Here is a 72,089-nt window from a genome sequence, read left to right on the forward strand (position 1 = left end):
AATGGGGAAAGATTTCGTTTCTTTCATTTTTTTCTGTACTACACTTTTAGTTTCTCTGTCGACAGAGGAAAGAAACGAATATCTCCTTCTTACATATCTGACTAGCTAGCTGAGTAGCTCTGGGATATACGCTGTCGGAGAGAAATCGACTTGATGTCCCCATCGCTCCTTTCTGGGCTGCAGGGACAAGCTTTTTCCTCTGAAGAAATAAGCCGGCTAAAGACGCACTCCCGAATGCAACGGAGATGTTGGAATCACGGTTCCCAGCGACTGCCGCTTGTGAGAGAAAAGAGCGGTTGCGGACAAATCGGTAGACGAAAAAGAGCGACATTAGCCGGCTTCTTTCTTCCGCTGAGGGGGGTTTCTCTCTGTAGCCCGGAAAAAAGCAATTTTGTGCTCAATTTCTTTTCTCGCTGGTAAGATTTCGTTTCTTTCATTTTTTTCGGTACTACACTTTTAGTTTCTCTGTCGACAGAGGAAAGAAACGAATATCCCCTTCTTACATATCTGACGAGCTAGCTGAGTAGCTCTGGGATATACGCCGTCGGAGAGTAATCGACTTATGTCCTCATCGCGAAAGACGCACTCCCGAATGCAACGGAGATGTTGGAATCACGGTTCCCAGCGACTGCCGCTTGTGAGAGAAAAGAGCGGTTGCGGACAAATCGGTAGCCGAAAAAGAGCGACATTAGCCGGCTGCTTTCTTCCGCTGAGGGGGGTTTCTCTCTGTAGCCCGGAAAAAAGCAATTTTGTGCTCAATTTCTTTTCTCGCTGATGGCAGAACTCCTAGAACTGTTTCGAGGTGCTACATTTGAAAATGGGGAAAGATTTCGTTTCTTTCATTTTTTTCGGTACTACACTTTTAGTTTCTCTGTCGACAGAGGAAAGAAACGAATATCCCCTTCTTACATATCTGACGAGCTAGCTGAGTAGCTCTGGGATATACGCCGTCGGAGAGTAATCGACTTATGTCCTCATCGCGAAAGACGCACTCCCGAATGCTACGGAGATGTTGGAATCACGGTTCCCAGCGACTGCCGCTTGTGAGAGAAAAGAGCGGTTGCGGACAAATCGGTAGCCGAAAAAGAGCGACTTTAGCCGGCCGTTTTCTTCCGTTGAGGGGGGTTTCTCTCTGTAGCCTGGAAAAAAGCAATTTTTTGCTCAACTTCTTTTCTCTCTAAAAGCAGAAGTTCTAGAACTCTTTCGAAGTGTTACCTTTCAAATGTGTAAAGTTTTCGTTTCTTTCATTATTTTTCGGTACTACACTTTTAGTTTCTCTGTCGACAGAGGAAAGAAACGAATATCTCCTTCTTACATATCTGACTAGCTAGCTGAGTAGCTCTGGGATATACGCTGTCGGAGAGAAATCGACTTGATGTCCCCATCGCTCCTTTCTGGGCTGCAGGGACAAGCTTTTTCCTCTGAAGAAATAAGTCGGCTAAAGACGCACTCGCGAATGCAACGGAGATGTTGGAATCACGGTTCCCAGCGTCTGCCGCTTGTGAGAGAAAAGAGCGGTTGCGGACAAATCGGTAGACGAAAAAGAGCGACATTAGCCGGCTGTTTTCTTCCGCTGAGGGGGGGTTCTCTCTGTAGCCCGGAAAGAAGTACTTTTGTGCTCAAATTCTTTTCTCGCTAAAAGCAGAAGTCCTAGAACTCTTTCGAGGTGTTACCTTTCAAATGGGGAAAGATTTCGTTTCTTTCATTTTTTTCTGTACTACACTTTTAGTTTCTCTGTCGACAGAGGAAAGAAACGAATATCTCCTTCTTACATATCTGACTAGCTAGCTGAGTAGCTCTGGGATATACGCTGTCGGAGAGAAATCGACTTGATGTCCCCATCGCTCCTTTCTGGGCTGCAGGGACAAGCTTTTTCCTCTGAAGAAATAAGCCGGCTAAAGACGCACTCCCGAATGCAACGGAGATGTTGGAATCACGGTTCCCAGCGACTGCCGCTTGTGAGAGAAAAGAGTGGTTGCGGACAAATCGGTAGACGAAAAAGAGCGACAATAGCCGGCTGTTTTCTTCCGCTGAGGGGGGGTTCTCTCTGTAGCCCGGAAAGGAGTACTTTTGTGCTCAACTTCTTTTCTCGCTGAATGCACAACTCCCGGAACTGTTTCGAGGTGTTACCTTTCAAATGGGGAAAGATTTCGTTTCTTTCATTTTTTTTCGGTACTACACTTTTAGTTTCTCTGTCGACATAGGAAAGATAAGAATATCTCCTTCTTATATATCTGACTAGCTAGCTGAGTAGCTCTGGGATATACGCCGTCGGAGACAAATCGACTTGATGTCCTCTTCGCTCCTTTCCTTGCTGCAGGGATAAACTTTTTCCTCTGAAGAAAGAAGCCGGCTAAAGACGCACTCCCGAATGCAACGGAGATGTTGGAATCACGGTTCCCAGCGTCTGCCGCTTGTGAGAGAAAAGAGCGTTTGCGGACAAATCGGTAGACGAAAAAGAGCGCCGTTAGTCGGCCGTTTTCTTTCTCTGAGCGGGGTTTCTCTCTGTAGCCCGGAAAGGAGTACTTTTGTGCTCATCTTCTTTTCTCCCTGAAAGCACAACTTCTAGAACTATTTTTATGGTGTTACCTTTCAAATGGGGAAAGATTTCGTTTCTTTCATTTTTTTTCGGTACTACACTTTTAGTTTCTCTGTCGACAGAGGAAAGAAACGAATATATCCTTCTTACATATCTGACTAGCTAGCTGAGTAGCTCTGGGATATACGCCGTCGGAGACAAATCGACTTGATGTCCCAATCGCTCCCTAGCGGAGGAAAACCAAGAAAATCGGGGTTAGAGCAAAGGAAAACCAAGAAAAGAGGGGTTAGAGCAGAGGAAAACTAAGAAAAGAGGGTTTAGAGGGGAGGAATACTAAGAAAAGGCGGTCAGAAAGGAGGAAAACCAAGAAAAGCGGAGTTAGAGCGGAAGAAATCAAGAAAACGGGGTTAGAGTGTTGGAAAACCAAGAAAAGCAAGGTTAGAGCGAAGGAAAACAAAGAAAACCGGAGTTAGAGCAGAGGAAATCGAAGAGAAGCGGGGTTAGAGCGCACGAAATACTAGAAAAGCGAAGTTAGAGCGGAGGAAAACAAAGAAAACTGGATTAGAGTGGAGGAAAACGAAGAAAACCGGTGTTAGAGCGGAGGGAAACCGAGAAAGGAAAAGTTAGAGCGGAGGAAAAACAGGAAAAGCGGGGTTTGTGCGCAGTATACCAAGAAAAGCAAAGTTAGAGCAAAGGAAAACCAAGAAAAGCGGGGGTACAGCAGAGGAAATCCAAGAAAAGAGAAGTTAGTGCGGATGAAAACCAAGAGAAGTGGGGGTAGATCGGAGGAAAACCAAGAGAAGCGAAGATAGAGCGGATAAAAACCAAGAAAACGGGGTTAGAGAGGATGAAAACTATGAAAAGCGAACTTAGAGCAGAGGAAAATCAAGAAAAGCGAAGTTAGAGCGGAGGAAAACCATGAGAAGAGGGGTTAGAGCAGTAGAAAACCAAGAAAGCGGGGTTATAGCGGAGGAAAATCAAGAAAAGCAGGGTTAGAGAGGAGGAAAAGCAAGAAAATCGGGGTTAGAGTGGAGGAAAACCAAGAAAACGGGGTTAGTGCGGAGGAAAACCAAGAAAACCAGGGTTAGAGCAGAGGAAAACCAAGAAAGGCGGGGTTAGAGCAGAGCAAAACCATGAAAAGCGGGGTTAGAGCGGAGGAAAACTGTGAAAACAAGGTTAGAGAAGAGGAAAATCAAGAAAAACAGGGCTAGAGCGGAGGTAAACCAAAAGAAAGCGGGGTTAGAGCTAAGGAAAACCAAAAAAAAGCGGGGTTAGAGCTAAGGAAAACCAAGAAAAACGGGGTTTGTGCGCAGGAAAACTAGGAAATGCCAAGTTAGAGCAAAGGAAAACCAAGAAAAGCGGGGTTAGAGAAGAGGAAAACCAAGAAAAGCGGAGCTAGAGCAGAGGAAAACCAAGAAAAGCGAAGTTAGAGCGGAGGAAAACCAAGAAAAGCGGGGTTAAAGTGGCGGAAAACCCAGAATAGCGGGGTTAGAGATGTTTTTCTGTTGGTAAGAAAATGAATTTTTTGCAAGATTCAAGAGTGATACCTAAGAGAGAAAACATTTTTTTTCTGGTGTAAGTCTTGATATTAGTGTGAAATACATCGGAAATTTGTCTGAAATGGATAATTCTTATGTTAATGTCATTATTTTGTAGGGGAAGACAGATATTCTGGAATCAATGAGTCATAATTTGTTACAAAGCATCATTTTAAAGAGAATGTGTCTTCTTTTCGAGATGAAACTCAATAATTTAGGGGCACATAGGGACCACATTGAAACCCATAGATACCCATAGGAAGACATTTGGGCACAGAGATACGCATAACAGACCCCATAGAAACCCTATAGAGGCACATAGCATCCCATAGGCGGGACATTGGGAAACATAGAGACACACAGTGACCCATAGGTAGACACTGGAACCCACAGCGGAACAATGGGACACATAGGGACCCCATGGATTACAGTGGGGGACAGTGAGACCAATAGAGACACATAGGGACCTCGCTGAGACCCATAAGAGACCCCATAGAGGCACATAGGTAACACATTGAAACCCATAAATAAGAAGACATATGGGCCCAGAGATACCCATAAGAGACACCATAGAGTCCCCAAAGAGGCACATAGCAATCCATACGGGGGACACTGGGACAAATAGGGACACATACTGACTCATAGGGAGACACTGGGAACCATAGGGACAATGGGGCAAATAGGGACCCCATGGATTACAAGGGGGACAGTGAGACCCATAGAGACACATAGGGACCTTGCTGAGACCCATAGATACTCATAGGAAGACATTTGGACCAAGAGATACCCATAAGATACCCCATAGAGACCCCATAGAGGCACATACGGACGACACTGAAACCCATAGATACACAGAGGGAGAATTTTCGGCCCAGAGATACGCATAAGAGACCCCATAGAGACCCTATAGAGGCACATAGCACCCCATAGCGGGGACATTGGGACACATAGGGACACATAGTGACCCATAGGGATACACTGGGACCCATAGGGGGACAATGGGACACATAGGGACCATATGGATTACAAGGGGGACAGTGAAACCCATATAGACACATAGGGACCCCGCTGAGACCAATTAAAGACCTCATAGAGGCGCATAGGGACCACATTGAAACCCATAGATACCCATAGGAAGACATTTGGGCCCAGATATACCCATAAGATACCCCATAGAGACCCCATAGAGCCACATAGCAACCCACAGGGGGGACATTGGGACACATAGTGACCCATAGGGAGACACTGGGACCCATAGGGGACATTGGGACACATAGGGACCCCATGGATTACAGTGGGGGACAGTGAGACCCATAGAGACACATAGGAGAATAGCATGGGAGACAGTTGTGAAGGCTTTGCTGAAGTCCAAGTAGAGCACATCAACAGCCTTTCTTTCTTTCCTTCATCCATCAGATGGGTCACAGGATCGTAGAAGGAGATCAGATTGGTCAAGCAGGAGCTGCCCTTCACGAACCCATGCTGGCTAGGTCTGATCTCCTGCTCATCCCACACCTGCCGCATCCGTCATCTCCCTCAAGACAATTCGTTCCATTCCCTTCCCTGGCACCGAGGTCAGGCTAACAGGCCTGGAGTTGCCCGGATCCTCCTGACAACCTTGCTTGAAAATGGGAGTCACGTTGGCAAGCCTCCAGTCTTCTGGGACCTCACCCGGTAACAGGGAGCTCGGAAAGATAATGGAAAGCGGCTCGAGTGAGGGTCAGCCCTTAAATGAGGTGTCAGAGGAGGTGGAGTCGAGCTCCAGCCCTCCCGGGAGCACAGCTCCATTACTCTCACCTGTGCTCCCGCAGCTGACCCCACACTTGCCTCAGCTGATTAATCAGAGGCTCAGGCTGTGATTACCAATCTCCCATACAGCCCCTATGGGTCCCAATGTTTCCCTATGGGTCTCTAGCTGTCCCTATAGGTCTCTATGGGGTTATTATGCCTCTAAATGGGTCCCTATGTGTCTCTATGTCTCTCTATGGGGTCCCTATGTGTCCCAATGTCCCCCTATGGGTCACTATGTGTACCTATGTGTCTCAATGTCCCCCCTATGTGTTGCTATGTGCCACTATGGGGTCTCTATGAGGACTCTATGGGGTCTCATGGATATCTCTGGGCCCAAATGTCTATGGTATCTATGGGTTTCAATGCAGTCCCTATGTGCCTCTATGGAATCTCTTATGGGTCTCAGCGAGGTCCCTATGTGTCTCTATGGGTCTCACTGTCCCCCACGGTAATCCATGGGGTCCCTATGTGTCCCAATGTCCCCCTATTGGTCCCAGTGTCAGCCTATGGGTCACAATGTGTCCCTATGTGTCCCAATGTCCCTCCTATGTGTTGCTAAGTGTCTCCATGGGGTCTCTTATGAGTATCTCTGGGTCAAAATATCTACCTATTGGTATCCATAGGTCCCTATGTGCCTCTATGGGGTCTCTTAAGGGTTAAGCTCCTGACCCATAGATCTGACCACATCTGCCCCACTGCTGCTCCTGCCCCATAGATCTGACCCAAATCTGCCCCACAGCAGATCCTGCCAAATAGATCTTAACCACAGCAGCTCCTGCCCCATAGATCTGACCCACATCAGCCCCACAGGAGCTCCTACACCATAGATCTGACCCACATCTGCCACACACCATCTCCTACCCCATAGATCTTACCCACTTCTGCCCCACAGCAGCTCCTGCCCCATAGCTCTGACCCACATCTGCACCACAGCAGCTCCTCCCCATAGATCTAACACCCATCAGCCTCACAGCAGCTCCTGCCCCATAGATATGCCCTACATCTGCCCCACAGCAGCTTCTGCCCCATAGATCTGACCCACATCTGCAACACAGGAGCTCCTGCTCCATAAATCTGACCAACATCAGGCCCACATCTGTTCCTGCCCCATAGATCTGACCCACAGCAGCTCCTGCCCCATAGATCTGACCCACATTTGCCACACAGCAGCTTTTGCCCCGTAGATCTGACCCAAATCTGCCACACAGCAGATCCTGCCAAATAGATCTTAACCACAGCAGCTCCTGCCCCATAGATATGCCCTACATCTGCCCCACAGCAGCTCCTGAACCATAGATCTGACCCACATCTGCAACACAACAGCTCCTGCTCCATAAATCTGACCCACATCAGGCCCACAACTGTTCCTGACCCATAGATCTGACCCACAGCAGCTCCTGCCCCATAGATCTGACCCACATCTGCCCCACAGCAGCTCCTGCCCCATAGATCTGACCCACGTCAGCCCCACAGTAGCTCCTGCCTTATAGATATGACCCCCATCAGCCCCACAGCATCTCCTGCACCAGAGATCTTTCCCACATCAGCCACACAGCAGCTCCTGACCCATACAACTGACCCAAATCTGCCCCACACCATCTCCTGCCCCATAGATCTAACTCACATGTGCCCCACAGCAGCTCCTGCCCATAGATCTGACCCATATCAGCCACACAGTAGCTCCTGCCCCATAGATCATCACACATCATATGTAAAGCAGCTGCTGCCCAATAGATATGACCCACAGCAGCTTCAGCCCCATTGATCTGACCCACAGCAGCCCCACAGCAGCTCCTGCCCCATAGATCTGACGTACATCATCTCCACTGCAGCTCCTGACCCATAGATCTGACCACATCTGCCCCACTGCTGCTCTTGCCCCATAGATCTGACCCAAATCTGCCCCACAGCAGATCCTGCCCCATAGATCTGACCCACATCTGCCCCACAGCAGCTCCTGCCCCATAGATCTGACCCACGTCAGCCCCACAGTAGCTCCTGCCTTATAGATATGACCCCCATCAGCCCCACAGCATCTCCTGCACCAGAGATCTTTCCCACATCAGCCACACAGCAGCTCCTGACCCATACAACTGACCCAAATCTGCCCCACACCATCTCCTGCCCCATAGATCTAACTCACATGTGCCCCACAGCAGCTCCTGCCCATAGATCTGACCCATATCAGCCACACAGTAGCTCCTGCCCCATAGATCATCACACATCATATGTAAAGCAGCTGCTGCCCAATAGATATGACCCACAGCAGCTTCAGCCCCATTGATCTGACCCACAGCAGCCCCACAGCAGCTCCTGCCCCATAGATCTGACGTACATCATCTCCACTGCAGCTCCTGACCCATAGATCTGACCACATCTGCCCCACTGCTGCTCTTGCCTCATAGATCTGACCCAAATCTGCCCCACAGCAGATCCTGCCAAATAGATCTGACCCACATCAGCCCCACAGCAGCTCCTACACCATAGATCTGACCCACATCTGCCACACACCATCTCCTACCCCATAGATCTTACCCACTTCTGCCCCACAGCAGCTCCTGCCCCATAGCTCTGACCCACATCTGCACCACAGCAGCTCCTCCCCATAGATCTAACACCCATCAGCCTCGCAGCAGCTCCTGCCCCATAGATATGCCCTACATCTGCCCCACAGCAGCTCCTGCACCATAGATCTGACCCACATCTGCAACACAACAGCTCCTGCTCCATAAATCTGACCAACATCAGGCCCACATCTGTTCCTGCCCCATAGATCTGACCCACAGCAGCTCCTGCCCCATAGATCTGACCCACATTTGCCACACAGCAGCTCCTGCCCCGTAGATCTGCCTCACTTGCGCCCCACAGCAGCTCCTGCCTTATAGATATGACCCCCATCAGCCCCACAGCAGCTTCTACCCCATAGATCTGACCCACATGTGCTCCACTGCAGCTCCAGTCCCGTAGATCTGACCCACAGCAGCCCATGCCCCATAGATCTGAACCTCATCAGCCACACAGCAGCTCCTGACCCATACATCTGACCCAAATCTGCCCCACACCATCTCCTGCCCCATAGATCTAACTCACATGTGCCCCACAGCAGCTCCTGCCCATAGATCTGACCCACAGCAGCTCCTGCCCTATAGATCTGATTCAAATCTGCCCCACAGCAGCTCCTGCCACATAGATCTGACCCTCATCAGCCCCATAGCAGATTTTACCCCACAGATCTGACCCACATCAGCCCCCAGGAGATCCTGCCCCATAGATCTGACCCACATCTTTTCACACCATCTCCTGCCCCATTGATCTAACTCACATGTGCCCCACAGCAGCTCCTGCTCCATAGATCTGACCCACAGCAGCTCCTGCCCTATAGATCTGATTCAAATCTGCCCCACAGCAGCTCCTGCTCCATAGATCTAACCCACATGTGCCCCAGAGCAGCTCTGCCCCATTGATTTGACCCACATCAGCCCCACAGCATCTCCTGCCCCATAGAACTGAGCCACAGCAGCCACAGCAGCTCCTGACCTGTAGATCTGACCCACATCTGACCCACAGCAGCTCCTGCCCCATAGATCTGACCCACATCTGCCCCACAGCAGCCCCTGCCCCATAGATCTGACCCACATCTGCCCCACAGCAGCTCCTGCCCCATAGATCTGACCCACATCAGACCCACAGCAGCTGCTGACCCATAGATCTGACCCAAATCAGCCCCGCAGCAGCTCCTGGCCCATAGATCTGACCCACATGTGCCCCACAGCAGCTCCAAACTCATAGATCTGACCCACATCAGTCCAACAGCAGATTTTGCACCATAGATATGTCCCTCATCTGCCCCACAGCAACTCCTGCCCCCTAGATCTTTCCTACATCATCCCCTCTGCAGCTCCTGCCCCATAGGTCTGACCCACATGTGCCCCACAGCAGCTCCTGCCATATAGATCTGACCCACATATGCCCCACAGCAGCTCCTGCCCCATAGATCTGACCCACATCAGCCACACAGCAGCTCCTGACTCATAAATCTGACCCACAGCAGCCCCACAGCAGCTCCTGCCCCATAGATCTGACCCAAATCTGACCCACAGCAGCTCCTGCCCCATAGATCTGACCCACATTTTCCCCAAAGCAGCACCTAACCCATAGATCTGACCCACATGTGCCCCACAGCTGCTCCTGCCCCATAGATCTGAACCACAGCAGTTCCTAACCCATAGATCACACCCAAATCTTCCCTACATCAGCTCCTGCCCATAGATCTGACCCACATCTGCCCCACAGCAGCTCCTGCACTATAGATCTGACCCACATGTGCCCCGCAGCTGCTTCACGGCACGGTTTCCCCGGCTCGGTGCGGCTCGCGAGCTTTGCGGCGCCGGCTATGCGTTTTTGCCTGCGGAGACGCCACGGGAGCGACATTTGGCTGATTCCGAGGAACGTCCGAGCCGAGCGGTGCCCGCCGGAAGCGATTGGACCGTGCCGGCGCACTTGAGCGGGGTCCGTTCGAGCCGGAAATCCGGACTGCGGGCAGGCCGCGTGGCGAGGGATGGCGAAAGAGTGGCGGGAAGCCGCAACTGAAAAACTCCACAGCCCGGCGCTCAACCGCGCTCGCCTGCGCCCGCTCGTTGCCGCCTCTGGAGACGAGCACGCGCTCGCTCCTGCAGACAAAAACGGAAGGCGTAAGAAAAAACGGCTTCGGAAAAGAACGGCGCCGACTACCGGCAGCGGCGCCGAGGGTAAGCGGCGCTCTACGTCGACGTAGCGGTAGGTAAGAAACTACAGCGACCCCCCAGCAAGCTCCGGAGCTTTAGCGACCCCCCATCTCACAGGGCGGCAAAGCCTAGCCGAAAGCGGGTAGACCTGGCAGTTACACGCAAGTCGCACGGGCAGCGACCCCTAGCCACCGCCGCCGAGCACCACGGCCCGCTCGGAGCCGGGTAGACCGTGCCGACCTAGTTGAGCCGCTTAGGCAGCGACCCCTAGCCCCCGCCGCCGAGCACCACGGCCCGCTCAAAGCCGGGTAGACCGTGCCGACCTAGCCGAGCCGCATAGGCAGCGACCCCTAGCCGCCGCCGCCGAGCACCACGGCCCGCTCGGAGCCGGGTAGACCGTGCCGACCTAGTCGAGCCGCATGGGCAGCGACCCCTAGCCGCCGATGCCGTGCCGCCCCCCCCCTTACTCCCCCCCCCCCCCCCCCCCCCCCCCCCGGAGACGCTCGGAGCTGGGTACACAGTGCCGGCGCAGCGGAGCAGCCACAAGAGCGGCACTTGGCCACTTCCGCGGAACGTCCGAGCCGAGCTGAGTCTGCCTGGAGAGACTGGACCGTGTCGCCGCGGCTCAGATCGCCCGACTCCGCCGAGGAGCGTCCGAGCCGAGCGGAACCCGCCGGGAGCGGTTGGACCATGCGGGCGCACCCGAGCCTCCGCGGCTGAGACCCCCCGGACGCCGCCGCGGAACGTCCGAGCCGAGCCAAGCCCGCCAAGAGCGGTTGGACCGTGCCGGCGCACTCGTGCCGCTGCGGCTCAGATCGCCGGACGCCACCGAGGAACGTCCGTGCCGAGCGGAGCCCGCCGGGAGAGGCTGTGCAGTGCCGGCGCACTCGAGCCGCCGCGGCTCAGATCGCCCGACTCCGCCGAGGAGCGTCCGAGCCGAGCGGAACCCGCCGGGAGAGGCTGGACCGTGCCGGCGCACACGAGCCTCCGCGCTGGCCAGCGGTCGCTGCACGTCCGGCTCGAGTTGGTCGGCACGGTCTACCCGGCTCCGAGCGGACCGAAGCTCATGCGGCGGCGGCCAGGGGTCGCTGAGCGGCGGCCGTCTCACGTCGGCACGGTCTACCCTGCTCCGCCGCGGACGCTAGAGGTCGCTGACGGACGGGCTGGCAGACGTGCAGCGACACCTAGTGACCGCCGCCGAGCCCTCGCGCACGCACGGAGCAGGGTAGACCGTGCCGACCTAGTCGAGCCGCATAGGCAGCGACCTTTAGCAGCCGCCGCCGAGCACCCTAGCCCGCTCGGAGCCGGGTAGACCGTGCCGACCTAGTCGAGCTGCTTAGGCAGCGACCCCTAGCAGCCGCCGCCGAGCACCACGGCCCACTCGGAGCCGGGTAGACCGTGCCGACCTAGTCGAGACGCATAGGCAGCGACCTCTAGCAGCCGCCGCCGAGCACCACGGCCCGCTCGGAGCCGGGTAGACCGTGCCGACCTAGTCGAGCCGCATAGGCAGCGACCTCTAGCATCCGCCGCCGAGCACCACGGCCCGCTCGGAGCCGGGTAGACCGTGCCGACCGAGTCGAGCCGCATAGGCAGCGACCTGTAGCAGCCGCCGCCGAGCACCACGGCCCGCTCGGAGCCGGGTAGACCGTGCCGACCTAGTCGAGACGCATGGGAAACGACGCCTTGCCGCCGACGCCGTGCCCCCCCCCCCCCTCCCCCCACCCTCCGGAGACGCTCGGAGCCGGGTAGACAGTTCCAGCGCAGAGGAGCCGCCACGAGAGCGACACTTGGCCACTTCCGCGGAACGTCCGAGCCGAGCGGAGCCCGCCAGGAGAGGCTGGACCGTGCCGGCACACTCGAGCCGCGATGGCCAGGGGTCGAGCCGTGTTGACCGTGCCGGAGCACCGGAGGCGCCACGGAGACGCCACTTGGCCGCAGCCGCGGAACGACCAGGGTGCACGTATGAGCCGGCCGCTGTTCGCCGGGTCGGGGCGCACCCGGGCTTCTCGGTTCGGCCTTGCTTGAAGCTGGCCGTCCCGCCACCGCCACCGCGGTTTTGCCCTTTTGTCTGCGTGTTTGTTTGTTCATCCGTTCGTTCGTACTTTGGTCCGTTCGATTGTTTGTCCATGCCCCCACGCGCCCTCTCGGTTTTATTATTTTCCGTTTGTTTGTTTGTTTGTTTGTTTGTTTTTCTCGTGGGTTCTTCTTTACTTTCCCCTTTTTTAGATTTTGAAAAAGCCGCCCCACCCCCCCCGCCTCCCCGGCTCTGCAGGAAGAGCGTGGGTGCGTGCGCGGGCCCCACCCACCAAGGTCCGTTCGGGCCGGATATCCGGACTGCGGGCAGGCCGCGTGGCGAGGGATGGCGAAAGAGTGGCGGGAAGACGGCAGCGGCGAGAGGTGGGCCGGCGGAGGGTGGCCGCGTCCCCCGCGGGGTTTGCGCCTAGCCTCTCTCCCAGCCGGCAGATGAGGTGGAACGGTACGTGGGATTTTCGGCGGGAGGAGGAGGTGGTGGCCGTGGTGGCGGTGGTGGCGGCGGGGCTGGGGGGTGGCGAGGCGTTTTGGCGGGCTCCGGTCGCCGAGTTGAGCCGCCATTGGGCTGAGCCGTCAGGAGCACCCCGGCGGAAAAAGGAAAGAAAAGAAAAAAAACAAACGGGCCAATCGGGTCCAAACAAATAACCGAGCGAGTGACCGACCGACCGACCAAACAAAAAAAAAACAACAAAAACAAAGACAAACAAACAAATAAAAAAACACGGTCGCGGGCCGGTCGGGCGAGATGCGTCCGGGAGAGGGCGGGTTGTGGGCGAGGGCCGGGGTGGGGACAGGCGGAGGCGGGCCGCCGTCGGGTACGGGTCGGGTTCCCGCTCGTGCGGTGTGGACTGGGGGGGGGGAAGGTGGAAGACGGACGCGGGGCCGGGAAGATCAGGCGCCGGCAGCCAGGTCTACCCGCATACCCGCAACCCCGCCGCGGACCCCCGGCCACGCAAGCGACCCCCTTCTTCGTGACAGAGGCCGTGCCGGTCCAGGCCGGGCCGGGCCTACTCACGCGCGGGCGACGAGGAGAAAGAGAAGAGAAGAGAAGAGAAGAGAAGAGAAGAGAAGAGAAGAGAAGAGAAGAGAAGAGAAGAGAAGAGAAGAGAAGAGAAGAGAAGAGAAGAGAAGAGAAGAGAAGAGAAGAGAAGAGAAGGGAAGGGAAGGGAAGGGAAGGGAAGGGAAGGGAAGGCAGAAGTCAAAGAAAAGTAGAAGAGAAGAAGGTGTGAAAAAGTACAGATAGATCGTAAAATGTCGCGGTAAAATAAAATAATAAAATAAAATAAAAGTAATAAAAAGATGGGGGTGGGTCAAGGGCGGAAGCGGTCGGGTCGGGTCGGGTCGGGTCGGGTCGGGGGGCGGCTGGCCGTTCGTCGTACCCTTACCGCTTGACACAGCTGCGTGACGCGCGGCTACTGCCGACACGTCTACCCGCGGCACGGAAGGGAAACGGCACCAGCCGACAGGTCAACCCCGCTACGGCCGACACGTCTACCCGCGGCACGGACGGGAAACGGCACCGGCCGACAGGTCAACCCCGCTACGGCCGACACGTCTACCCGCGGCACGGACGGGAAACTGCACCCACCCATCGAGCGGGTGGATGGTCGCCCAGGTCTACCCCGCGCCGCCACGAAGCGGGAAGGTGGATGCATGGATGGATGGATGGATGGGGAAAAACCGGGCGAAAGGGGGCCTGGCACGCGCTCGCGCGCGACCAGCCGCACACCCCCTTTTCCACGCGCCGGCGCACGGAACCCCCCGAACGGAGGACGGAAGCAACGCAGCAAGCGCCGGGTCTCCCAGCGGGTGCTGGGAGGTTGCACCAGGTAAAAGACCAAGAGGTACCAATTGTCACCAGAGTGGTTCACAGACGGCAGTACCGCACCAATAGAGACTCATTGCTCCCCATTCACAAGCTAATTCGCCAATTAGAGAATCAGGGAGTGATTAGCAAAACTCACTCGCCTTTTAACAGCCCCATATGGCCAGTGTGTAAAACCAGTGGGGAATGGAGGCTGACGGTGGATTACCATGGCCTGAATGAAGTCACACCTCCATTAAGTGCTGCTGTACCAGACATGCTAGAACTCCAGTATGAACTGGAGTCAAAAGAAGCTAGGTGGTATGCCACCATTGACATTGCTAATGCCTTCTTTTCCATCCCATTGGCTGCAAAATGTAGGCCACAGTTTGCTTTTACCTGGAGAGGTATTCAGTACACCTGGAACCGTTTACCTCAGGGGTGGAAGCACAGCCCAACAATTTGCCATGGATTGATCCAAGCTGTTTTGGAACAGGGTGATGCTCCTGAGCACTTGCAGTATATTGATGATATTGTAGTGTGGGGCCATACAGCAGCAGAGGTTTTCAAGAAAGGGAAACAGATAATCCAAATTCTTTTGAAAGCTGGTTTTGCCATTAAGCGCAGCAAGGTGAAGGGGCCTGCCCAGGAAATCCAGTTCTTAGGTATAAAATGGCAAGATGGACGTCGTCACATCCCAGCAGATGTGATTGACAAAATCACTGCTATGTCTCCGCCCACCGACAAGACAGAGACCCAATCTTTTCTGGGAGTAGTGGGCTTTTGGAGAATGCATGTCACAAACTACAGCCACATAGTGAGCCCCCTCTATCAGGTAACACAGAAGAAGAATAATTTCTCATGGGGTCCTGAGCAGCAGCAGGCTTTTGAGCAGATAAAACAAGAAATAGCCCATGCCGTGGCCTTGGGGCCAGTACGGACGGGGCAGGATGTGAGGATCCGAGGCCGACCCCTAGGATTTTGGAGTCAAGCATATAAAGGGTCTGAGGAGCGCTACACTCCGACTAAGAAGGAGATCTTAGCCGTGTATGAGGGGGTTCGGGCTGCTTCTGAAGTAGTTGGGACAGAGGTTCAGCTTCTTCTAGCACCTCGCTTGCCAGTAATAAACTGGATGTTTAAAGGACAGGTTCCCTCCACCCATCATGCTACTGATGCCACTTGGAGTAAGTGGATTTCATTAATTACTCAATGAGCTTGAATGGGAAAACTCAGCCGTCCTGGAATTCTAGAAGTGATCATGGACTGGCCTGAGAGTAAAAAAATTGAAACACCACCTACAGAAGAGGTATCACGTGCTAAAGAGGCACCACCATACAATGAGCTACCAGAAAACGAAAAGTAATTTGCCCTATTCACAGACGGATCATGTCGTATTGTAGGGAAGCATCGCAGATGGAAAGCTGCTGTATGGAGCCCCACACGACAAGTTGCAGAGGCCACTGAAGGTAAAGGAGAATCAAGTCAATTTGCAGAGGTAAAGGCTGTTCAGCTGGCTTTAGATGTGGCTGAACGGGAGAGGTGGCCAATGCTTCATCTTTATACTGATTCATGGATGGTGGCAAATGCCTTATGGGGGTGGCTGCAACAGTGGAACAATCCTCTGCTACCAAATCTGTCACGGTTTGAACGAAAAATCCACCTGCGTCCGTGACAAGGGCCGTGGGCCCCTGAAGGGCCCTCAGCCGAAAAGAAAAAGTTAATTAAGAAAACAGCGGCAACGATGTAAGGAGGCACAGTTATTTACTAAATACTATATCGAAATACAGGATAACACAATAGAATACAATATAATTGAAAATTGAGCTAATGAATCAAGCAAAATAGGAGAGAGAATGAGTCCCGTAACCGAGAGGCCTACTGTGAATCTGGGCGAACGGCTGAAGGCTCCCACACACTGCCCTGAACGCCAGAACTCGAAAGACGTCTGTCTGTTCTGCGACAGAGTTAATATAGAGTCCAGGTCCCGTGACCCATCGTGTTGCTCTCTGGGAGATGGAGTCTTCTTCTGTAAGTTGCAGATTCAGTAAAATTATTCATGCTTTATATGATGTTATGATGTGGAATACTGATAGCAAAATTACAACATTATTAAACAATGACAATCTGACCCACAGCAGCTCCTGCCCCATAGACCTGATTCACATGCGCCCCACAGCAGCTCCTGCCCAATAGATCGGACCAACATATGGCCCACAGCAACTCCTGCCCCATAGATCTGACCCACATCTGCCCCAAAGCATCTCCTGCCCCATAGATCTTTCCCACATCAGCCCCACAGCAGATCCTGCCCCATAGATCTGACCCACATATGTCGTACAGCAGCACCTGCCTCATAGATCTGACCCACATCTGTCGCACAGCAGCTCCTGCCCCATAGGTCAGACCAACATCAGCCCCACAGTAGCTCCTGCCCCATAGATCTGACCCCCATCAGCCCCACAACAGCTCCTGCCCCATAGATCTAACCCACATCAGCCCCACCGCAGCTCCTGCCCCATAGATCTGACCCACATGTTCCCAAGAGCAGCTCTGCCCCATTGATTTGACCCACATCAGCCCCACAGTAGCTCCTGCCCCATAGATCTGACCCAAATCTGCCCCACAGCAGATCCTGCCTAATAGATCTTAACCACAGCAGCCCCTGCCCCATAGATCTGACCCACATCAGCCCCACAGCAGCTCCTACACCATAGATCTGACCCACATCTGCCACACACCATCTCCTACCCCATAGATCTTACCCACTTCTGCCCCACAGCAGCTCCTGCCCCATAGCTCTGACCCACATCTGCACCACAGCAGCTCCTCCCCATAGATCTAACACCCATCAGCCTCACAGCAGCTCCTGCCCCATAGATCTGACCCACATCAGCCCCACAGCAGCTCCTGCCCCATAGATCTGACCCACATCAGCCCCACAGCAGCTCCTGCCCCATAGATCTGACCCACATGTTCCCAAGAGCAGCTCTGCCCCATTGATTTGACCCACATCAGCCCCACAGTAGCTCCTGCCCCATAGATCTGACCCCCATCAGCCCCACTGCAGCTCCTGCACCATAGATCTGACACACAGCATATGTAAAGTAGCTGCTGCCCAATAGATATGACCCACAACAGCTCCTGCCCATTGATCTAACCCACAGCAGCCCCACAGCAGCTCCTGCCCCATAGATCTGACCTACATCATCTCCACTGCAGCTCCTGCCCCATAGATCTGACCCAAATCTGCCCCACAGCAGATCCTGCCAAATAGATCTTAACCACAGCAGCTCCTGCCCCATAGATCTGACCCACATCAGCCCCACAGCAGCTCCTACACCATAGATCTGACCCACATCTGCCAAACACCATCTCCTACCCCGTAGATCTTACACACTTCTGCCCCACAGCAGCTCCTGCCCCATAGCTCTGACACCCATCAGCCTCACAGCAGCTCCTGCCCCATAGATATGCCCTACATCTGCCCCACAGCAGCTCCTGCACCATAGGTCTGACCCACATCTGCAACACAGCAGCTCCTGCTCCATAAATCTGACCAACATCAGGCCCACATCTGTTCCTACCCCATAGATCTGACCCACAGCAGCTCCTGCCCCATAGATCTGACCCACATCAAACCCACAGCAGCTGCTGACACATAGATCTGACCCACATCTGCCCCATAGCAGCTCCTGCCCCATAGACCTGACCCACATGTTCCCCACAGCAGCTCCTGCCCCATAGATCTGAACCACAGCATCTCCTGCCCCATAGATCTGACCCACATCAGCCCCACAGCAGCTCCTGCCCCATAGACCTGACCCACATGTTCCCCACAGCAGCTCCTGCCCCATAGATCTGACCCACAGCATCTCCTGCCCCATAGATCTGACCCACATCAGCCTCACAGCAGCTCCTGCCCCATAGATCTGACTCACATCAGACCCAGAGCAGCTGCTGACCCATAGATTTGACCCACATCAGCCCCACAGTAGCTCCTGCCCCATAGATCTGACCCCCATAAGCCCCACTGCAGCTCCTGCCCCATAGATCTGACACCCATCAGCCTCACAGCAGCTCCTGCCCCAAAGATATGACCTACATCAGCCCCACAGCAGCTCCTGCACCATAGATCTGACCCACATCTGCAACACAGCAGCTCCTGCTCCATAAATCTGACCAACATCAGGCCCACATCTGTTCCTGCCCCATAGATCTGACCCACAGCAGCTCCTGCCCCATAGATCTGACCCACATCAGCCCCACAGCAGCTCCTGCCCCATAGATCTGACCCACATCAGACCCACAGCAGCTCCTGCCCCATAGATCTGACCCACATCTGTCGCACAGCAGCTCCTGCCCTATAGATCTGACCCAAATCAGCCCCACAGCAGCTCCTGCCCCATAGATCTGACCCCCATCAGCCCCACTGCAGCTCCTGCCCCATAGATCTGACACACATCATATGTAAAGCAGCTGCTGCCCAATAGATATGACCCACAACAGCTCCTGCCCCATAGATCTAACCCACAGCAGCCCTACAGCAGCTCCTGCCCCATAGATCTGACCTACATCATCTCCACTGCAGCTCCTGCCCCATAAATCTGACCCAAATCTGCCCCACAGCAGATCCTGCCAAATAGATCTTAACCACAGCAGCTCCTGCCCCATAGATCTGACCCACATCTGCCACACACCATCTCCTACCCCATAGATCTGACCCACATCTGCCCCACAGCAGCTCCTGCCACATAGCTCTGACTCACATCTGCACCACAGCAGCTCCTCCCCATAGATCTAACACCCATCAGCCTCACAGCAGCTCCTGCCCCATAGATCTGACCCACATCAGCCCCACAGCAGCTCCTGCCCCATAGATCTGACCCACATCAGACCCACAGCAGCTCCTGCCCCATAGATCTGACCCACATCTGTCGCACAGCAGCTCCTGCCCTATAGATCTGACCCAAATCAACCCCACAGCAGCTCCTGCCCCATAGATCCGACCCACATCTGTCGCACAGCAGCTCCTGCCCTATAGATCTGACCCACATCAGACCCACAGCAGCTCCTGCCCCATAGATCTGACCCACATGTTCCCAAGAGCAGCTCTGCCCCATTGATTTGACCCACATCAGCCCCACAGTAGCTCCTGCCCCATAGATCTGACCCCCATCAGCCCCACTGCAGCTCCTGCCCCATAGATCTGACACACATCATATGTAAAGCAGCTGCTGCCCAATAGATATGACCCACAACAGCTCCTGCCCCATAGATCTAACCCACAGCAGCCCCACAGCATCTCCTGCCCCATAGATCTGACGTACATCATCTCCACTGCAGCTCCTGCCCCATAGATCTGACCCAAATCTGCCCCACAGCAGATCCTGCCAAATAGATCTTAACCACAGCAGCTCCTGCCCCATACATCTGACCCACATCAGCCCCACAGCAGCTCCTACACCATAGATCTGACCCACATCTGCCACACACCATTACCTACCCCATAGATCTTACCCACTTATGCCCCACAGCATCTCCTGCCCCATAGCTCTGACCCACATCTGCACCACAGCAGCTCCTCCCCATAGATCTAACACCCATCAGCCTCACAGCAGCTCCTGCCCCATAGATCTGACCCACATCAGCCCCACAGCAGCTCCTGCCCCATAGATCTGACCCACATCAGAACCACAGCAGCTCCTGCCCCATAGATCTGACCCACATCTGTCGCACAGCAGCTCCTGCCCTATAGATCTGACCCACATCAGCCCTATAGCAGCTCCTGCCCCATAGATCTGACCCACATGTTCCCAAGAGCAGCTCTGCCCCATTGATTTGACCCACATCAGCCCCACAGTAGCTCCTGCCCCATAGATCTGACCCCCATCAGCCCCACTGCAGCTCCTGCCCCATAGATCTGACACACATCATATGTAAAGCAGCTGCTGCCCAATAGATATGACGCACAACAGCTCCTGCCCCATAGATCTAACACACAGCAGCCCCACAGCAGCTCCTGCCCCATAGATCTGACGTACATCATCTCCACTGCAGCTCCTGCCCCATAGATCTGACCCAAATCTGCCCCACAGCAGATCCTGCCAAATAGATCTTAACCACAGCAGCTCCTGCCCCATAGATCTGACCCACATCAGCCCCACAGGAGCTCCTGACCCATACATCTGACCCACATCTGCCCCACACCATCTCCTGCCCCTTAGATCTAACTCACATGTGCCCCACAGCAGCTCCTGCCCATAGCTCTGACCCACATCTGCACCACAGCAGCTCCTCCCCATAGATCTAACACCCATCAGCCTCACAGCAGCTCCTGCCCCATAGATCTGACCCACAGCAGCCCCACAGCAGCTCCTGCCCCATAGATCTGACCCACATCATACCCACAGCAGCTCCTGCCCCATAGATCTGACCCACATCTGTCGCACAGCAGCTCCTGCCCTATAGATCTGACCCACATCAGCCCCACAGCAGCTCCTGCCCCATAGATCTGACCCACATGTTCCCAAGAGCAGCTCTGCCCCATTGATTTGACCCACATCAGCCCCACAGTAGCTCCTGCCCCATAGATCTGACCCCCATCAGCCCCACTGCAGCTCCTGCCCCATAGATCTGACACACATCATATGTAAAGCAGCTGCCCAATAGATATGACCCACAGCAGCTCCTGCCCCATAGATCTAACCCACAGCAGCCCCACAGCAGCTTCTGCCCTATAGATCTGACGTACATCATCTCCACTGCAGCTCCTGCCCCATAGATCTGACCCAAATCTGCCCCACAGCAGATCCTGCCTAATAGATCTTAACCACAGCAGCCCCTGCCCCATAGATCTGACCCACATCAGCCCCACAGCAGCTCCTACACCATAGATCTGACCCACATCTGCCACACAACATCTCCTACCCCATAGATCTTACCCACTTCTGCCCCACAGCAGCTCCTGCCCCATAGCTCTGACCCACATCTGCACCACAGCAGCTCCTCCCCATAGATCTAACACCCATCAGCCTCACAGCAGCTCCTGCCCCATAGATCTGACCCACATCAGCCCCACAGCAGCTCCTGCCCCATAGATCTGACCCACATCAGACCCACAGCAGCTCCTGCCCCATAGATCTGACCCACATCTGTCGCACAGCAGCTCCTGCCCTATAGATCTGACCCACATCAGCCCCACAGCAGCTCCTGCCCCATAGATCTGAACCACATGTTCCCAAGAGCAGCTCTGCCCCATTGATTTGACCCACATCAGCCCCACAGTAGCTCCTGCCCCATAGATCTGACCCCCATCAGACCCACTGCAGCTCCTGCACCATAGATCTGTCACACATCATATGTAAAGTAGCTGCTGCCGAATAGATATGACCCACAACAGCTCCTGCCCCATAGATCTAACCCACAGCAGCCCCACAGCAGCTCCTGCCCCATAGATCTGACGTACATCATCTCCACTGCAGCTCCTGCCCCATAGATCTGACCCAAATCTGCCCCACAGCAGATCCTGCCAAATAGATCTTAACCACAGCAGCTCCTGCCCCATAGATCTGACCCACATCAGCCCCACAGCAGCTCCTACACCATAGATCTGACCCACATCTGCCAAACACCATCTCCTACCCCGTAGATCTTACACACTTCTGCCCCACAGCAGCTCCTGCCCCATAGCTCTGACACCCATCAGCCTCACAGCAGCTCCTGCCCCATAGATATGCCCTACATCTGCCCCACAGCAGCTCCTGCACCATAGGTCTGACCCACATCTGCAACACAGCAGCTCCTGCTCCATAAATCTGACCAACATCAGGCCCACATCTGTTCCTACCCCATAGATCTGACCCACAGCAGCTCCTGCCCCATAGATCTGACCCACATCAAACCCACAGCAGCTGCTGACCCATAGATCTGACCCACATCTGCCCCATAGCAGCTCCTGCCCCATAGACCTGACCCACATGTTCCCCACAGCAGCTCCTGCCCCATAGATCTGAACCACAGCATCTCCTGCCCCATAGATCTGACCCACATCAGCCCCACAGCAGCTCCTGCCCCATAGACCTGACCCACATGTTCCCCACAGCAGCTCCTGCCCCATAGATCTGACCCACAGCATCTCCTGCCCCATAGATCTGACCCACATCAGCCTCACAGCAGCTCCTGCCCCATAGATCTGACTCACATCAGACCCACAGCAGCTGCTGACCCATAGATTTGACCCACATCAGCCCCACAGTAGCTCCTGCCCCATAGATCTGACCCCCATAAGCCCCACTGCAGCTCCTGCCCCATAGATCTGACACCCATCAGCCTCACAGCAGCTCCTGCCCCAAAGATATGACCTACATCTGCCCCACAGCAGCTCCTGCACCATAGATCTGACCCACATCTGCAACACAGCAGTTCCTGCTCCATAAATCTGACCAACATCAGGCCCACATCTGTTCCTGCCCCATAGATCTGACCCACAGCAGCTCCTGCCCCATAGATCTGACCCACATCAGCCCCACAGCAGCTCCTGCCCCATAGATCTGACCCACATCAGACCCACAGCAGCTCCTGCCCCATAGATCTGACCCACATCTGTCGCACAGCAGCTCCTGCCCTATAGATCTGACCCAAATCAGCCCCACAGCAGCTCCTGCCCCATAGATCTGACCCCCATCAGCCCCACTGCAGCTCCTGCCCCATAGATCTGACACACATCATATGTAAAGCAGCTGCTGCCCAATAGATATGACCCACAACAGCTCCTGCCCCATAGATCTAACCCACAGCAGCCCCACAGCAGCTCCTGCCCCATAGATCTGACCTACATCATCTCCACTGCAGCTCCTGCCCCATAAATCTGACCCAAATCTGCCCCACAGCAGATCCTGCCAAATAGATCTTAACCACAGCAGCTCCTGCCCCATAGATCTGACCCACATCTGCCACACACCATCTCCTACCCCATAGATCTTACCCACTTCTGCCCCACAGCAGCTCCTGCCACATAGCTCTGACTCACATCTGCACCACAGCAGCTCCTCCCCATAGATCTAACACCCATCAGCCTCACAGCAGCTCCTGCCCCATAGATCTGACCCACATCAGCCCCACAGCAGCTCCTGCCCCATAGATCTGACCCACATCAGACCCACAGCAGCTCCTGCCCTATAGATCTGACCCACATCAGCCCCACAGCAGCTCCTGCCCCATAGATCTGACCCACATGTTCCCAAGAGCAGCTCTGCCCCATTGATTTGACCCACATCAGCCCCACAGTAGCTCCTGCCCCATAGATCTGACCCCCATCAGCCCCACTGCAGCTCCTGCCCCATAGATCTGACACACATCATATGTAAAGCAGCTGCCCAATAGATATGACCCACAGCAGCTCCTGCCCCATAGATCTAACCCACAGCAGCCCCACAGCAGCTCCTGCCCTATAGATCTGACGTACATCATCTCCACTGCAGCTCCTGCCCCATAGATCTGACCCAAATCTGCCCCACAGCAGATCCTGCCTAATAGATCTTAACCACAGCAGCCCCTGCCCCATAGATCTGACCCACATCAGCCCCACAGCAGCTCCTACACCATAGATCTGACCCACATCTGCCACACACCATCTCCTACCCCATAGATCTTACCCACTTCTGCCCCACAGCAGCTCCTGCCCCATAGCTCTGACCCACATCTGCACCACAGCAGCTCCTCCCCATAGATCTAACACCCATCAGCCTCACAGCAGCTCCTGCCCCATAGATCTGACCCACATCAGCCCCACAGCAGCTCCTGCCCCATAGATCTGACCCACATCAGACCCACAGCAGCTCCTGCCCCATAGATCTGACCCACATCTGTCGCACAGCAGCTCCTGCCCTATAGATCTGACCCACATCAGCCCCACAGCAGCTCCTGCCCCATAGATCTGAACCACATGTTCCCAAGAGCAGCTCTGCCCCATTGATTTGACCCACATCAGCCCCACAGTAGCTCCTGCCCCATAGATCTGACCCCCATCAGACCCACTGCAGCTCCTGCACCATAGATCTGTCACACATCATATGTAAAGTAGCTGCTGCCCAATAGATATGACCCACAACAGCTCCTGCCCCATAGATCTAACCCACAGCAGCCCCACAGCAGCTCCTGCCCCATAGATCTGACGTACATCATCTCCACTGCAGCTCCTGCCCCATAGATCTGACCCAAATCTGCCCCACAGCAGATCCTGCCAAATAGATCTTAACCACAGCAGCTCCTGCCCCATAGATCTGACCCACATCAGCCCCACAGCAGCTCCTACACCATAGATCTGACCCACATCTGCCAAACACCATCTCCTACCCCGTAGATCTTACACACTTCTGCCCCACAGCAGCTCCTGCCCCATAGCTCTGACACCCATCAGCCTCACAGCAGCTCCTGCCCCATAGATATGCCCTACATCTGCCCCACAGCAGCTCCTGCACCATAGGTCTGACCCACATCTGCAACACAGCAGCTCCTGCTCCATAAATCTGACATACATCAGGCCCACATCTGTTCCTACCCCATAGATCTGACCCACAGCAGCTCCTGCCCCATAGATCTGACCCACATCAAACCCACAGCAGCTGCTGACCCATAGATCTGACCCACATCTGCCCCATAGCAGCTCCTGCCCCATAGACCTGACCCACATGTTCCCCACAGCAGCTCCTGCCCCATAGATCTGAACCACAGCATCTCCTGCCCCATAGATCTGACCCACATCAGCCCCACAGCAGCTCCTGCCCCATAGACCTGACCCACAGCATCTCCTGCCCCATAGATCTGACCCACATCAGCCTCACAGCAGCTCCTGCCCCATAGATCTGACTCACATCAGACCCACAGCAGCTGCTGACCCATAGATTTGACCCACATCAGCCCCACAGTAGCTCCTGCCCCATAGATCTGACCCCCATAAGCCCCACTGCAGCTCCTGCCCCATAGATCTGACACCCATCAGCCTCACAGCAGCTCCTGCCCCAAAGATATGACCTACATCTGCCCCACAGCAGCTCCTGCACCATAGATCTGACCCACATCTGCAACACAGCAGTTCCTGCTCCATAAATCTGACCAACATCAGGCCCACATCTGTTCCTGCCCCATAGATCTGACCCACAGCAGCTCCTGCCCCATAGATCTGACCCACATCAGCCCCACAGCAGCTCCTGCCCCATAGATCTGACCCACATCAGACCCACAGCAGCTCCTGCCCCATAGATCTGACCCACATCTGTCGCACAGCAGCTCCTGCCCTATAGATCTGACCCAAATCAGCCCCACAGCAGCTCCTGCCCCATAGATCTGACCCCCATCAGCCCCACTGCAGCTCCTGCCCCATAGATCTGACACACATCATATGTAAAGCAGCTGCTGCCCAATAGATATGACCCACAACAGCTCCTGCCCCATAGATCTAACCCACAGCAGCCCCACAGCAGCTCCTGCCCCATAGATCTGACCTACATCATCTCCACTGCAGCTCCTGCCCCATAAATCTGACCCAAATCTGCCCCACAGCAGATCCTGCCAAATAGATCTTAACCACAGCAGCTCCTGCCCCATAGATCTGACCCACATCTGCCACACACCATCTCCTACCCCATAGATCTTACCCACTTCTGCCCCACAGCAGCTCCTGCCACATAGCTCTGACTCACATCTGCACCACAGCAGCTCCTCCCCATAGATCTAACACCCATCAGCCTCACAGCAGCTCCTGCCCCATAGATCTGACCCACATCAGCCCCACAGCAGCTCCTGCCCCATAGATCTGACCCACATCAGACCCACAGCAGCTCCTGCCCCATAGATCTGACCCACATCTGTCTCACAGCAGCTCCTGCCCTATAGATCTGACCCAAATCAGCCCCACAGCAGCTCCTGCCCCATAGATCTGACACACATCATATGTAAAGCAGCTGCTGCACAATAGATATGACCCACAACAGCTCCTGCCCCATAGATCTAACCCACAGCAGCCCCACAGCATCTCCTGCCCCATAGATCTGACGTACATCATCTCCACTGCAGCTCCTGCCCCATAAATCTGACCCAAATCTGCCCCACAGCAGATCCTGCCAAATAGATCTTAACCACAGAAGCTCCTGCCCCATAGATCTGACCCACATCAGCCCCACAGCAGCTCCTACACCATAGATCTGACCCTCATCTGCCACACACCATCTCCTACCCCATAGATCTTACCCACTTCTGCCCCACAGCAGCTCCTGCCACGTAGCTCTGACTCACATCTGCACCACAGCACCTCCTCCCCATAGATCTAACACCCATCAGCCTCACAGCAGCTCCTGCCCCATAGATCTGACCCACATCAGACCCACAGCAGCTCCTGCCCCATAGATCTGACCCACATCAGACCCACAGCAGCTCCTGCCCCATTGATCCGACCCACATCTGTCGCACAGCAGCTCCTGCCCCATAGATCTGACCCACATGTTCCCAAGAGCAGCTCTGCCCCATTGATTTGACCCACATCAGCCCCACAGTAGCTCCTGCCCCATAGATCTGACCCCCATCAGCCCCACTGCAGCTCCTGCCCCATAGATCTGACACACATCATATGTAAAGCAGCTGCTGCCCAATAGATATGACCCACAACAGCTCCTGCCCCATAGATCTAACCCACAGCAGCCCCACAGCAGCTCCTGCCCCATAGATCTGACGTACATCATCTCCACTGCAGCTCCTGCCCCATAGATCTGACCCAAATCTGCCCCACAGCAGATCCTGCCAAATAGATCTTAACCACAGCAGCTCCTGCCCCATACATCTGACCCACATCAGCCCCACAGCAGCTCCTACACCATAGATCTGACCCACATCTGCCACACACCATCTCCTACCCCATAGATCTTACCCACTTATGCCCCACAGCATCTCCTGCCCCATAGCTCTGACCCACATCTGCACCACAGCAGCTCCTCCCAATAGATCTAACACCCATCAGCCTCACAGCAGCTCCTGCCCCATAGATCTGACCCACATCAGCCCCACAGCAGCTCCTGCCCCATAGATCTGACCCACATCAGAACCACAGCAGCTCCTGCCCCATAGATCTGACCCACATCTGTCGCACAGCAGCTCCTGCCCTATAGATCTGACCCACATCAGCCCTATAGCAGCTCCTGCCCCATAGATCTGACCCACATGTTCCCAAGAGCAGCTCTGCCCCATTGATTTGACCCACATCAGCCCCACAGTAGCTCCTGCCCCATAGATCTGACCCCCATCAGCCCCACTGCAGCTCCTGCCCCATAGATCTGACACACATCATATGTAAAGCAGCTGCTGCCCAATAGATATGACCCACAACAGCTCCTGCCCCATAGATCTAACCCACAGCAGCCCCACAGCAGCTCCTGCCCCATAGATCTGACCTACATCATCTCCACTGCAGCTCCTGCCCCATAGATCTGACCCAAATCTGCCCCACAGCAGATCCTGCCAAATAGATCTTAACCACAGCAGCTCCTGCCCCATAGATCTGACCCATATCAGCCCCACAGCAGCTCCTGACCCATACATCTGACCCACATCTGCCCCACACCATCTCCTGCCCCATAGATCTAACTCACATGTGCCCCACAGCAGCTCCTGCCCATAGCTCTGACCCACATCTGCACCACAGCAGCTCCTCCCCATAGATCTAACACCCATCAGCCTCACAGCAGCTCCTGCCCCATAGATCTGACCCACATCAGCCCCACAGCAGCTCCTGCCCCATAGATCTGACCCACATCAGACCCACAGCAGCTCCTGCCCCATAGATCTGACCCACATCTGTCGCACAGCAGCTCCTGCCCTATAGATCTGACCCACATCAGCCCCACAGCAGCTCCTGCCCCATAGATCTGACCCACATGTTCCCAAGAGCAGCTCTGCCCGATTGATTTGACCCACATCAGCCCCACAGTAGCTCCTGCCCCATAGATCTGACCCCCATCAGCCCCACTGCAGCTCCTGCCCCATAAATCTGACACACATCATATGTAAAGCAGCTGCTGCCCAATAGATATGACCCACAACAGCTCCTGCCCCATAGATCTAACCCACAGCAGCCCCACAGCAGCTCCTGCCCCATAGATCTGACGTACATCATCTCCACAGCAGCTCCTGCCCCATAGAGCTGACCCACATGTTCCCAAGAGCAGCTCTGCCCCATTGATTTGACCCACATCAGCCCCACAGTAGCTCCTGCCCCATAGAACTGACCCCCATCAGCCCCACTGCAGCTCCTGCCTTATAGATCTGACACACATCATATGTAAAGCAGCTGCTGCCCAATAGATATGACCCACAGCAGCTCCTGCCCCATAGATCTAACCCACAGCAGCCCCACAGCAGCTCCTGCCCCATAGATATAACCCACATCAGCCCCACAGCTGCTCCTGCCCCATAGTTCTGACGTACATCATCTCCACTGCAGCTCCTGCCCCATAGATCTGACCCAAATCTGCCCCACAGCAGATCCTGCCAAATAGATCTTAACCACAGCAGCTCCTGCCCCATAGATCTGACACACATCAGCCCCACAGCAGCTCCTACACCATAGATCTAACCCACAGCAGCCCCACAGCAGCTCCTGCCCCATAGACCTGACGTACATCATCTCCACTGCAGCTCCTGCCCCATAAATCTGACCCAAATCTGCCCCACAGCAGATCCTGCCAAATAGATCTTAACCACAGCAGCTCCTGCCCCATAGATCTGACCCACATCTGCCACACACCATCTCCTACCCCATAGATCTTACCCACTTCTGCCCCACAGCAGCTCCTGCCACATAGCTCTGACTCACATCTGCACCACAGCAGCTCCTCCCCATAGATAAAACACCCATCAGCCTCACAGCAGCTCCTGCCCCATAGATCTGAACCACATCAGCCCCCCAGCAGCTCCTGCCCCATAGATCTGACCCACATCAGCCCCACAGCAGCTCCTAAACCATAGATCTGACCCACATCTGCCAAACACCATCACCTACCCCGTAGATCTTACACACTTCTGCCCCAAAGCAGCTCCTGCCCCATAGCTCTGATACCCATCAGCCTCACAGCAGCTCCTGCCCCATAGATATGCCCTACATCTGCCCCACAGCAGCTCCTGCCCCATAGATCTGACCCACAGCATCTCCTGCCCCATAGATCTGACCCACATCAGCCTCACAGCAGCTCCTGCCCCATAGATCTGACTCACATCAGACCCACAGCAGCTGCTGACCCATAGATTTGACCCACATCAGCTCCACAGTAGCTCCTGCCCCATAGATCTGACCCACATCAGCCCCACAGCAGCTCCTACACCATAGATCTGACCCACATCTGCCACACACCATCTCCTACCCCATAGATCTTACCCACTTCTGCCCCACAGCAGCTCCTGCCACATAGCTCTGACTCACATCTGCACCACAGCAGCTCCTCCCCATAGATCTAACACCCATCAGCCTCACAGCAGCTCCTGCCCCATAGATCTGACCCACATCAGCCCCACAGCAGCTCCTGCCCCATAGATCTGACCCACATCAGACCCACAGCAGCTCCTGCCCCATAGATATGACCCACATCTGTCGCACAGCAGCTCCTGCCCAATAGATCTGACCCACATCAGCCCCACTGCAGCTCCGGCCCCATAGATCTGACACACATCATATGTAAAGCAGCTGCTGCCCAATAGATATGACCCACAACAGCTCCTGCCCCATAGATCTAACCCACAGCAGCCCCACAGCAGCTCCTGCCCCATAGATCTGACCTACATCATCTCCACTGCAGCTCCTGCCCCATAGATCTGACCCAAATCTGCCCCACAGCAGATCCTGCCAAATAGATCTTAACCACAGCAGCTCCTGCCCCATAGATCTGACCCACATCAGCCCCACAGCAGCTCCTACACCATAGATCTGACCCACATCTGCAAAACACAATCTCCTACCCCATAGATCTTACACACTTCTGCCCCACAGCAGCTCCTGCCCCATAGCTCTGACACCCATCAGCCTCACAGCAGCTCCTGCCCCATAGATATGCCCTACATCTGCCCCACAGCAGCTCCTGCACCATAGATCTGACCCACATCTGCAACACAGCTGCTCCTGCTCCATAAATCTGACCAACATCAGGCCCACATCTGTTCCTGCCCCATAGATCTGACCCACAGCAGCTCCTGCCCCATAGATCTGACCCACATCAGCCCCACAGCAGCTCCTGCCCCATAGATCTGACCCACATCAGAACCACAGCAGCTGATGACCCATAGATCTGACCCACATCTGCCCCACAGCAGCTCCTTCCCCATAGACCTGACCCACATGTTCCCCACAGCAGCTCCTGCCCCATAGAGCTGACCCACAGCATCTCCTGCCCCATAGATCTGACCCACATCAGCCCCACAGCAGCTCCTGCCCCATAGACCTGACCCACATGTTCCCCACAGCAGCTCCTGCCCCATAGAACTGACCCACAGCATATCCTGCCCCATAGATCTGACACACATCAGCCCCACAGCAGCTCCTGCCCCATAGATCTGACCCACATCAGACCCACAGCAGCTGCTGACCCAAAGATTTGACCCACATCAGCCCCATAGTAGTTCCTGCCCCATAGATCTGACCCCCATAAGCCCCACTGCAGCTCCTGCCCCATAGATCTGACACCCATCAGCCTCACAGCAGCTCCTGCCCCATAGATATGCCCTACATCTGCCCCACAGCAGCTCCTGCACAATAGATCTGACCCACATCTGCAACACAGCAGCTCCTGCTCCATAAATCTGACCAACATCAGGCCCACATCTGTTCCTGCCCCATAGATCTGACCCACAGCAGCTCCTGCCCCATAGATCTGACCCACATCAGCCCCACAGCAGCTCCTGCCCCATAGATCTGACCCACATCAGACCCACAGCAGCTCTTGCCCCATAGATCTGACCCACATCTGTCGCACAGCAGCTCCTGCCCTATAGATCTGACCCACATCAGCCCCACAGCAGCTCCTGCCCCATAGATCTGACCTACATCATCTCCACTGCAGCTCCTGCCCCATAAATCTGACCCAAATCTGCCCCACAGCAGATCCTGCCAAATAGATCTTAACCACAGCAGCTCCTGCCCCATAGATCTGACCCACATCTGCCACACACCATCTCCTACCCCATAGATCTTACCCACTTCTGCCCCACAGCAGCTCCTGCCCCATAGATAAGCCCTACATCTGCCCCACAGCAGCTCCTGCACCATAGATCTGACCCACATCTGCAACACAGCAGCTCCTGCTCCATAAATCTGACCAACATCAGGCCCACATCTGTTCCTGCCCCATAGATCTGACCCACATCAGCCCCACAGCAGCTCCTACACCATAGATCTGACCCACATCTGCAAAACACCATCTCCTACCCCGTAGATCTTACACACTTCTGCACCAAAGCAGCCCCTGCCCCATAGCTCTGACACCCATCAGCCTCACAGCAGCTCCTGCCCCATAGATATGCCCTACAGCTGCCCCACAGCAGCTCCTGCCCCATAGATCTGACCCACAGCATCTCCTGCCCCATAGATCTGACCCACATCAGCCTCACAGCAGCTCCTGCCCCATAGATCTGACTCACACCAGACCCACAGCAGCTGCTGACCCATAGATTTGACCAACATCAGCCCCACAGTAGCTCCTGCCCCATACATCTGACCCACATCAGCCCCACAGCAGCTCCTACACCATAGATCTGACCCACATCTGCCACACACCATCTCCTACCCCATAGATCTTACCCACTTCTGCCCCACAGCAGCTCCTGCCACATAGCTCTGACTCACATCTGCACCACAGCAGCTCCTCCCCATAGATCTAACACCCATCAGCCTCACAGCAGCTCCTGCCCCATAGATCTGACCCACATCAGCCCCACAGCAGCTCCTGCCCCATAGATCTGACCCACATCAGACCCACAGCAGCTCCTGCCCCATAGATCTGACCCACATCTGTCGCACAGCAGCTCCTGCCCTATAGATCTGACCCACATCAGACCCACAGCAGCTCCTGCCCCATAGATCTGACCCACATGTTCCCAAGAGCAGCTCTGCCCCATTGATTTGACCCACATCAGCCCCACAGTAGCTCCTGCCCCATAGATCTGACCCCCATCAGCCCCACTGCAGCTCCTGCCCCATAGATCTGACACACATCATATGTAAAGCAGCTGCTGCCCAATAGATATGACCCACAACAGCTCCTGCCCCATAGATCTAACCCACAGCAGCCCACAGCAGCTCCTGCCCCATAGATCTGACCTACATCATCTCCACTGCAGCTCCTGCCCCATAGATCTGACCCAAATCTGCCCCACAGCAGATCCTGCCAAATAGATCTTAACCACAGCAGCTCCTGCCCCATAGATCTGACCCACATCAGCCCCACAGCAGCTCCTACACCATAGATCTGACCCACATCTGCAAAACACAATCTCCTACCCCATAGATCTTACACACTTCTGCCCCACAGCAGCTCCTGCCCCATAGCTCTGACACCCATCAGCCTCACAGCAGCTCCTGCCCCATAGATATGCCCTACATCTGCCCCACAGCAGCTCCTGCACCATAGATCTGACCAACATCTGCAACACAGCTGCTCCTGCTCCATAAATCTGACCAACATCAGGCCCACATCTGTTCCTGCCCCATAGATCTGACCCACAGCAGCTCCTGCCCCATAGATCTGACCCACATCAGCCCCATAGCAGCTCCTGACCCATAGATCTGACCCACATCAGAACCACAGCAGCTGCTGACCCATAGATCTGACCCACATCTGCCCCACAGCAGCTCCTTCCCCATAGACCTGACCCACATGTTCCCCACAGCAGCTCCTGCCCCATAGAGCTGACCCACAGCATCTCCTGCCCCATAGATCTGACCCACATCAGCCCCACAGCAGCTCCTGCCCCATAGACCTGACCCACATGTTCCCCACAGCAGCTCCTGCCCCATAGATCTGACCCACAGCATCTCCTGCCCCATAGATCTGACACAAATCAGCCCCACAGCAGCTCCTGCCCCATAGATCTGACCCACATCAGACCCACAGCAGCTGCTGACCCAAAGATTTGACCCACATCAGCCCCATAGTAGTTCCTGCCCCATAGATCTGACCCCCATAAGCCCCACTGCAGCTCCTGCCCCATAGATCTGACACCCATCAGCCTCACAGCAGCTCCTGCCCCATAGATATGCCCTACATCTGCCCCACAGCAGCTCCTGCACCATAGATCTGACCCACATCTGCAACACAGCAGCTCCTGCTCCATAAATCTGACAAACATCAGGCCCACATCTGTTCCTGCCCCATAGATCTGACCCACAGCAGCTCCTGCCCCATAGATCTGACCCACATCAGCCCCACAGCAGCTCCTGCCCCATAGATCTGACCCACATCAGACCCACAGCGGCTCCTGCCCCATAGATCTGACCCACATCTGTCGCACAGCAGCTCCTGCCCTATAGATCTGACCCACATCAGCCCCACAGCAGCTCCTGCCCCATAGATCTGACCCCCATCAGCCCCACTGCAGCTCCTGCCCCATAGATCTGACACACATCATATGTAAAGCAGCTGCTGCCCAATAGATATGATCCACAGCAGCTCCTGCCCCATAGATCTGACGTACATCATCTCCACTGCAGCTCCTGCCCCATAGATCTGACGTACATCATCTCCACTGCAGCTCCTGCCCCATAGATCTGACCCAAATCTGCCCCAAAGCTGATCCTGCCAAAAAGATCTTAACCACAGCAGCTCCTGCCCCATAGATCTGACCCACATCAGCCCCACAGCAGCGCCTGCACCATAGATCTGACCCACATCTGCCACACAGCAGCTCCTCCCCATAGATCTAACACCCATCAGCCTCACAGCAGCTCCTGCCCCATAGATATGCCCTACATCTTCCCCACAGCAGCTCCTGCACCATAGATCTGACCCACATCTGCAACACAGCAGCTCCTGCTCCATAAATCTGACCAACATCAGGCCCACGTCTGTTCCTGCCCCATAGATCTGAACCACAGCAGCTCCTGCCCCATAGATCTGACCCACATCAGCCCCACAGCAGCTCCTGCCCCATAGATCTGACCCACATCAGACCCACAGCAGCTGCTGACCCATAGATCTGACCCACATCTGCCCCACAGCAGCTCCTGCCCCATAGACCTGACCCACATGTTCCCCACAGCAGCTCCTGCCCCATAGATCTGACCCACAGCATCACCTGCCCCATAGATCTGACCCCCATCAGCCCCACAACAGCTCCTGCCCCATAGATCTAACCCACATCAGCCCCACAGCAGCTCCTGCCCCATAGATCTGACCCAAATCAGCCCTGCAGCAGCTCCTGCCCCATAGATAAGACCAACATCAGCCCCACAGTAGCTCCTGCCCCATAGATCTGACCCCCATAAGCCCCACAACAGCTCCTGCCCCATAGATATAACCCACATCAGCCCCACAGCAGCTCCTGCCCCATAGATCTGACCCACATCTGCCCCAAAGCAATTCCTGCCCCATAGATCTTTCCCACATCAGCCCCACAGCAGATCCTGCCCCATAGATCTGACCCACATATGTCACACAGCAGCTCCTGCCCCATAGATCTGACCCACATCTGTCGCACAGCAGCTCCTGCCCCATAGATCTGACCCACATCAGCCCCACAGCAGCTCCTGCCCCATAGATCTGACCCACATCAGACCCACAGCAGCTGCTGACCCATAGATCTGACCCACATCTGCCCCACAGCAGCTCCTGCCCCATAGACCTGACCCACATGTTCCCCACAGCAGCTCCTGCCCCATAGATCTGACCCACAGCATCACCTGCCCCATAGATCTGACCCCCATCAGCCCCACAACAGCTCCTGCCCCATAGATCTAACCCACATCAGCCCCACAGCAGCTCCTGCCCCATAGATCTGACCCAAATCAGCCCTGCAGCAGCTCCTGCCCCATAGATAAGACCAACATCAGCCCCACAGTAGCTCCTGCCCCATAGATCTGACCCCCATCAGCCCCACAACAGCTCCTGCCCCATAGATATAACACACATCAGCCCCACAGCAGCTCCTGCCCCATAGATCTGACCCACATCTGCCCCAAAGCATTTCCTACCCCATAGATCTTTCCCACATCAGCCCCACAGCAGATCCTGCCCCATAGATCTGACCCACATATGTCACACAGCAGCTCCTGCCCCATAGATCTGACCCACATCTGTCGCACAGCAGCTCCTGCCCCATAGATCAGACCAACATCAGCCCCACAGTAGCTCCTGCCCCATTGATCTGACCCCATCAGCCCCATAGTAGCTCCTGCCCCATAGATCTGACCCCCATCAGCCCCACAACAGGTCCTGTTCCATAGATTTAACCCACATCAGCCCCACAGCAGCTCCTGCCCCATAGATCTGACCCACATGTGTCGCACAGCAGCTCCTGCCCTATAGATCTGACCCACATCAGCCCCACAGCAGCTCCTGCCCCATAGATCTGACCCACATGTTCCCAAAACTGCTCTGCCCCATTGATTTGACCCACATCAGCCCCACAGTAGCTCCTGCCCCATAGATCTGACCCCCATCAGCCCCACTGCAGCTCCTGCCCCATAGATCTGACACACATCATATGTAAAGCAGCTGCTGCACAATAGATATGACCCACAACAGCTCCTGCCCCATAGATCTAACCCACAGCAGCCCCACAGCAGCTCCTGCCCCATAGATCTGACGTACATCATCTCCACTGCAGCTCCTGCCCCATAGATCTGACCCAAATCTGCCCCATAGCAGATCCTGCCAAATAGATCTTAACCACAGCAGCTCCTGCCCCATAGATCTGACCCACATCAGCCCCACAGCAGCTCCTACACCATAGATCTGACCTACATCTGCCACACAGCAGCTCCTGCCCCATAGCTCTGACCCACATCTGCACCACAGCAGCTCCTCCCCATAGATCTAACACCCATCAGCCTCACAGCAGCTCCTGCCCCATAGATAAGCCCTACATCTGCCCCACAGCAGCTCCTGCACCATAGATCTGACCCACATCTGCAACACAGCAGCTCCTGCTCCATAAATCTGACCAACATCAGGCCCACATCTGTTCCTGCCCCATAGATATGACACACAGCAGCTCCTGCCCCATAGATATGACCCACATCGGCCTCACAGCAGCTCCTGCCCCATAGATCTGACTCACATCAGACTCACAGCAGCTGCTGACCCATAGATCTGACCCACATCTGCCCCACAGCAGCTCCTGCCCCATAGACCTGACCCGCATGTTCCCCACAGCAGCTCCTGCCCCATAGATCTGACCAACAGCATCTCCTGCCCCATAGATCTGACCACCATCAGCCCCACAACAGCTCCTGCCCCATAGATCTTTCCCACATCAGCCGCACAGCAGCTCCTGCCACATAGATCTGACCCAAATCAGCCCCGCAGCAGCTCCTGCCCCATAGATCTAACCCACATCAGCCCCACAGCAGCTCCTGCCCCATAGATCTGACCCAAATCAGCCCTGCAGCAGCTCCTGCCCCATAGATCAGACCAACATCAGCCCCACAGTAGCTCCTGCCCCATAGATCTGACCCCCATAAGCCCCATAGTAGCTCCTGCCCCATAGATCTGACCACCATCAGCCCCACAACAGCTCCTGTTCCATAGATCTAACCCACATCAGCCCCACAGCAGCTCCTGCCCCATAGATCTGACCCACATGTTTCGCACAGCAGCTCCTGCCCTATAGATCTGACCCACATCAGCCCCACAGCAGCTCCTGCCCATAGATCTGACCCACATGTTCCCATAACAGCTCTGCCCCATTGATTTGACCCACATCAGCCCCACAGTAGCTCCTGCCCCATAGATCTAACACCCATCAGCCTCACAGCAGCTCCTGCCCCATAGATAAGCCCTACATCTGCCCCACAGCAGCTCCTGCACCATAGATCTGACCCACATCTGCAACACAGCAGCTCCTGCTCCATAAATCTGACCAACATCAGGCCCACATCTGTTCCTGCCCAATAGATCTGACCCACAGCAGCTCCTGCCCGATAGATCTGACCCACATCAGCCCCACAGCAGCTCCTGCCCCATAGATCTGACCGACATCAGACCCACAGCAGCTGCTGACCCATAGATCTGACCCACATCTGCCCCACAGCAGCTCCTGCCCCATAGACCTGACCCACATCTGCAACACAGCAGCTCCTGCTCCATTAATCTGACCAACAACAGGCCCACATCTGTTCCTGCCCCATAGATCTGACCCACAGCAGCTCCTGCCCCATAGATCTGACCCACATCAGCCCCACAGCAGCTCCTGCACCATAGATCTGACCCACATCAGACCCACAGCAGCTGCTGACCCATAGATCTGACCCACATCTGCCCCACAGCAGCTCCTGCCCCATAGACCTGACCCACATCAGCCCCACAGCAGCTCCTGCCCCATAGATCTGCCCCACAGCACCTCCTGCCCCATAGACCTGACCCACATGTTCCCCACAGCAGCTCGTGCCCCATAGATCTGACCCACAGCAGCTCCTGCCCCATAGATCTGACCCACATCAGCCCCACAGCAGCTCCTGCCCCATAGATCTGACCGCCATCAGCCCCACAACAGCTCCTGCCCCATAGATCTAACCCACATCAGTTCCACAGCAGCTCCTGCCCCATAGATCTGACCCAAATCAGCCCCGCAGCAGTTCCTGCCCCATAGATCAGACCAACATCAGCCCCACAGGAGCTCCTGCCCTATAGATCTGACCCCCATCAGCCCCACAACAGCTCCTGCCCCATAGATCTAACCCACATCAGCCCCACAGCAGCTCCTGCCCCATAGATCTGACACACATCATATGTAAAGCAGCTGCTGCCCAATAGATATGACCCACAGCAGCTTCAGCCCCAAGGATCTGAACCACATCAGCCCCACAGCAGCTCCTGCCCCATAGATCTGACCCACATCTGCCCCAAAGCATCTCCTGCCCCATAGATCTTTCCCACATCAGCCCCACAGCAGATCCTGCCCCATAGATCTGACCCACATCTGTCGCACAGCAGCTCCTGCCCCATAGATCAGACCAACATCAGCCCCACAGTAGCTCCTGCCCCATAGATCTGAACCCCATCAGCCCCACAACAGCTCCTGCCCCATAGATCTAACCCACATCAGCCCCACAGCAGCTCCTGCCCCATAGATCTGACACACATCATATGTAAAGCAGCTGCTGCCCAGTAGATATGACCCACAGCAGCTTCAGCCCCAAGGATCTGACCCACATCAGCCCCACAGCAGCTCCTGCCCCATAGATCTAACACCCATCAGCCTCACAGCAGCTCCTGCCCCATAGATATGCCCTACATCTGCCCCACAGTAGCTCCTGCACCATAGATCTGACCCACATCTGCAACACAGCAGCTCCTGCTCCATAAATCTGAACAACATCAGGCCCACATCTGTTCCTGCCCCATAGATCTGACCCACAGCAGCTCCTGCCCCATAGATCTGACCCACATTTGCCACACAGCAGCTCCTGCCCCATAGATCTGACCCAAATCTGCCCCACAGCAGATCCTGCCAAATAGATCTGAACCACAGCAGCTACTGCCCCATAGATCTGACCCACATCAGCCCCACAGCAGCTCCTGCCCCATAGATCTTACCCACATCAGCCGCACAGCAGCTCCTGCCCCATAGATCTGACCCAAATCAGCCCCGCAGCAGCTCCTGCCCCATAGATCAGACCAACATCAGCCCCACAGTAGCTCCTGCCCCATAGATCTGACCCCCATCAGCCCCACAACAGCCTCTTGCCCCATTGATCTAACCCACATCAGCCCCACAGCAGCTCCTGCCCCATAGATCTGACACACATCATATGTAAAGCAGCTGCTGCCCAATAGATATGACCCACAGCAGCTTCAGCCACAAGGATCTGAATCTCATCAGCCCCACAGCAGCTCCTGCCCCATAGATCTGACCCACATCTGCCCCAAAGCATCTCCTGCCCCATAGATCTTTCCCACATCAGCCCCACAGCAGATCCTGCCCCATAGATCTGACCCACATATGTCGCACAGCAGCTCCTGCCCCATAGATCTGACCCGCATCTGTCGCACAGCAGCTCCTGCCCCATAGATCAGACCAACATCAGCCCCACAGTAGCTCCTGCCCCATAGATCTGACCCCCATCATCCCCACAGTATCTCCTGCCCCATAGATCTGACCCCCATCAGCCCCACAAGAGCTCCTGCCCCATAGATCTAACCCACATCAGCCCCACAGCAGCTCCTGCCCCATAGATCTGACCCACATGTGTCGCACAGCAGCTCCTGCCCCATAGAGCTGACCCACATCAGCCCCACAGCAGCTCCTCCCCATAGATCTGACCCACATGTTCCCAAGAGCAGCTCTGCCCCATTGATTTGACCCACATCAGCCCCACTGCATCTCCGGCCCCATAGATCTGACACACATCATATGTAAAGCAGCTGCTGCCCAATAGATATGACCCACAACAGCTCCTGCCCCATAGATCTAACCCACAGCAGCCCCACAGCAGCTCCTGCCCCATAGATCTGACGTACATCATCTCCACTGCACCTCCTGCCCCATAGATCTGACCCAAATCTGCCCCACAGCAGATCCTGCCAAATAGATCTTAACCACAGCAGCTCCTGCCCCATAGATCTGACCCACAACAGCCCCACAGCAGCTCCTACACCATAGATCTGACCCACATCTGCCACACAACATCTCCTACCCCATAGATCTTACCCACTTCTGCCCCACAGCAGCTCCTGCCCCATAGCTCTGACCCACATCTGCACCACTGCAGCTCCTCCCCATAGATCTAACTCCCATCAGCCTCACAGCAGCTCCTGACCCATAGATAAGCCCTACATCTGCCCCACAGCAGCTCCTGCACCATAGATCTGACCCACATCTGCAACACAGCAGCTCCTGCTCCATAAATCTGACCCACATCAGCCCCACAGCAGCTCCTGCCCCATAGATCTAACCCACATCAGCCCCAGAGCAGCTCCTGCCCCATAGATCTGACCCAAGTCAGCCCCGCAGCAGCTCCTGCCCCATAGATCAGACCAACATCAGCCCCACAGTAGCTCCTGCCCCATAGATCTGACCCCATCAGCCCCACAACAGCTCCTGCCCCATAGATCTAACCCACATCAGCCCCACAGCAGCTCCTGCCCCATAGATCTGACACACATCATATGTAAAGCAGCTGCTGCCCAGTAGATATGACTCACAGCAGCTTCAGCCACAAGGATCTGAATCTCATCAGCCCCACAGCAGCTCCTGCCCCATAGATCTGACCCACAGCTGCCCCAAAGCATCTCCTGCCCCATAGATCTTTCCCACATCAGCCCCACAACAGATCCTGCCCCATAGGTCTGACCCACATCTGTCGCACAGCAGCTCCTGCCCCATAGATCAGACCAACATCAGCCCCACAGTAGCTCCTGCCCCATAGATCTGACCCCCATCATCCCCACAGTAGCTCCTGCCCCATAGATCTGACCCCCATCAGGCCCACAACAGCTCCTGCCCCATAGATCTGACCCACATCAGCCCCACAGCAGCTCCTGCCCCATAGATCTGACCCACATGTTCCCAAGAGCAGCACTGCCCCATTGATTTGACCCACATCAGCCCCACAGTAGCTCCTGCCCCATAGATCTGACCCCCATCAGCCCCACTGCAGCTCTGGCCTCATAGATCTGACACACATCATATGTAAAGCAGCTGCTGCCCAATAGATATGACCCACATCAGCTCCTGCCACATAGATCTGACCCCCATCAGGCCCACAACAGCTCCTGACCCATAGCTCTGACCCACATCTGCACCACAGCAGCTCCTCCCCATAGATCTAACACCCATCAGCCTCACAGCAGCTCCTGCCCCATAGATAAGCACTACATCTGCCCCACAGCAGCTCCTGCACCATAGGTCTGACCCACATCTGCAACACAGCAGCTCCTGCTCCATAAATCTGACCAACATCAGGCCCACATCTGTTCCTGCCCCATAGATCTGACCCACAGCAGCTCCTGCCCCATAGATCTGACCCACATCAGCCCCACTGCAGCTCCTGCCCCATAGATCTGACCCACATCAGACCCACAGCAGCTGCTGACCAAAAGATCTGACCCACATCTGCCCCACAGCAGCTCCTGCCCCATAGACCTGACCCACATGTTCCCCACAGCAGCTCCTGCCCCATAGATCTGACCCAGAGCATCTCCTGCCCCATAGATCTGACCCACAGCATCTCCTGCCCCATAGATCTGAACCCAATCAGCCCCACAACAGCTCCTGCCCCATAGATCTAACCCACATCAGCCCCACAGCAGCTCCTGCCCCATAGATCTGACACACATCATATGTAAAGCAGCTGCTGCCCAGTAGATATGACCCACAGCAGCTTCAGCCCCAAGGATCTGACCCACATCAGCCCCACAGCAGCTCCTCCCCATAGATCTAACACCCATCAGCCTCACAGCAGCTCCTGCCCCATAGATATGCCCTACATCTGCCCCACAGAAGCTCCTGCACCATAGAACTGACCCACATCTGGAACACAGCAGCTCCTGCTCCATAAATCTGACCAACATCAGGCCCACATCTGTTCCTGCCCCATAGATCTGACCCACAGCAGCTCCTGCCCCATAGATCTGACTCACATTTGCCACACAGCAGTTCCTGCCCCATAGATCTGACCCAAATCTGCCCCACAGCAGATCCTGCCAAATAGATCTTAACCACAGCAGCTCCTGCCCCATAGATCTGACCCACATCAGCCCCACAGCAGCTCCTACACCATTGATCTGACCCACATCTGCCACACACCATCTCCTACCCCATAGATCTGACCCACTTCTGCCCAACAGCAGCTCCTGCCCCATAGCTCTGACCCACATCTGCACCACAGCAGCTCCTCCCCATAGATCTAACACCCATCAGCCTCACAGCAGCTCCTGCCCCATAGATATGCCCTACATCTGCCCCACAGCAGCTCCTGCACCATAGATCTGACCCACATCTGCAACACAGCAGCTCCTGCTCCATAAATGTGACCAACATCAGGCCCACATCTGTTCCTGCCCCATAGATCTGACCCACATTTGCCACACAGCAGCTCCTGCCCCATAGATCTGACCCAAATCTGCCCCACAGCAGATCCTGCCAAATAGATCTTAACCACAGCAGCTCCTGCCCCATAGATCTGACCCGCATCAGCCCCAAAGCAGCTCCTGCCCCATAGATCTGACCCACATCTGCCACACACCATCTCCTACCCCATAGATCTTACCCACTTCTGCCCCACAGCATCTCCTGCCCCATAGCTCTGACCCACATCTGCACCACAGCAGCTCCTCCCCATAGATCTAACACCCATCAGCCTCACAGCAGCTCCTGCCCCATAGATATGCCCTACATCTGCACCACAGCAGCTCCTGCCTTATAGATCTGAGCCACATCAGCCCCACAGCAGCTCCTGCCCCATAGATCTGACCCACATCAGACCCACAGCAGCTGCTGACCCATAGATCTGACCCACATATGTCGCACAGCAGCACCTGCCCCATAGATCAGACCAAGATCAGCCCCACAGTAGCTCCTGCCCCATAGATCTGACCCCCATCAGCCCCACAGCACCTCCTACACCATAGATCTGACCCACATCTGCCACACAGCAGCTCCTGCCCCATAGCTCTGACCCACATCTGCACCACAGCAGCTCCTCCCCATAGATCTAACACCAATCAGCCTCACAGCAGCTCCTGCCCCATAGATAAGCCCTACATCTGCCCCACAGCAGCTCCTGCACCATAGATCTGACTCACATCTGAAACACAGCAGCTCCTGCTCCATAAATCTGACCAACATCAGGCCCACATCTGTTCCTGCCCCATAGATCTGAACCACAGCAGCTCCTGCCCCATAGATCTGACCCAAATCAGCCCCACAGCAGCTCCTGCCACATAGATCTGACCCAAATCAGACCCACAGCAGCTGCTGACCCATAGATCTGACCCACATCTGCCCCACAGCAGCTCCTGCCCCATAGACCTGACCCAAATCTGCCCCACAGCAGATCCTGCCAAATAGATCTTAACCACAGCAGCTCCTGCCCCATAGATCTGACCCACATCAGCCCCATAGCAGCTCCTACACCATAGATCTGACCCACATCTGCCACACACCATCTCCTACCCCATAGATCTTACCCACTTCTGCCCCACAGCAGCTCCTGCCCCATAGCTCTGACCCACATCTGCACCACAGCAGCTCCTCCCCATAGATCTAACACCCATCAGCCTCACAGCAGCTCCTGCCCCATAGATGTAACCCACATCAGCCCCACAGCAGCTCCTGTCCCATAGATCTGACCCAAATCAGCCCCGCAGCAGCTCCTGCCCCATAGATCTAACCCACATCAGCCCCACAGCAGATCCTGCCCCATAGATCTGACCCCCATCAGCCCCACAACAGCTCCTGCCCCATAGATCTAACCCACATCAGCCCCACAGCAGCTCCTGCCCCATAGATCTGACACACATCATATGTAAAGCAGCTGCTGCCCAATAGATATGACCCACAGCAGCTTCAGCCGCAAGGATCTGAACCACATCAGCCCCACAGCATCTCCTGCCCCATAGATCTGACCCACATCTGCCCCAAAGCATCTCCTGCCCCATAGATCTTTCCCACATCAGCCCCACAGCAGATCCTGCCCATAGATCTGACCCACATATGTCGCACAGCAGCACCTGCCCCATAGATCTGACCCACATCTGTCGCACAGCAGCTCCTTCCCATAGATGAGACCAACATCAGCCCCACAGTAGCTCCTGCCCCATAGATCTGACCCCCATCAGCCCCACAGTAGCTCCTGCCCCATTGATCTGACACACATCATATGTAAATCAGCTGCTGTCCAATAGATATGACCCACAACAGCTCCTGCCCCATAGATCTTACCCACATCGGCCCCACAGTAGCTCCTGCCCCATAGATCTGACCCCCATCAGCCCCACTGCAGCTCCGGCCCCATAGATCTGACACACATCATATGTAAAGCAGCTGCTGCCCAATAGATATGACCCACAAAAGCTCCTGCCCCATAGATCTAACCCACAGCAGCCCCACAGCAGCTCCTGCCCCATAGATCTGACCCAAATCAGCCCCGCAGCAGCTCCTGCCTCATAGATCAGACCAACATCAGCCCCACAGTAGCTCCTGCCCTAAGGATCTGACCACCATAAGCCCCACAACAGCTCCTGCCCCATAGATCTAACCCACATCAGCCCCACAGCAGCTCCTGCCCCATAGATCTGACACACATCATATGTAAAGCAGCTGCTGCCCAATAGATATGACACACAGCAGCATCAGCCCCAAGGATCTGACCCACATCAGCCCCACAGCAACTCCTGCCCCATAGATCTGACCCACATTTGCCCCAAAGCATCTCCTAACCCACAGATCTTTCCCACATCAGCCCCACAGCAGATCCTGCCCCATAGATCTGACCCACATATGTCGCACAGCAGCACCTGCCCCATAGATCTGACCCACATCTGTCGCACAGCAGCCCCTGCCCCATTAATCAGACCAACATCAGCCCCACAGTAGCTCCTGCCCCATAGATCTGACCCCCATCAGCCCCACAGTAGCTCCTGCCCCATAGATCTGAACCCCATCAGCCCCACAACAGCTCCAGCCCCATAGATCTAACCCACATCAGCCCCACAGCAGCTCCTGCCCCATAGATCTGACACACATCATATGTAAAGCAGCTGCTGCCCAATAGATATGACACACAGCAGCATCAGCCCCAAGGATCTGACCCACATCAGCCCCACAGCAACTCCTGCCCCATAGATCTGATCCACATTTGCCCCAAAGCATCTCCTAACCCACAGATCTTTCCCACATCAGCCCCACAGCAGATCCTGCCCCATAGATCTGACCCACATATGTCGCACAGCAGCACCTGCCCCATAGATCTGACCCACATCTGTCGCACAGCAGCCCCTGCCCCATTAATCAGACCAACATCAGCCCCACAGTAGCTCCTGCCCCATAGATCTGACCCCCATCAGCCCCACAGTAGCTCCTGACCCATAGATCTGAACCCCATCAGCCCCACAACAGCTCCTGCCCCATAGATCTGACACACATCATATGTAAAGCAGCTGTTGCTTAATAGATATGACCCACAGCAGCTTCAGCCCCAAGGATCTGACCCACATCAGCCCCACAGTAGCTCCTGCCCCATAGATCTGACCCCCATCAGCCCCACAGCAGGTCCTGCCCCATAGATCTGAACCCCATCAGCCCCACAGTAGCTCCTGCCCCATAGATCTGACCCACATCTGCCCCACAGCAGCTCCTGCCCCATAGACCTGACACACATGTTCCCCACAGCATCTCCTGCCCCATAGATCTGACACACAGCATCTCCTGCCCCATAGATCTGACCCCCATCAGCCCCACTGCAGCTCCTACCCCATAGATCTGACACACATCATATGTAAAGCAGCTGCTGCCCAATAGATATGACCCACAACAGCTCCTGCCCCATAGATCTGACCCAAATCAGCCCCGCAGCAGCTCCTGCCCCATAGATCAGACCAACATCAGCCCCACAGTAGCTCCTGCCCTAAGGATCTGACCCCCATCAGCCCCACAACAGCTTTTGCCCCATAGATCTGACCCACATCAGCCCCACAGCAGCTCCTGCCCCATAGATCTGACACACATCTGTCGCACAGCAGCTCCTGCCCTATAGATCTGACCCACATCAGCCCCACAGCAGCTCCTGCCCCATAGATCTGACCCACATGTTCCCAAGAGCAGCTCTGCCCCATTGATTTGACCCACATCAGCCCCACTGCAGCTCCGGCCCCATAGATCTGACCCCCATCAGCCCCACTGCAGCTCCGGCCCCATAGATCTGACCCACATCTGCACCACAGCAGCTCCTGCACCATAGATCTGACCCACATCTGCAACACAGCAGCTCCTGCTCCATAAATCTGACAAACATCAGGCCTCCATCTGTTCCTGCCCCATAGATCTGACCCACAGCAGCTCCTGCCCCATAGATCTGACCCACATCAGACCCACAGCAGCTGCTGACCCATAGATCTGACCCACATCAGACCCACAACAGCTGCTGACCCATAGATCTGACCCACATCTGCCCCACAGCAGCTCCTGCCCCATAGACCTGACACACATGTACCCCACAGCATCTCCAGCCCCATAGATCTGACCCACAGCATCTCCTGCCCCATAGATCTGACCCCCATCAGCCCCACAACAGCTCCTGCCCCATAGATCTAACCCACATCAGCCCCAGAGCAGCTCCTGCCCCATAGATCTGACCCAAATCAGCCCCGCAGCAGCTCCTGCCCCATAGATCAGACCAACATCAGCCCCACAATAGCTCCTGCCCTAAGGATCTGACCCCCATCAGCCCCACAACAGCTCCTGCCCCATAGATCTAACCCACATCAGCCCCACAGCAGCTCCTGCCCCATAGATCTGACACACATCATATGTAAAGCAGCTGTTGCCCAATAGATATGACCCACAGCAGCATCAGCCCCAAGGATCTGACCCACATCAGCCCCACAGCAACTCCTGCCCCATAGATCTGACTCACATCTGCCCCAAAGCATCTCCTGCCCCATAGATCTTTCCCACATCAGCCCCACAGCAGATCCTGCCCCATAGATCTGACCCAAATCTGCCCCATAGCAGATCCTGCCAAATAGATCTTAACCACAGCAGCTCCTGCCCCATAGATCTGACCCACATCAGCCCCACAGCAGCTCCTACACCATAGATCTGACCTACATCTGCCACACAGCAGCTCCTGCCCCATAGCTCTGACCCACATCTGCACCACAGCAGCTCCTCCCCATAGATCTAACACCCATCAGCCTCACAGCAGCTCCTGCCCCATAGATAAGCCCTACATCTGCCCCACAGCAGCTCCTGCACCATAGATCTGACCCACATCTGCAACACAGCAGCTCCTGCTCCATAAATCTGACCAACATCAGGCCCACATCTGTTCCTGCCCCATAGATATGACACACAGCAGCTCCTGCCCCATAGATATGACCCACATCGGCCTCACAGCAGCTCCTGCCCCATAGATCTGACTCACATCAGACTCACAGCAGCTGCTGACCCATAGATCTGACCCACATCTGCCCCACAGCAGCTCCTGCCCCATAGACCTGACCCGCATGTTCCCCACAGCAGCTCCTGCCCCATAGATCTGACCAACAGCATCTCCTGCCCCATAGATCTGACCACCATCAGCCCCACAACAGCTCCTGCCCCATAGATCTTTCCCACATCAGCCGCACAGCAGCTCCTGCCACATAGATCTGACCCAAATCAGCCCCGCAGCAGCTCCTGCCCCATAGATCTAACCCACATCAGCCCCACAGCAGCTCCTGCCCCATAGATCTGACCCAAATCAGCCCTGCAGCAGCTCCTGCCCCATAGATCAGACCAACATCAGCCCCACAGTAGCTCCTGCCCCATAGATCTGACCCCCATAAGCCCCATAGTAGCTCCTGCCCCATAGATCTGACCACCATCAGCCCCACAACAGCTCCTGTTCCATAGATCTAACCCACATCAGCCCCACAGCAGCTCCTGCCCCATAGATCTGACCCACATGTTTCGCACAGCAGCTCCTGCCCTATAGATCTGACCCACATCAGCCCCACAGCAGCTCCTGCCCATAGATCTGACCCACATGTTCCCATAACAGCTCTGCCCCATTGATTTGACCCACATCAGCCCCACAGTAGCTCCTGCCCCATAGATCTAACACCCATCAGCCTCACAGCAGCTCCTGCCCCATAGATAAGCCCTACATCTGCCCCACAGCAGCTCCTGCACCATAGATCTGACCCACATCTGCAACACAGCAGCTCCTGCTCCATAAATCTGACCAACATCAGGCCCACATCTGTTCCTGCCCAATAGATCTGACCCACAGCAGCTCCTGCCCGATAGATCTGACCCACATCAGCCCCACAGCAGCTCCTGCCCCATAGATCTGACCGACATCAGACCCACAGCAGCTGCTGACCCATAGATCTGACCCACATCTGCCCCACAGCAGCTCCTGCCCCATAGACCTGACCCACATCTGCAACACAGCAGCTCCTGCTCCATTAATCTGACCAACAACAGGCCCACATCTGTTCCTGCCCCATAGATCTGACCCACAGCAGCTCCTGCCCCATAGATCTGACCCACATCAGCCCCACAGCAGCTCCTGCACCATAGATCTGACCCACATCAGACCCACAGCAGCTGCTGACCCATAGATCTGACCCACATCTGCCCCACAGCAGCTCCTGCCCCATAGACCTGACCCACATCAGCCCCACAGCAGCTCCTGCCCCATAGATCTGCCCCACAGCACCTCCTGCCCCATAGACCTGACCCACATGTTCCCCACAGCAGCTCGTGCCCCATAGATCTGACCCACAGCAGCTCCTGCCCCATAGATCTGACCCACATCAGCCCCACAGCAGCTCCTGCCCCATAGATCTGACCGCCATCAGCCCCACAACAGCTCCTGCCCCATAGATCTAACCCACATCAGTTCCACAGCAGCTCCTGCCCCATAGATCTGACCCAAATCAGCCCCGCAGCAGTTCCTGCCCCATAGATCAGACCAACATCAGCCCCACAGGAGCTCCTGCCCTATAGATCTGACCCCCATCAGCCCCACAACAGCTCCTGCCCCATAGATCTAACCCACATCAGCCCCACAGCAGCTCCTGCCCCATAGATCTGACACACATCATATGTAAAGCAGCTGCTGCCCAATAGATATGACCCACAGCAGCTTCAGCCCCAAGGATCTGAACCACATCAGCCCCACAGCAGCTCCTGCCCCATAGATCTGACCCACATCTGCCCCAAAGCATCTCCTGCCCCATAGATCTTTCCCACATCAGCCCCACAGCAGATCCTGCCCCATAGATCTGACCCACATCTGTCGCACAGCAGCTCCTGCCCCATAGATCAGACCAACATCAGCCCCACAGTAGCTCCTGCCCCATAGATCTGAACCCCATCAGCCCCACAACAGCTCCTGCCCCATAGATCTAACCCACATCAGCCCCACAGCAGCTCCTGCCCCATAGATCTGACACACATCATATGTAAAGCAGCTGCTGCCCAGTAGATATGACCCACAGCAGCTTCAGCCCCAAGGATCTGACCCACATCAGCCCCACAGCAGCTCCTGCCCCATAGATCTAACACCCATCAGCCTCACAGCAGCTCCTGCCCCATAGATATGCCCTACATCTGCCCCACAGTAGCTCCTGCACCATAGATCTGACCCACATCTGCAACACAGCAGCTCCTGCTCCATAAATCTGAACAACATCAGGCCCACATCTGTTCCTGCCCCATAGATCTGACCCACAGCAGCTCCTGCCCCATAGATCTGACCCACATTTGCCACACAGCAGCTCCTGCCCCATAGATCTGACCCAAATCTGCCCCACAGCAGATCCTGCCAAATAGATCTGAACCACAGCAGCTACTGCCCCATAGATCTGACCCACATCAGCCCCACAGCAGCTCCTGCCCCATAGATCTTACCCACATCAGCCGCACAGCAGCTCCTGCCCCATAGATCTGACCCAAATCAGCCCCGCAGCAGCTCCTGCCCCATAGATCAGACCAACATCAGCCCCACAGTAGCTCCTGCCCCATAGATCTGACCCCCATCAGCCCCACAACAGCCTCTTGCCCCATTGATCTAACCCACATCAGCCCCACAGCAGCTCCTGCCCCATAGATCTGACACACATCATATGTAAAGCAGCTGCTGCCCAATAGATATGACCCACAGCAGCTTCAGCCACAAGGATCTGAATCTCATCAGCCCCACAGCAGCTCCTGCCCCATAGATCTGACCCACATCTGCCCCAAAGCATCTCCTGCCCCATAGATCTTTCCCACATCAGCCCCACAGCAGATCCTGCCCCATAGATCTGACCCACATATGTCGCACAGCAGCTCCTGCCCCATAGATCTGACCCGCATCTGTCGCACAGCAGCTCCTGCCCCATAGATCAGACCAACATCAGCCCCACAGTAGCTCCTGCCCCATAGATCTGACCCCCATCATCCCCACAGTATCTCCTGCCCCATAGATCTGACCCCCATCAGCCCCACAAGAGCTCCTGCCCCATAGATCTAACCCACATCAGCCCCACAGCAGCTCCTGCCCCATAGATCTGACCCACATGTGTCGCACAGCAGCTCCTGCCCCATAGAGCTGACCCACATCAGCCCCACAGCAGCTCCTCCCCATAGATCTGACCCACATGTTCCCAAGAGCAGCTCTGCCCCATTGATTTGACCCACATCAGCCCCACTGCATCTCCGGCCCCATAGATCTGACACACATCATATGTAAAGCAGCTGCTGCCCAATAGATATGACCCACAACAGCTCCTGCCCCATAGATCTAACCCACAGCAGCCCCACAGCAGCTCCTGCCCCATAGATCTGACGTACATCATCTCCACTGCACCTCCTGCCCCATAGATCTGACCCAAATCTGCCCCACAGCAGATCCTGCCAAATAGATCTTAACCACAGCAGCTCCTGCCCCATAGATCTGACCCACAACAGCCCCACAGCAGCTCCTACACCATAGATCTGACCCACATCTGCCACACAACATCTCCTACCCCATAGATCTTACCCACTTCTGCCCCACAGCAGCTCCTGCCCCATAGCTCTGACCCACATCTGCACCACTGCAGCTCCTCCCCATAGATCTAACTCCCATCAGCCTCACAGCAGCTCCTGCCCCATAGATAAGCCCTACATCTGCCCCACAGCAGCTCCTGCACCATAGATCTGACCCACATCTGCAACACAGCAGCTCCTGCTCCATAAATCTGACCCACATCAGCCCCACAGCAGCTCCTGCCCCATAGATCTAACCCACATCAGCCCCAGAGCAGCTCCTGCCCCATAGATCTGACCCAAGTCAGCCCCGCAGCAGCTCCTGCCCCATAGATCAGACCAACATCAGCCCCACAGTAGCTCCTGCCCCATAGATCTGACCCCATCAGCCCCACAACAGCTCCTGCCCCATAGATCTAACCCACATCAGCCCCACAGCAGCTCCTGCCCCATAGATCTGACACACATCATATGTAAAGCAGCTGCTGCCCAATAGATATGACTCACAGCAGCTTCAGCCACAAGGATCTGAATCTCATCAGCCGCACAGCAGCTCCTGCCCCATAGATCTGACCCACAGCTGCCCCAAAGCATCTCCTGCCCCATAGATCTTTCCCACATCAGCCCCACAACAGATCCTGCCCCATAGGTCTGACCCACATCTGTCGCACAGCAGCTCCTGCCCCATAGATCAGACCAACATCAGCCCCACAGTAGCTCCTGCCCCATAGATCTGACCCCCATCATCCCCACAGTAGCTCCTGCCCCATAGATCTGACCCCCATCAGGCCCACAACAGCTCCTGCCCCATAGATCTGACCCACATCAGCCCCACAGCAGCTCCTGCCCCATAGATCTGACCCACATGTTCCCAAGAGCAGCACTGCCCCATTGATTTGACCCACATCAGCCCCACAGTAGCTCCTGCCCCATAGATCTGACCCCCATCAGCCCCACTGCAGCTCTGGCCTCATAGATCTGACACACATCATATGTAAAGCAGCTGCTGCCCAATAGATATGACCCCCATCAGCCCCACAAGAGCTCCTGCCCCATAGATCTAACCCACATCAGCCCCACAGCAGCTCCTGCCCCATAGATCTGACCCACATGTGTCTCACAGCAGCTCCTGCCCTATAGATCTGACCCACATCAGCCCCACAGCAGCTCCTCCCCATAGATCTGACCCACATGTTCCCAAGAGCAGCTCTGCCCCATTGATTTGACCCACATCAGCCCCACTGCATCTCCGGCCCCATAGATCTGACACACATCATATGTAAAGCAGCTGCTGCCCAATAGATATGACCCACAACAGCTCCTGCCCCATAGATCTAACCCACAGCAGCCCTACAGCAGCTCCTGCCCCATAGATCTGACGTACATCATCTCCACTGCACCTCCTGCCCCATAGATCTGACCCAAATCTGCCCCACAGCAGATCCTGCCAAATAGATCTTAACCACAGCAGCTCCTGCCCCATAGATCTGACCCACAACAGCCCCACAGCAGCTCCTACACCATAGATCTGACCCACATCTGCCACACAACATCTCCTACTCCATAGATCTTACCCACTTCTGCCCCACAGCAGCTCCTGCCCCATAGCTCTGACCCACATCTGCACCACTGCAGCTCTGCCCCATAGATCTAACTCCCATCAGCCTCACAGCAGCTCCTGCCCCATAGATAAGCCCTACATCTGCCCCACAGCAGCTCCTGCACCATAGATCTGACCCACATCTGCAACACAGCAGCTCCTGCTCCATAAATCTGACCCACATCAGCCCCACAGCAGCTCCTGCCCCATAGATCTAACCCACATCAGCCCCAGAGCAGCTCCTGCCCCATAGATCTGACCCAAGTCAGCCCCGCAGCAGCTCCTGCCCCATAGATCAGACCAACATCAGCCCCACAGTAGCTCCTGCCCCATAGATCTGACCCCATCAGCCCCACAACAGCTCCTGCCCCATAGATCTAACCCACATCAGCCCCACAGCAGCTCCTGCCCCATAGATCTGACACACATCATATGTAAAGCAGCTGCTGCCCAGTAGATATGACTCACAGCAGCTTCAGCCACAAGGATCTGAATCTCATCAGCCCCACAGCAGCTCCTGCCCCATAGATCTGACCCACAGCTGCCCCAAAGCATCTCCTGCCCCATAGATCTTTCCCACATCAGCCCCACAACAGATCCTGCCCCATAGGTCTGACCCACATCTGTCGCACAGCAGCTCCTGCCCCATAGATCAGACCAACATCAGCCCCACAGTAGCTCCTGCCCCATAGATCTGACCCCCATCATCCCCACAGTAGCTCCTGCCCCATAGATCTGACCCCCATCAGGCCCACAACAGCTCCTGCCCCATAGATCTGACCCACATCAGCCCCACAGCAGCTCCTGCCCCATAGATCTGACCCACATGTTCCCAAGAGCAGCACTGCCCCATTGATTTGACCCACATCAGCCCCACAGTAGCTCCTGCCCCATAGATCTGACCCCCATCAGCCCCACTGCAGCTCTGGCCTCATAGATCTGACACACATCATATGTAAAGCAGCTGCTGCCCAATAGATATGACCCACATCAGCTCCTGCCCCATAGATCTGACCCCCATCAGGCCCACAACAGCTCCTGACCCATAGCTCTGACCCACATCTGCACCACAGCAGCTCCTCCCCATAGATCTAACACCCATCAGCCTCACAGCAGCTCCTGCCCCATAGATAAGCACTACATCTGCCCCACAGCAGCTCCTGCACCATAGGTCTGACCCACATCTGCAACACAGCAGCTCCTGCTCCATAAATCTGACCAACATCAGGCCCACATCTGTTCCTGCCCCATAGATCTGACCCACAGCAGCTCCTGCCCCATAGATCTGACCCACATCAGCCCCACTGCAGCTCCTGCCCCATAGATCTGACCCACATCAGACCCACAGCAGCTGCTGACCAAAAGATCTGACCCACATCTGCCCCACAGCAGCTCCTGCCCCATAGACCTGACCCACATGTTCCCCACAGCAGCTCCTGCCCCATAGATCTGACCCAGAGCATCTCCTGCCCCATAGATCTGACCCACAGCATCTCCTGCCCCATAGATCTGAACCCAATCAGCCCCACAACAGCTCCTGCCCCATAGATCTAACCCACATCAGCCCCACAGCAGCTCCTGCCCCATAGATCTGACACACATCATATGTAAAGCAGCTGCTGCCCAGTAGATATGACCCACAGCAGCTTCAGCCCCAAGGATCTGACCCACATCAGCCCCACAGCAGCTCCTCCCCATAGATCTAACACCCATCAGCCTCACAGCAGCTCCTGCCCCATAGATATGCCCTACATCTGCCCCACAGAAGCTCCTGCACCATAGAACTGACCCACATCTGGAACACAGCAGCTCCTGCTCCATAAATCTGACCAACATCAGGCCCACATCTGTTCCTGCCCCATAGATCTGACCCACAGCAGCTCCTGCCCCATAGATCTGACTCACATTTGCCACACAGCAGTTCCTGCCCCATAGATCTGACCCAAATCTGCCCCACAGCAGATCCTGCCAAATAGATCTTAACCACAGCAGCTCCTGCCCCATAGATCTGACCCACATCAGCCCCACAGCAGCTCCTACACCATTGATCTGACCCACATCTGCCACACACCATCTCCTACCCCATAGATCTGACCCACTTCTGCCCAACAGCAGCTCCTGCCCCATAGCTCTGACCCACATCTGCACCACAGCAGCTCCTCCCCATAGATCTAACACCCATCAGCCTCACAGCAGCTCCTGCCCCATAGATATGCCCTACATCTGCCCCACAGCAGCTCCTGCACCATAGATCTGACCCACATCTGCAACACAGCAGCTCCTGCTCCATAAATGTGACCAACATCAGGCCCACATCTGTTCCTGCCCCATAGATCTGACCCACATTTGCCACACAGCAGCTCCTGCCCCATAGATCTGACCCAAATCTGCCCCACAGCAGATCCTGCCAAATAGATCTTAACCACAGCAGCTCCTGCCCCATAGATCTGACCCGCATCAGCCCCAAAGCAGCTCCTGCCCCATAGATCTGACCCACATCTGCCACACACCATCTCCTACCCCATAGATCTTACCCACTTCTGCCCCACAGCATCTCCTGCCCCATAGCTCTGACCCACATCTGCACCACAGCAGCTCCTCCCCATAGATCTAACACCCATCAGCCTCACAGCAGCTCCTGCCCCATAGATATGCCCTACATCTGCACCACAGCAGCTCCTGCCTTATAGATCTGAGCCACATCAGCCCCACAGCAGCTCCTGCCCCATAGATCTGACCCACATCAGACCCACAGCAGCTGCTGACCCATAGATCTGACCCACATATGTCGCACAGCAGCACCTGCCCCATAGATCAGACCAAGATCAGCCCCACAGTAGCTCCTGCCCCATAGATCTGACCCCCATCAGCCCCACAGCACCTCCTACACCATAGATCTGACCCACATCTGCCACACAGCAGCTCCTGCCCCATAGCTCTGACCCACATCTGCACCACAGCAGCTCCTCCCCATAGATCTAACACCAATCAGCCTCACAGCAGCTCCTGCCCCATAGATAAGCCCTACATCTGCCCCACAGCAGCTCCTGCACCATAGATCTGACTCACATCTGAAACACAGCAGCTCCTGCTCCATAAATCTGACCAACATCAGGCCCACATCTGTTCCTGCCCCATAGATCTGAACCACAGCAGCTCCTGCCCCATAGATCTGACCCAAATCAGCCCCACAGCAGCTCCTGCCACATAGATCTGACCCAAATCAGACCCACAGCAGCTGCTGACCCATAGATCTGACCCACATCTGCCCCACAGCAGCTCCTGCCCCATAGACCTGACCCAAATCTGCCCCACAGCAGATCCTGCCAAATAGATCTTAACCACAGCAGCTCCTGCCCCATAGATCTGACCCACATCAGCCCCATAGCAGCTCCTACACCATAGATCTGACCCACATCTGCCACACACCATCTCCTACCCCATAGATCTTACCCACTTCTGCCCCACAGCAGCTCCTGCCCCATAGCTCTGACCCACATCTGCACCACAGCAGCTCCTCCCCATAGATCTAACACCCATCAGCCTCACAGCAGCTCCTGCCCCATAGATGTAACCCACATCAGCCCCACAGCAGCTCCTGTCCCATAGATCTGACCCAAATCAGCCCCGCAGCAGCTCCTGCCCCATAGATCTAACCCACATCAGCCCCACAGCAGATCCTGCCCCATAGATCTGACCCCCATCAGCCCCACAACAGCTCCTGCCCCATAGATCTAACCCACATCAGCCCCACAGCAGCTCCTGCCCCATAGATCTGACACACATCATATGTAAAGCAGCTGCTGCCCAATAGATATGACCCACAGCAGCTTCAGCCGCAAGGATCTGAACCACATCAGCCCCACAGCATCTCCTGCCCCATAGATCTGACCCACATCTGCCCCAAAGCATCTCCTGCCCCATAGATCTTTCCCACATCAGCCCCACAGCAGATCCTGCCCATAGATCTGACCCACATATGTCGCACAGCAGCACCTGCCCCATAGATCTGACCCACATCTGTCGCACAGCAGCTCCTTCCCATAGATGAGACCAACATCAGCCCCACAGTAGCTCCTGCCCCATAGATCTGACCCCCATCAGCCCCACAGTAGCTCCTGCCCCATTGATCTGACACACATCATATGTAAATCAGCTGCTGTCCAATAGATATGACCCACAACAGCTCCTGCCCCATAGATCTTACCCACATCGGCCCCACAGTAGCTCCTGCCCCATAGATCTGACCCCCATCAGCCCCACTGCAGCTCCGGCCCCATAGATCTGACACACATCATATGTAAAGCAGCTGCTGCCCAATAGATATGACCCACAAAAGCTCCTGCCCCATAGATCTAACCCACAGCAGCCCCACAGCAGCTCCTGCCCCATAGATCTGACCCAAATCAGCCCCGCAGCAGCTCCTGCCTCATAGATCAGACCAACATCAGCCCCACAGTAGCTCCTGCCCTAAGGATCTGACCACCATAAGCCCCACAACAGCTCCTGCCCCATAGATCTAACCCACATCAGCCCCACAGCAGCTCCTGCCCCATAGATCTGACACACATCATATGTAAAGCAGCTGCTGCCCAATAGATATGACACACAGCAGCATCAGCCCCAAGGATCTGACCCACATCAGCCCCACAGCAACTCCTGCCCCATAGATCTGACCCACATTTGCCCCAAAGCATCTCCTAACCCACAGATCTTTCCCACATCAGCCCCACAGCAGATCCTGCCCCATAGATCTGACCCACATATGTCGCACAGCAGCACCTGCCCCATAGATCTGACCCACATCTGTCGCACAGCAGCCCCTGCCCCATTAATCAGACCAACATCAGCCCCACAGTAGCTCCTGCCCCATAGATCTGACCCCCATCAGCCCCACAGTAGCTCCTGCCCCATAGATCTGAACCCCATCAGCCCCACAACAGCTCCAGCCCCATAGATCTAACCCACATCAGCCCCACAGCAGCTCCTGCCCCATAGATCTGACACACATCATATGTAAAGCAGCTGCTGCCCAATAGATATGACACACAGCAGCATCAGCCCCAAGGATCTGACCCACATCAGCCCCACAGCAACTCCTGCCCCATAGATCTGACCCACATTTGCCCCAAAGCATCTCCTAACCCACAGATCTTTCCCACATCAGCCCCACAGCAGATCCTGCCCCATAGATCTGACCCACATATGTCGCACAGCAGCACCTGCCCCATAGATCTGACCCACATCTGTCGCACAGCAGCCCCTGCCCCATTAATCAGACCAACATCAGCCCCACAGTAGCTCCTGCCCCATAGATCTGACCCCCATCAGCCCCACAGTAGCTCCTGACCCATAGATCTGAACCCCATCAGCCCCACAACAGCTCCTGCCCCATAGATCTGACACACATCATATGTAAAGCAGCTGCTGCTTAATAGATATGACCCACAGCAGCTTCAGCCCCAAGGATCTGACCCACATCAGCCCCACAGTAGCTCCTGCCCCATAGATCTGACCCCCATCAGCCCCACAGCAGGTCCTGCCCCATAGATCTGAACCCCATCAGCCCCACAGTAGCTCCTGCCCCATAGATCTGACCCACATCTGCCCCACAGCAGCTCCTGCCCCATAGACCTGACACACATGTTCCCCACAGCATCTCCTGCCCCATAGATCTGACACACAGCATCTCCTGCCCCATAGATCTGACCCCCATCAGCCCCACTGCAGCTCCTACCCCATAGATCTGACACACATCATATGTAAAGCAGCTGCTGCCCAATAGATATGACCCACAACAGCTCCTGCCCCATAGATCTGACCCAAATCAGCCCCGCAGCAGCTCCTGCCCCATAGATCAGACCAACATCAGCCCCACAGTAGCTCCTGCCCTAAGGATCTGACCCCCATCAGCCCCACAACAGCTTTTGCCCCATAGATCTGACCCACATCAGCCCCACAGCAGCTCCTGCCCCATAGATCTGACACACATCTGTCGCACAGCAGCTCCTGCCCTATAGATCTGACCCACATCAGCCCCACAGCAGCTCCTGCCCCATAGATCTGACCCACATGTTCCCAAGAGCAGCTCTGCCCCATTGATTTGACCCACATCAGCCCCACTGCAGCTCCGGCCCCATAGATCTGACCCCCATCAGCCCCACTGCAGCTCCGGCCCCATAGATCTGACCCACATCTGCACCACAGCAGCTCCTGCACCATAGATCTGACCCACATCTGCAACACAGCAGCTCCTGCTCCATAAATCTGACAAACATCAGGCCTCCATCTGTTCCTGCCCCATAGATCTGACCCACAGCAGCTCCTGCCCCATAGATCTGACCCACATCAGACCCACAGCAGCTGCTGACCCATAGATCTGACCCACATCAGACCCACAACAGCTGCTGACCCATAGATCTGACCCACATCTGCCCCACAGCAGCTCCTGCCCCATAGACCTGACACACATGTACCCCACAGCATCTCCAGCCCCATAGATCTGACCCACAGCATCTCCTGCCCCATAGATCTGACCCCCATCAGCCCCACAACAGCTCCTGCCCCATAGATCTAACCCACATCAGCCCCAGAGCAGCTCCTGCCCCATAGATCTGACCCAAATCAGCCCCGCAGCAGCTCCTGCCCCATAGATCAGACCAACATCAGCCCCACAATAGCTCCTGCCCTAAGGATCTGACCCCCATCAGCCCCACAACAGCTCCTGCCCCATAGATCTAACCCACATCAGCCCCACAGCAGCTCCTGCCCCATAGATCTGACACACATCATATGTAAAGCAGCTGTTGCCCAATACATATGACCCACAGCAGCATCAGCCCCAAGGATCTGACCCACATCAGCCCCACAGCAACTCCTGCCCCATAGATCTGACTCACATCTGCCCCAAAGCATCTCCTGCCCCATAGATCTTTCCCACATCAGCCCCACAGCAGATCCTGCCCCATAGATCTGACCCACATATGTCGCACAGCAGCACCTGCCCCATAGATCTGACCCACATCTGTCGCACAGCAGCTCCTGCCCCATAGATCAGACCAACATCAGCCCCACAGCATCTCCTGCCCCATAGATCTGAACCCCATCAGCCCCACAACAGCTCCTGCCCCATAGATCTAACCCACATCAGCCCCACAGCAGCTCCTGCCCCATAGATCTGACCCACATCAGACCCACAGCAGCTGCTGACCCATAGATCTGACCCACATATGTCGCACAGCAGCACCTGCCCCATAGATCAGACCAAGATCAGCCCCACAGTAGCTCCTGCCCCATAGATCTGACCCCCATCAGCCCCACAGCACCTCCTACACCATAGATCTGACCCACATCTGCCACACAGCAGCTCCTGCCCCATAGCTCTGACCCACATCTGCACCACAGCAGCTCCTCCCCATAGATCTAACACCAATCAGCCTCACAGCAGCTCCTGCCCCATAGATAAGCCCTACATCTGCCCCACAGCAGCTCCTGCACCATAGATCTGACTCACATCTGAAACACAGCAGCTCCTGCTCCATAAATCTGACCAACATCAGGCCCACATCTGTTCCTGCCCCATAGATCTGACCCACAGCAGCTCCTGCCCCTTAGATCTGACCCACATTTGCCACACAGCAGCTCCTGCCCCATAGATCTGACCCAAATCTGCCCCACAGCAGATCCTGCCAAATAGATCTTAACCACAGCAGCTCCTGCCCCATAGATCTGACCCACATCAGCCCCATAGCAGCTCCTACACCATAGATCTGACTCACATCTGCCACACACCATCTCCTACCCCATAGATCTTACCCACTTCTGCCCCACAGCAGCTCCTGCCCCATAGCTCTGACCCACATCTGCACCACAGCAGCTCCTCCCCATAGATCTAACACCCATCAGCCTCACAGCAGCTCCTGCCCCATAGATGTAACCCACATCAGCCCCACAGCAGCTCCTGTCCCATAGATCTGACCCAAATCAGCCCCGCAGCAGCTCCTGCCCCATAGATCTAACCCACATCAGCCCCACAGCAGATCCTGCCCCATAGATCTGACCCCCATCAGCCCCACAACAGCTCCTGCCCCATAGATCTAACCCACATCAGCCCCACAGCAGCTCCTGCCCCATAGATCTGACACACATCATATGTAAAGCAGCTGCTGCCCAATAGATATGACCCACAGCAGCTTCAGCCGCAAGGATCTGAACCACATCAGCCCCACAGCATCTCCTGCCCCATAGATCTGACCCACATCTGCCCCAAAGCATCTCCTGCCCCATAGATCTTTCCCACATCAGCCCCACAGCAGATCCTGCCCCATAGATCTGACCCACATATGTCGCACAGCAGCACCTGCCCCATAGATCTGACCCACATCTGTCGCACAGCAGCTCCTTCCCATAGATGAGACCAACATCAGCCCCACAGTAGCTCCTGCCCCATAGATCTGACCCCCATCAGCCCCACAGTAGCTCCTGCCCCATTGATCTGACACACATCATATGTAAATCAGCTGCTGTCCAATAGATATGACCCACAACAGCTCCTGCCCCATAGATCTTACCCACATCGGCCCCACAGTAGCTCCTGCCCCATAGATCTGACCCCCATCAGCCCCACTGCAGCTCCGGCCCCATAGATCTGACACACATCATATGTAAAGCAGCTGCTGCCCAATAGATATGACCCACAACAGCTCCTGCCCCATAGATCTAACCCACAGCAGCCCCACAGCAGCTCCTGCCCCATAGATCTGACCCAAATCAGCCCCGCAGCAGCTCCTGCCTCATAGATCAGACCAACATCAGCCCCACAGTAGCTCCTGCCCTAAGGATCTGACCACCATAAGCCCCACAACAGCTCCTGCCCCATAGATCTAACCCACATCAGCCCCACAGCAGCTCCTGCCCCATAGATCTGACACACATCATATGTAAAGCAGCTGCTGCCCAGTAGATATGACCCACAGCAGCTTCAGCCCCAAGGATCTGACCCACATCAGCCCCACAGCAACTCCTGCTTCATAGATCTGACCCACATCTGCCCCAAAGCATCTCCTGCCCCACAGATCTTTCCTACATCAGCCCCACAGCAGATCCTGCCCCATAGATCTGACCCACATATGTCGCACAGCAGCACCTGCCCCATAGATCGGACCCACATCTGTCGCACAGCAGCTCCTACCCCATAGATGAGACCAACATCAGCCCCACAGTAGCTCCTGCCCCATAGATCTTACCCCCATCAGCCCCACAGTAGCTCCTGACCCATAGATCTGAACCCCATCAGCCCCACAACAGCTCCTGCCCCATAGATCTGACACACATCATATGTAAAGCAGCTGCTGCCCAATAGATATGACCCACAGCAGCTTCAGCCCCAAGGATCTGACCCACATCAGCCCCACAGTAGCTCCTGCCCCATAGATCTGACCCCCATCAGCCCCACAGCAGGTCCTGCCCCATAGATCTGAACCCCATCAGCCCCACAGCAGCTCCTGCCCCATAGATCTGACCCACATCTGCCCCACAGCAGCTCCTGCCACATAGACCTGACACACATGTTCCCCACAGCAGCTCCTGCCCCATAGATCTGACACACATCATATGTAAAGCAGCTGCTGCCCAGTAGATATGACCCACAGCAGCTTCAGCCCCAAGGATCTGACCCACATCAGCCCCACAGCAGCTCCTGCCCCATAGATCTGACCCACATCTGTCGCACAGCAGCTCCTGCCCTATAGATCTGACCCACATCAGCCCCACAGCAGCTCCTGCCCCATAGATCTGACCCACATGTTCCCAAGAGCAGCTGTGCCCCATTGATTTGACCCACATCAGCCCCACAGTAGCTCCTGCCCCATAGATCTTACCCCCATCAGCCCCACTGCAGCTCCGGCCCCATAGATCTGACACACATCATATGTAAAGCAGCTGCTGCCCAATAGATATGACCCACAACAGCTCCTGCCCCATAGATCTAACCCACAGCAGCCCCACAGCAGCTCCTGCCCCATAGATCTGACCTACATCATCTCCACTGCAGCTCCTGCCCCATAGATCTGACCCAAATCTGCCCCACAGCAGATCCTGCCAAATAGATCTTAACCACAGCAGCTCCTGCCCCATAGATCTGACCCACATCTGCCACACAGCAGCTCCTGCCCCATAGCTCTGACCCACATCTGCACCACAGCAGCTCCTCCCCATAGATCTGACCCACATCTGCAACACAGCAGCTCCTGCTCCATGAATCTGACCAACATCAGGCCCCCATCTGTTCCTGCCCCATAGATCTGACCCACAGCATCTCCTGCCCCATAGATCTGACCCCCATCAGCCCCACAACAGCTCTTGCCCCATAGATCTGACCCACATCAGACCCACAGCAGCTGCTGACCAATAGATCTGACCCACATCTGCCCCACAGCAGCTCCTGCCCCATAGACCTGACACACATGTTCCCCACAGCATCTCCTGCCCCATAGATCTGACCCACAGCATCTCCTGCCCCATAGATCTAACACCCATCAGCCCCACAACAGCTCCTGCCCCATAGATCTAACCCACATCAGCCCCACAGCAGCTCCTGCCCCATAGATCTGACCCAAATCAGCCCCGCAGCAGCTCCTGCCTCATAGATCAGACCAACATCAGCCCCACAGTAGCTCCTGCCCTAAGGATCTGACCCCCATAAGCCCCACAACAGCTCCTGCCCCATAGATCTAACCCACATCAGCCCCACAGCAGCTCCTGCCCCATAGATCTGACACACATCATATGTAAAGCAGCTGCTGCCCAGTAGATATGACCCACAGCAGCTTCAGCCCCAAGGATCTGACCCACATCAGCCCCACAGCAACTCCTGCTTCATAGATCTGACCCACATCTGCCCCAAAGCATCTCCTGCCCCATAGATCTTTCCTACATCAGCCCCACAGCAGATTCTGCCCCATAGATCTGACCCACATATGTCGCACAGCAGCACCTGCCCCATAGATCTGACCCACATCTGTCGCACAGCAGCTCCTGCCCCATAGATCAGACCAACATCAGCCCCACAGTAGCTCCTGCCCCATAGATCTGACCCCCATCAGCCCCACAGTAGCTCCTGCCCCATAGATCTGAACCCCATCAGCCCCACAACAGCTCCTGCCCCATAGATCTAACCCACATCAGCCCCACAGCAGCTCCTGCCCCATAGATCTGACACACATCATATGTAAAGCAGCTGCTGCCCAGTAGATATGACCCACAGCAGCTTCAGCCCCAAGGATCTGACCTACATCAGCCCCACAGCAGCTCCTGCCCCATAGATCTGACCCACATCTGTCGCACAGCAGCTCCTGCCCTATAGATCTGACCCACATCAGCCCCACAGCAGCTCCTGCCCCATAGATCTGACCCACATGTTCCCAAGAGCAGCTCTGCCCCATTGATTTGACCCACATCAGCCCCACTGCAGCTCCGGCTTCATAGATCTGACACACATCATATGTAAAGCAGCTGCTGCCCAATAGATCTGACCCACAACAGCTCCTGCCCCATAGATCTAACCCACAGCAGCCCCACAGCAGCTCCTGCCCCATAGATCTGACCCAAATCTGCCCCACAGCAGATCCTGCCAAATAGATCTTAACCACAGCAGCTCCTGCCCCATAGATCTGACCCACATCAGCCCCACAGCAGCTCCTACACCATAGATCTGACCCACATCTGCCACACAGCAACTCCTGCCCCATAGCTCTGACCCACATCTGCACCACAGCAGCTCCTCCCCATAGATCTGACCCACATCTGCAACACAGCAGCTCCTGCTCCATAAATCTGACCAACATAAGGCCCCCATCTGTTCCTGCCCCATAGATCTGACCCACAGCAGCTCCTGCCCCATAGATCTGACCCACATCAGACCCACAGCAGCTGATGACCCATAGATCTGACCCACATCTGCCCCACCGTAGCTCCTGCCCCATAGACCTGACACACATGTTCCCCACAGCATCTCCTGCCCCATAGATCTGACCCACAGCATCTCCGGCCCGATAGATCTAACACCCATCAGCCCCACAACAGCTCCTGCCCCATAGATCTAACCCACATCAGCCCCACAGCAGCTCCTGCCCCATAGATCTGACCCAAATCAGCCCCGCAGCAGCTCCTGCCTCATAGATCAGACCAACATCAGCCCCACAGTAGCTCCTGCCCTAAGGATCTGACCACCATAAGCCCCACAACAGCTCCTGCCCCATAGATCTAACCCACATCAGCCCCACAGCAGCTCCTGCCCCATAGATCTGACACACATCATATGTAAAGCAGCTGCTGCCCAATAGATATGACACACAGCAGCATCAGCCCCAAGGATCTGACCCACATCAGCCCCACAGCAACTCCTGCCCCATAGATCTGACCCGCATCTGCCCCAAAGCATCTCCTGCCCCACAGATCTTTCCCACATCAGCCCCACAGCAGATCCTGCCCCATAGATCTGACCCACATATGTCGCACAGCAGCACCTGCCCCATAGATCTGACCCACATCTGTCGCACAGCAGCTCCTGCCCTATAGATCTGACCCACATCAGCCCCACAGCAGCTCCTGCCCCATAGATCTGACCCACATGTTCCCAAGAGCAGCTCTGCCCCATTGATTTGACCCACATCAGCCCCACAGTAGCTCCTGCCCCATAGATCTGACCCCCATCAGCCCCACTGCAGCTCCGGCCCCATAGATCTGACACACATCATATGTAAAGCAGCTGCTGCCCAATAGATATGATCCACAACAGCTCCTGCCCCATAGATCTGACCCACAGCAGCCCCACAGCAGCTCCTGCCCCATAGATCTGACCTACATCATCTCCACTGCAGCTCCTGCCCCATAGATCTGACCCAAATCTGCCCCACAGCAGATCCTGCCAAATAGATCTTAACCACAGCAGCTCCTGCCCCATAGATCTGACCCACATCAGCCCCACAGCAGCTCCTACACCATAGATCTGACCCACATCTGCCACACAGCAGCTCCTGCCCCATAGCTCTGACCCACATCTGCACCACAGCAGCTCCTCCCCATAGATCTGACCCACATCTGCAACAAAGCAGCTCCTGCTCCATAAATCTGACCAACATCAGGCCCACATCTGTTCCTGCCCCATAGATCTGACCCACAGCAGCTCCTGCCCCATAGATCTGACCCACATCAGACCCACAGCAGCTGCTGACCCATAGATCTGACCCACATCAGACCCACAGCAGCTGCTGACCCATAGATCTGACCCAAATCTGCCCCACAGCAGCTCCTGCCCCATAGACCTGACACACATGTTCCCCACAGCATCTCCTGCCCCATAGATCTGACCCACAGCATCTCCTGCCCCATAGATCTGACCCCCATCAGCCCCACAACAGCTCTTGCCCCATAGATCTAACCCACATCAGCCCCACAACAGCTCCTGCCCCATAGATCAGACCCAAATCAGCCCCGCAGCAGCTCCTGCCCCATAGATCAGACCAACACCAGCCCCACAGTAGCTCCTGCCCTAAGGATCTGACCCCCATCAGCCCCACAACAGCTCCTGCCCCATAGATCTAACCCACATCAGCCCCACAGCAGCTCCTGCCCCATAGATCTGACACAGATCATATGTAAAGAAGCTGCTGCCCAATAGATATGACCCACAGCAGCATCAGCCCCAAGGATCTGACCCACATCAGCCCCACAGGAACTCCTGCCCCATAGATCTGACCCACATCTGCCCCAAAGCGTCTCCTGCCCCATAGATCTTTCCCACATCAGCCCCACAGCAGAACCTGCCCCATAGATCTGACCCACATATGTCGCACAGCAGCACCTGCCCCATAGATCTGACCCACATCTGTCGCACAGCAGCTCCTGCCCCATAGATCAGACCAACATCAGCCCCACAGTAGCTCCTGCCCCATAGATCTGACCCCCATCAGCCCCACAGTAGCTCCTGCCCCATAGATCTGAACCCCATCAGCCCCACAACAGCTCCTGCCCCATAGATCTAACCCACATCAGCCCCACAGCAGCTCCTGCCCCATAGATCTGACACACATCATATGTAAAGCAGCTGTTGCCCAATAGATATGACCCACAGCAGCATCAGCCCCAAGGATCTGACCCACATCAGCCCCACAGCAACTCCTGCCCCATAGATCTGACTCACATCTGCCCCAAAGCATTTCCTGCCCCATAGATCTTTCCCACATCAGCCCCACAGCAGATCCTGCCCCATAGATCTGACCCACATATGTCGCACAGCAGCACCTGCCCCATAGATCTGACCCACATCTGTCGCACAGCAGCTCCTGCCCCATAGATCAGACCAACATCAGCCCCACAGTAGCTCCTGCCCCATAGATCTGACCCACATCTGTCGCACAGCAGCTCCTGCCCTATAGATCTGACCCACATCAGCCCCACAGCAGCTCCTGCCCCATAGATCTGACCCACATGTTCCCAAGAGCAGCTGTGCCCCATTGATTTGACCCACATCAGCCCCACAGTAGCTCCTGCCCCATAGATCTGACCCCCATCAGCCCCACTGCAGCTCCGGCCCCATAGATCTGACACACATCATATGTAAAGCAGCTGCTGCCCAATAGATATGACCCACAACAGCTCCTGCCCCATAGATCTAACCCACAGCAGCCCCACAGCAGCTCCTGCCCCATAGATCTGACCTACATCATCTCCACTGCAGCTCCTGCCCCATAGATCTGACCCAAATCTGCCCCACAGCAGATCCTGCCAAATAGATCTTAACCACAGCAGCTCCGGCCCCATAGATCTGACACACATCATATGTAAAGCAGCTGCTGCCCAATAGATATGACCCACAACAGCTCCTGCCCCATAGATCTAACCCACAGCAGCCCCACAGCAGCTCCTGCCCCATAGATCTGACCTACATCATCTCCACTGCAGATCCTGCCCCATAGATCTGACCCAAATCTGCCCCACAGCAGATCCTGCCAAATAGATCTTAACCACAGCAGCTCCTGCCCCATAGATCTGACCCACATCTGCCACACAGCAGCTCCTGCCCCATAGCTCTGACCCACATCTGCACCACAGCAGCTCCTCCCCATAGATCTGACCCACATCTGCAACACAGCAGCTCCTGCTCCATAAATCTGACCAACATCAGGCTCCCATCTGTTCCTGCCCCATATATCTGACCCACAGCAGCTCCTGCCCCATAGATCTGACCCACATCAGACCCACAGCAGCTGCTGACCCATAGATCTGACCCACATCAGACCCACAGCAGCTGCTGACCCATAGATCTGACCCACATCTGCCCCACAGCAGCTCCTGCCCCATAGACCTGACACACATGTTCCCCACAGCATCTCCTGCCCCATAGATCTGACCCACAGCATCTCCTGCCCCATAGATCTAACACCCATCAGCCCCATAACAGCTCCTGCCCCATAGATCTAACCCACATCAGCCCCACAGCAGCTCCTGCCCCATAGATCTGACCCAAATCAGCCCCGCAGCAGCTCCTGCCTCATAGATCAGACCAACATCAGCCCCACAGTAGCTCCTGCCCTAAGGATCTGACCCCCATAAGCCCCACAACAGCTCCTGCCCCATAGATCTAACCCACATCAGCCCCACAGCAGCTCCTGCCCCATAGATCTGACACACATCATATGTAAAGCAGCTGCTGCCCAGTAGATATGACCCACAGCAGCTTCAGCCCCAAAGATCTGACCCACATCAGCCCCACAGCAACTCCTGCTTCATAGATCTGACCCACATCTGCCCCAAAGCATCTCCTGCCCCATAGATCTTTCCTACATCAGCCCCACAGCAGATTCTGCCCCATAGATCTGACCCACATATGTCGCACAGCAGCACCTGCCCCATAGATCTGACCCACATCTGCCGCACAGCAGCTCCTGCCCCATAGATCTGACCCCCATCAGCCCCACAGTAGCTCCTGCCCCATAGATCTGAACCCCATCAGCCCCACAACAGCTCCTGCCCCATAGATCTAACCCACATCAGCCCCACAGCAGCTCCTGCCCCATAGATCTGACACACATCATATGTAAAGCAGCTGCTGCCCAGTAGATATGACCCACAGCAGCTTCAGCCCCAAGGATCTGACCTACATCAGCCCCACAGCAGCTCCTGCCCCATAGATCTGACCCACATCTGTTGCACAGCAGCTCCTGCCCTATAGATCTGACCCACATCAGCCCCACAGCAGCTCCTGCCCCATAGATCTGACCCACATGTTCCCAAGAGCAGCTCTGCCCCATTGACTTGACCCACATCAGCCCCACAGTAGCTCCTGCCCCATAGATCTGACCCCCATCAGCCCCACTGCAGCTCCGGCTTCATAGATCTGACACACATCATATGTAAAGCAGCTGCTGCCCAATAGATCTGACCCACAACAGCTCCTGCCCCATAGATCTAACCCACAGCAGCCCCACAGCAGCTCCTGCCCCATAGATCTGACCCAAATCTGCCCCACAGCAGATCCTGCCAAATAGATCTTAACCACAGCAGCTCCTGCCCCATAGATCTGACCCACATCAGCCCCACAGCAGCTCCTACACCATTGATCTGACCCACATCTGCCACACAGCAACTCCTGCCCCATAGCTCTGACCCACATCTGCACCACAGCAGCTCCTCCCCATAGATCTGACCCACATCTGCAACACAGCAGCTCCTGCTCCATAAATCTGACCAACATCAGGCCCCCATCTGTTCCTGCCCCATAGATCTGACCCACAGCAGCTCCTGCCCCATAGATCTGACCCACATCAGACCCACAGCAGCTGATGACCCATAGATCTGACCCACATCTGCCCCACAGTAGCTCCTGCCCCATAGACCTGACACACATGTTCCCCACAGCATCTCCTGCCCCATAGATCTGACCCACAGCATCTCCAGCCCCATAGATCTAACACCCATCAGCCCCACAACAGCTCCTGCCCCATAGATCTAACCCACATCAGCCCCACAGCAGCTCCTGCCCCATAGATCTGACCCAAATCAGCCCCGCAGCAGCTCCTGCCTCATAGATCAGACCAACATCAGCCCCACAGTAGCTCCTGCCCTAAGGATCTGACCACCATAAGCCCCACAACAGCTCCTGCCCCATAGATCTAACCCACATCAGCCCCACAGCAGCTCCTGCCCCATAGATCTGACACACATCATATGTAAAGCAGCTTCTGCCCAATAGATATGACACACAGCAGCATCAGCCCCAAGGATCTGACCCACATCAGCCCCACAGTAACTCCTGCCCCATAGATCTGACCCACATCTGCCCCAAAGCATCTCCTGCCCCACAGATCTTTCCCACATCAGCCCCACAGCAGATCCTGCCCCATAGATCTGACCCACATATGTCGCACAGCAGCACCTGCCCCATAGATCTGACCCACATCTGTCGCACAGCAGCCCCTGCCCCATTAATCAGACCAACATCAGCCCCACAGTAGCTCCTGCCCCATAGATCTGACCCCCATCAGCCCCACAGTAGCTCCTGCCCCATAGATCTGAACCCCATCAGCCCCACAACAGCTCCTGCCCCATAGATCTAACCCACATCAGCCCCACAGCAGCTCCTGCCCCATAGATCTGACACACATCATATGTAAAGCAGCTGCTGCCCAGTAGATATGACCCACAGCAGCTTCAGCCCCAAGGATCTGACCCACATCAGCCCCACAGCAACTCCTGCTTCATAGATCTGACCCACATCTGCCCCAAAGCATCTCCTGCCCCACAGATCTTTCCTACATCAGCCCCACAGCAGATCCTGCCCCATAGATCTGACCCACATATGTCGCACAGCAGCACCTGCCCCATAGATCTGACCCACATCTGTCGCACAGGAGCTCCTGCCCCATAGATCAGACCAACATCAGCCCCACAGTAGCTCCTGCCCCATAGATCTGACCCCCATCAGCCCCACAGTAGCTCCTGCCCCATAGATCTGAACCCCATCAGCCCCACAACAGCTCCTGCCCCATAGATCTAACCCACATCAGCCCCACAGCAGCTCCTGCCCCATAGATCTGACACACATCATATGTAAAGCAGCTGCTGCCCAGTAGATATGACCCACAGCAGCTTCAGCCCCAAGGATCTGACCCACATCAGCCCCACAGCAGCTCCTGCCCCATAGATCTGACCCACATCTGTCGCACAGCAGCTCCTGCCCTATAGATCTGACCCACATCAGCCCCACAGCAGCTCCTGCCCCATAGATCTGACCCACATGTTCCCAAGAGCAGCTCTGCCCCATTGATTTGACCCACATCAGCCCCACAGTAGCTCCTGCCCCATAGATCTGACCCCCATCAGCCCCACTGCAGCTCCGGCCCCATAGATCTGACACACATCATATGTAAAGCAGCTGCTGCCCAATAGATATGACCCACAACTGCTCCTGCCCCATAGATCTAACCCACAGCAGCCCCACAGCAGCTCCTGCCCCATAGATCTGACCTACATCATCTCCACAGCAGCTCCTGCCCCATAGATCTGACCCAAATCTGCCCCACAGCAGATCCTGCCAAATAGATCTTAACCACAGCAGCTCCGGCCCCATAGATCTGACACACATCATATGTAAAGCAGATGCTGCCCAGTAGATCTGACCCACAACAGCTCCTGCCCCATAGATCTAACCCACAGCAGCCCCACAGCAGCTCCTGCCCCATAGATCTGACCTACATCATCTCCACTGCAGCTCCTGCCCCATAGATCTGACCCAAATCTGCCCCACAGCAGATCCTGCCAAATAGATCTTAACCACAGCAGCTCCTGCCCCATAGATCTGACCCAAATCAGCCCCACAGCAGCTCCTACACCATAGATCTGACCCACATCTGCCACACAGCAGCTCCTGCCCCATAGCTCTGACCCACATCTGCACCACAGCACCTCCTCCCCATAGATCTGACCACATCTGCAACAAAGCAGCTCCTGCTCCATAAATCTGACCAACATCAGGCCCACATCTGTTCCTGCCCCATAGATCTGACCCACAGCACCTCCTGCCCCATAGATCTGACCCACATCAGACCCACAGCAGCTGCTGACCCATAGATCTGACCCACATCAGACCCACAGC

Source organism: Coturnix japonica, chromosome 9, assembly GCF_054131305.1.
Source record: "Coturnix japonica strain WE chromosome 9, WE-NBRP24, whole genome shotgun sequence".
Taxonomy (NCBI): domain Eukaryota; kingdom Metazoa; phylum Chordata; class Aves; order Galliformes; family Phasianidae; genus Coturnix; species Coturnix japonica.